Raw genomic sequence first — 60,948 nt, 5'->3', positions numbered from 1 at the left:
GTCTCCTGATTAGCGTCACCTGACAACAAATGGCAGAAATACTGTTAATCCGAAGTAGTGCACAGTTCATGCCTTGTCCTCCCATTATTTCTGTGGCGCAGTGCATTATTGTTCCGTTTTCGATCGTCGATGAAGAGGTTCGAATCCAATTCTTACAATATATTTACTGTACTCTTGTTTATTACAATTGGCAACCATAAAGTAAATCACAGACATATTTATTGGCAGTACTTTCCCTTTTCGGTTGCAATATAGGATGCGGATTATTATAAGTATTCGTAAAATCCGTTACCTTTAGATTGCGTTCAGAGACAGTTGTGCGTTGGAATCTCAGTTTAACTCGCTGACATACAGCCAGTGAGCAAGAAGTTTCTGGACCCTACCGTTGAGAGTTCTGAATGAAGCTTCCTCGAAATATATTCTCACACGAGCAGAGGAAGAACATTGCTAGAATGCCCGACACTGACGCTCAATACAAGTTCCTCGACTTGGCAGCAGCTTTTTGCCTAGTAACTCTCTGCCGCATACAGAATTTCCAGTTCTGTGAAAGGAGACCTACAGAAATGCTGTATGCAGACTGTACGGCACTGTTTTTGTGTCGGTAAGTCTGTACGGAGACACTCAGGAATGCTGTTTAAAGAGGCAGTTAAAAGGTTGGCTGCCTCGTTTCCTGGATTCCCGGAGTGATCTGAAATGTTTCAGGTACGATAGCTTATTGCTATTAATAGTATTAATACTTATTACATATGTACGTTACTTGTCAACATTTCTGGCTTGGTTTTTCTTCTCCCTTATAACTGGTAAACGTTTGCTGTAGAAGCCCCCTTCATATACTGAAATTCTACACTTCAAGCCGTTCTTGGAAGATCATTGTTGGAAGAGTGGAGCAGAATCGGGAGTAATACAATCTGCAACCCTACAGCAGCAGTTTTTCATCATCTACATTCAATAACTGCAGGACATGCGATTTTTCGCGGTATTTGGTCTGGCCAAAAATTATAACCCCTCTATCTCAGCGAGGAAAACCATGCACAGTTGCAGATGCTTTAGAGGTGTAGTTGCTGAATGTGACAGCGCTACTTACTCAACCGCTCTCTTTGTAAACAGACTTGACTGCTCCTGTGCACATCATTTTTTCACATCGACAGGTACGACTTCAGCTATCTCTTCTCTAACCTGCTCCACCAAGCTGAGCACACCTAGGTTCTCGCTAGCTTATGCTACTGCGCCGCAGAGCAAGATTCTTGGCTAAAGTATTTGATATCCGAGGTGTAATTGTTCCAGGTTTTCGTATTTTATGACACTAACTTCATCAGCTCGCAGGAATACAATAAGATGAAACGAAATATTTCAGTCTATATATAAGCCTTTTGCAACGAACATACATAAAATCAGTTCAAAGATGGAAGTTCATTAAGTCTGGAATTAACAGCAGCTGGACTGTGCTGACCTCAGCGTCCCTTTATGATTAAAGCGCAACACACCGACCAAAGAATGAAGATGGAAGACGTTTCCGCTTCCTCACCGAAGCGTTGTTCACAATGTGGCAGGACGTAGTTCCGTCGTTCTTTTAACGTGGTTCATGAGCGAACCAAGGCATCTTGCGTGAATTAGAGGCAAATTCCTGTCATTTGGTTGAGCATATGTGCAGTCTGGATGATCAATGGCTCAAAGCAGAGCCGCGACATCTCCGCCTCCGCCCAGATTATTTTCAGTGTGGAACAACTTGGAACCTGCCATACAGTTTTCTGTTGAAGAGGAGATCAAGGGCAGCCTTACCTCTTTGGATGTGCTCGCCTACCGATGTCCTCGCCTAGCATCTATCGAAAACCCAAGCACACTGGCCGTTACCTTCATTTCAACTCTGTACATCCTTATTCCCCAAAAAGTTCTGTTGTTTTGTTTCATTTCATTTGTATATCCTTAAAGACCCCTTTTGAGGGGCATTGCATAAGAGGTGGATACAAATTTTGGATGAGATGGTACAACGTCATGTGTTATGTTGATAAATAGCTGCAGGCTTTTCGTGCGAAGATTATTGGACAGGTTGTTGTTACAATCTCTTTGGGAAGGCCATTCCAGTCCGCAGCCGCGCGTAAAAAAATGAGTTTGCGAAGGTGACGGTTGCCCATATGGCAACATGTAACGTTAAATCACACATCCCTTTGTCAGCCATTCTAAGGATTCAACAGCACCATTCCGTTCAGCTATATATAACCGAAATTTAACAACTAGTACGCGCCTCACCAAGGCGAATAGGTTCGAATCTTTGCCAGCTGTGACGGCTGTGACGCCTCATTTGTTACAGTGATCCGCTTCTCAGGCTAATGCAGCAATTTCCCGCGGCACTCTAGTTCACACAGATGCGATGCTACCATGTATCATCGTGGTCTTTTTCTTTTTGTCGTACTTGTTTCCTTCATTTTAGGTTTTGATAAATTATTTTACTTTTATTTTTCTTTGAGATGTTTATTTTCAAGTACAGATTCATTGCTTCACTGTCTCTATCACGACAGCTCAGAGCATCACGAATTCACCAGTCCACAAAATCAACACAGAACGCGCTTTCTGGACTTTTCGAGCAACGCGCCCTTCTCGCAATCCTCAGATCTTTGGTTCAATTTCCAGCATCAGGTAAGTGAAGAAAATTTTCTTTAGAACTTAGTTAATATTTTATGGGAAGCTTCCTGATGCGTTTTGCATGAATCCTATAAATTGTTCGTGCCTTTGTTTTTGACTGCGAGACAATGTAGGCCGAGAAGCACTTGCGAATTTGGCACTGGTTGCTCACCGTCCTTTGTGATGTCGTTAGAGCCTTTCTTGACCAATCCGATGCATTAGAAAACACGCATAGTGCGGCGACGTCAGGTATTGTTGCTGATGTATATATATAAATTTGAACGAGCGTATAGTCTACGAGTGCAAGGCAAACGTTGTTTTTTTTTTGTCTATACTGTGGGCATTGACAGGATGTAGTCTCATGGTGATTACCAGGACTAAGAACATTAAATGCAAAGCGGAAGAAAAAACAACTGAACATATATAGCACTGGGACATCTCTTTAAATATAATACCTTACGTTTTCAAGGAAAAAAGCATTTCTACCCGAAATAAAGAAAGGAAAAGTGCCAGCTAGTTCTCTCTCTCCACTACAAAGCGGGCATGTTAGTATTGAGGTAGATGCCTCTGATAAATCAGACGTAACACAAAGCAAACAAAAACCACGACACTGGCGAAGTGGGTTACATGGTGCTCATTTGCAGATGTCGCAAAAGTGTCTGACTTGAATAAATTCTTAATAATGGAGAACTGGCAGTCTGCCAATCGTCCTCATAAATGCAGCTGCGCAAAAAAATAAACGTAGAAATTCAGGAGGATAAAAGTGCCTTTATGGAATGAATTTCACATTTCTGAGCAGCAGAAAAAATATACTACGCCTGTAAATATGAAACTAAAATATTTTGTGCACCGAATACAACAGCCTCCCTAGCCATTCACCTATCGACGGTCATCACCAGTACACCCAGAAATTGCACTTCCTTTTTGAGAACATATAGTCCTTCATGCCGCAATCAAAACTGCGCATGAAGCGCACTGAATTCCTCAGCGCTGCATTCACGACGTCACCTCCTCGGCGGTCGCCGCAGTGGCTCATGGTCCAGATAACGTAGAACAGCTGCCAGTTGTCATATCTTTCACTGAGGTAGACTGTCGAGTCGAAGCCTTCGATAAGTGCCTTGCGGTACAGATCGAAGAGCGGGCCGAGGAGCGCCGACTCGTAAATCAGCTCCGTCAGCACCGTGGCGTCGCCGTACACACCCAAGGTATCATTGTGCACTGATCGGAAGCACTCCGTGACATAGGCAAGGTGCTGGTCATGTGCATCCTGAAAGAGGGACAACACAAGCGTTCGCGGCAAAGCACGTGGAGCTCGGAGCACTTTGGATAGCACATGGAATAAGGTGGGTTTTTATATCTCGCTACGTTAAACAAGAGCACGATAGTCTAAAGCCAGTTTACAATTGGTGCCTCTATCCGGTAAAGTGAAATGCGCGCAGGATATTTATAACGCAGAAAGAAAGAAATCTGCTTTTCTGCTTCCACGGTGACATATGAGTAAGGGCAAATGTAATTCGCGCCAGTTCTGAGAAATAATGCAACCTCCTAATACCCTTCGAGTCACCGCATTAAGAACATTGATCGTAAGTTGTGTCCGATTTAGAATATCTACAGCATGAATGACGGTGATCACATGACCGCCATGGCACAGACATGCACGACGACTGCTTTCTAAGCAGTCTAAGCTAACCCATCGCACAATCCTGAGGTGAGCTATTGAAAGGATGACATGGGTTGGACCCAAATTCGTTGTATAACTCATCCCCACAAATTTTAAGGGTGTGAGTTTCTGAGTTCTCTTCACATAGGTGAACTACGCTTACGATATTTGCAAACCGAATTAGGTAATTACTCGTTACGTTGTTGATGTCTATCATGGAGAGAGAAATAGATGCCTGGCCGTGGAAGATGATTTTTGATGAAGGCAAAATGAAAGGCTGCCGTGTGCTGTGCTATGCCAGTCCACGTTAATGAACTCCAGGTGGCTGAAATTTCCTACCTCCTCCACTGTGACGTCAGCCATCGTCTGATACGCTTTCGGATTCTTAAACACCGAAAATAAATTCCGAGAGTACTCCAGAATCTGCAGCGGAGAAAGGCGAAAGCCTGCGCATTGCTGATGCACACGGTACATCGCGCTCGCCTTGTCGAACACGACCACCGTGCCGTTGCATGCATCGGAGTTCACTGGCCTTCTATAATTAATTTGCAGGAAAGAAAAGACAGTATCTCTCACTCGCTGAATCTCGTTGACACGTCGCGCGGAAAAATCTCGCCAACGCGAGAATTTCACCATGAGTCTATGACGGATCGCGCCTTAAAGAGAACATCATGTGGTGCTGAATGCGACACAATTGCAGCCAACCATTTTCGTGCTTTTTGGCATCCTTACTGTCATTTGGGCTATATTACCTTGGGATATGGAATGACAATTCGCGTGTAAGTCATCGGCGCTAAAAGAAACCGTGGTTAGTTTTTTTTCTCAAACTTCTTGCATGCCTTATCCGCCTTCACCCATCACTCACCTCGCCTCCTTATTCCTAGGCTGTTCCTCCTCCCTCTCTCTAAACGTAGCACCGCTCACCTTTGGCTTTTCTCCACCAGTTACCATCCCGGCCTCGGCGGCAGCTTTTCGGTGTAGGCGAAAAGCAAGGCGTCCGTGTGCTGTGCGATGTCAGTGCACGTTAAAGAACCCCAGGTGGTCGAAATTTCCGGAGTCCTCCACTACGGCGTCTCTCATAGCCTGAGTTGCTTTGGGACGTTAAACCCCACAAACCAAACCAAACCAAACCATTTCGTCTCACCTCTAAACGTTCATCCTTTGCGCGGAAAATAGCACAGGCTGTTTTTGGAGGGGGAGCTTCTTCACGTAGGAATTGCAAAATTTCACCCGCACGCCCATAGAAAATATTACCTGGACTTATCAATGGAGTGTAGTTTAAGAAGTCCTTCACCGACACGTGTTACCTACTCCGTCATTCATCTTAGTCTGTTTTCTCGCCTATATAAAGTGGCTTCGTTTTCGGTCGACGCTCCATGCAGTAAATGAGACTATCATCAAGCCCAAGAAAAAAATCAAAAGCGCTTGTTTTCATCTATGAGGAGCGATATGATACCGAAATTGTTGTGCCCCCTATAAGCGTTCATAAGTTGATATTTTGAGTGTGACGTCTTCCTTTTAGTGGGTGGTTGACTAGTTTATAAAGTTTAATGCCCCAAAGAACCTCCGGAATGAGAGACGCCGTAGAGGAGGGCTCTGGAAATGTCGACCATCGGAAGTTTTTAACATGTTTTGAGATCGCAAATTACATGGGCGCCTTGTTTTTCTTCATCGAGAAGCAGCTGTCGTGGCCGGGAGCCGATCCCGCATCCTTGGACACAGTAGTCGACCGCCCTAACCATTGAACCACCATGGTGGTATCCTTGCTTTAAGTGTGTGTGCTCATATCTATCCAGGAACGCGTATGTTCGGGGTAGGTGACCTCGTTTCTGCACGTGACGAGCAAATCACTGTGGCTTTCGACTGCGCCCTCAGTGGCAACGCCCAGTTATGGCCACTTTACAGTAGACTCCCCTGTTTCAACCGCGATTGCGCGTTTGTTGCGGAGCTGAACTTTATGTAATGTTTTTGTTTTTACCAAAAGGCATTTTGTTTGACCATCTTTTTGAGTAAGATCCAGTGCCCCTCAGCACGCTTTTCAGGGCGTCACCGGCGACCCGTGTTTTTGCCCTGCTTCCGCAGTTGCCATCAGCACTTACCTTACGTCAGAGCAGCCAACTGCCCTTCTAGCCCGAACTCTTGATTAAGGGCTGGAGCTTTGGGGACCAACTTTATGAGAACTCATCGCTTATGTCTGTGTCGCTTTTCATCAGAATGCAAAATAATTGCCTAACCAGTTGGCGACATCCCAAGCATCACCTGGCCATAAAGGAACTCGTGGTCGTCTCAAGTCATTCGCGTTTGAAAGGTGTGGTGCTGTCTGTCTCTCTGAGGATTAGCCTGCCTTTAACAACATCACCCGCAAGGGTGTTTCCCGCTGTCCCACACCGAAAATACACTGAACTGCCTCCAGGACGCTAAATATGTCAAGTAACGACCAAACTTCGGCGCACAGGAAAATTTCATTACGCTAAGAAGACAAGAATACCGCGCAACTGCAACTGCGGCCTCCTCTAACTTCTGCACCTCGGCTTCCTCTAAGAAATATCACGTAACCGCATTTGTTGCCGGGGAGGAAGAGTTGAAAATTGATAATTTTATTTGCTTCTGCCAGCAATTTGCTGCTCGCACATTTTATTATGCTATCACTTTAACTCTAGCAGAATATGTTCCGATCATGGTGTCTGTGTGCCAGTGCCAGGCATACGCATGCAGCTTTGGATTTTGACCCGGATGATTGACACTGACAAGGATTATGGTGAGCAAAGCAAGTACTCCAGGGGGCGAGATCACGTTCAAGATCTCATCGCTATACTTCCCGATTGCGTACAAGGCCCCGCAGAGGCACAGATTCAATGTAGTCCTACCGGCTTAGCATTTTAAGCTTATGATTCGTCAAAATGCGCTACATCGCCCACAAGTACGTTATTAGCTTGTTCTGGAATAGTCGAACGTAGTGTATGAATTCACACGGACAAGCCCGGAGTTAATTTCTACTACATTAACGGGACTTAAGGTTGCTTCAAACTCGATAGCATTAAGGACTTGTTTCTCCAAGAAGTCTAATGCCAGATTTGTTACCGAAAAATCATGGGGGGCGGTGATTTCCATGTTGTAGGAGACCACGAGACCGCCTAACATCGAGTTGCTTGTTGTGTGTTAGGTTTAATGGTGCATAAGCAGCTCAGGGTATCATGTGCCAAACACATTTTTGTAAGTGGAGTACAATATTTATCCTACAAATTCTCTAAATTATTTGCTTCATATAGAAAGTTAATAACATATGACAGATTGGCAAATAAAATTCCTCTTATTAGGAATGGTGGATGGAAGGGAATATGTTAATCGTAAAATTGAATAATCTTTTTTTTGCGTGTCAAGCCGTGTGCTCAAACATAAAATGCGACTTACGGCAAATTTCCCTTCACGTTGTTTGCATATACGTTTGTTTTCTTTTCTCAACAGACTGTCGCATGTCATGTGTATGTAGCTAATTCGAAGATTGCATATTATCACTGTCGTGAAGCGTTCCTGATGTTACGATTACCATTTCAACAAATCAGTTTCACCAACTGGAGTTTATTGTTTACTTCACTAATCCATGAAGCCGGCCATTCTTCCTTTAGAACATCGAGTTGCTTTAGTTAGGTTTGCTTTAGTTTAATGTCCCAAAGTCACTTAGGCAATGTACACCTGACGTTCTCTAAAGTTCATTGACTTCGAACAGCACACGGCTGTATTGTATTTAGCCTCCATCGCAAAGCGGCTGCCTCCGTCGGCATTCGATCGCGCATCTTTGAAAACAAAGGACTAGTACCTGAACTACTACACTACGGTGGGGCTTGAAAATCGATTAGGCTGGAGTCGGTAAATGTAAAGAGTGAGATAGGAACCGAAGCCAGGATTCTTCTACCCTAGTTGAAGCCTGCTACGCCACGGCCACTATGTTCTACTGATAGGTTAGAGTGGGACTTTATATCCATGTTCTTTCTTTTCTAAGCACCTTCAATCCTTGACGTCTCTCAGGGCTGGGCCATTACGTTACCTACGAAGGACAGTCAGTATCGTAGCAGCTAATATATAGCGCTGGTGGAATTGCGCAAAGTGCATAGTGAATGACTGTGCCCTATCCAAAACGCGTGAGATAATACGGACAAAAATTAGGCGGAGATAGAATAACTGACTGGAATGCGCATACACGTTAACTAGTATCCGCAAAGAGAGCCCGACATGAAAGCCATTAATGTGTTGCATCGTATGCTTGACAGCGGACACTAAATGTTTTCTTTCACCAGAACTTGTTGAGATAGCGGCAGTTCACCCCAGACCGCTGGCGTAGAAGCTCCAGTGTAGCGCATCATAGGGACAACGCATTCGACACAGAGACACAGGCCTCATGGTCATAAAAATAGAGCCGATGGAAAGAAGACGTATATAATAAGGAGCGTGATAACCTTCAGCATTGCTCTAATATGACACGAACGATTCCTTAAAACATTGCAACGTTATGTCGTAGTGCGAGGAACCATACAAAACCGAAGGAACGCAGCCCCATTTGCAGCAAAGAGACCTTGCGTACTCGCTTTTTTCCTTAATATTGCTTTGACGCTTCATAGGCAATTCGTTTTTTATTTTATGGCTTCTCGCATTTCATTATACTTCGGCGATGCTGCAAAACAACCCGCTTACTTTTGGAGCTTTGTGCATTACCTAGGATGGGACGAAGCGCAGCATGCATATTTTGCTTTTCCGCGTTTTGTTGCGATACCATAATTGTAGTTTTAAATCTCTCGATAATTACTACGTTAAATCTTTCACTTTCTTGTTCAATAAGCGGTCTCGAGCACGTATCGGAGATACGGTTTGACTACACCGTTCAAGTATAAATAAGAAACGTATTAAGGAATACAAACAGCGGTTCATGAGATATGCAGTAAGCGCGAATAAAATAACATTTCTTTGACACAATTTTTACTGGTCCAGATGTGTTACGGTACCATTTTTGGATGGCAGGTGTTCAATAGCCCAGCATAGAACAATGTGCGCCTTTGGGAGGCACGGTACCTATTTCGATACTTTCCAGTCGTAAAACGTATTGCCAGATATTTGCAGAATGATACTACAATGCACAAGGATCATACTAGTGCAATGAATATTTCAGTGTGGGAAATTGCAGATGATCTTAGTGAACGCATTTTAAACAACATATCCCTAGGATTTGAGTGAGATGCTTAAAGGGAGAAACATGGGGATGCTGAATTTCCATTGGGACTATGTCAAATCACGGGAGTGGATTGTTCTGAAGCAGATTACCTTCCAGGAGTAAGGCCCGTTAGGTCGCGGTAAAAGAGCCCGGACAAGTGGCGCAGACAAGAGGGCTGTCATCACAGGTTCTGTCCCTTCAGCGCCTTTGGCCATAAGAGCCACCAGACCATGGGGGACAATGAGCAGGTTCCTGGCGCGGTCGTAGCTTACCTGTTGGGATGTAATGGAAACAGCTGTTGACGAACAATGTGTTTTTGCACGAGTCTCGTTTCGCATACAAATCACTGTCCCAAATGCACGCTACTATCACTTCTACACATTTAGAATAGAACGGTTTGGCTATGCCGTACCAAATTGGTTCATCATCATCAGCATCATCATCATCAGCCTGACTATGCCCAATGCAGGGCGAAGGCCTCTCCCAAATTTCTCCACTTAACCCGGTTGTGTGCTAGCTGCGTTCACTTGACCCTTGCGAACTTCTTAACCTCATTCGCCCACCTAACTTTCTGCCGCCCCCTGCTGCGCTTTCCTTCCCTTGGAATCCAGTTTGTTACCCCAAGCGACCATCGTTTATCCTCTCTTCGCTATACATGTCCTGCCCATGTCCATTTCTATATACTTTCCACTAGAATGTCGGTAACTTGAGTTATTTCAAAATAACGGCTTGAGGGGCTAGTTGGTGCATCATCGTATTCAGATATGTGGCGCAAACAAACACAAACACAGGAGAAGATACACACCACACGCGCACACTACCAACTGTAAGAAGAACCGGAAAACACTTCCTCTTCTACACTCAGGCACGTCTCAACTTCCTCTTCTCATTTTCCTCTTCTTTGCCCAGGGGGAAAATGGCACTCTCTTCCTCACAGACCTTAACCTTGTCCAATAATGGCGGTGACCAATCTCTTCTTCCTCTTCTTCTATTCTTCCTCTTCTTTCCCAAGGGAATATTGACACTTTCTTCCTCTCAGCCCGAAAACATCAACCAAACATGACAGTCACAAAATCTATACTGTCTTGTAAATCCACACCTCGCTTTGCCCAGCAACTCCTACCACGCTTGATGCGATGCGGCTGGTTTCCCGGGTATGATTGTGTGTGGGGTGGCAGAGTCTTTGCTTCAAAAAATGAAAGGGAAAAAAAGATCGCCAGATATGTTGAGGAATAAACGACCACAAGTGATCCCCTATATACATAGAGTTGCACACTGCCTGAAAAAGGTGGCTAGTAGGTCTGAGGTGCCAGTTGTGTTTTCTGCCCCCAATAAACTGGGTGGGTTATGTGCAATAATAGGGAGAAAAAACAAAGGCCAATGCGATAAGAAGCATGTTAAGAGTTTTATTAGATGTCGGGTGGGGGTGATTTATGAGGTTCCTCTGACGTGCGGTAATCTATATATTGGGCAGACAGGAAGATGTATTAATGATAGAATGAGGGAACATGAGAAGTCTATAGAAAATGGCAAAGGGTCAAATTTAGCCTTGCACTGCCAAAATTGCAAGTGTGAGCCGTTGTTTAGTAGGCTAAACATATTAGGCAAGAGTCGGGATAAGATGGCACGCGAAATTTTAGAGGCGTATTGGATAAAGAAGAAAGATGAGAGATGCATTAGTGAAGCTTCGTTGAGTTTACGTAGAAAAGAATTTAATTTTATTGAGCAATCCTCCTGAGTTATGCAAAGAACGAGATTATTATCGGGCCTCTAGCTGTTATTCTTGGCCTAAAGTTGTTATTCTTGGACTCATCTTACGTTTTGGGGCCATGGGAGTTTACAGAATTTTTCCCCTCAAGTAAATGGGCCTCGTGGCTTCTTAGATGTTGGCAAGATAAAGTTTCTCATTACATAGGGACTACTTAAGTTATGGGGTGTAGATGGACATGTCCTACTGTATGTGTGGTGGTGTTTTTACTGAATGACTTGTGACTTTGTGGTGATATTTGCCTGTCCAGCGTGGTAGGAGTTGCTGGGCAAAGCAGAGGTGTGGATTTACAAGACAGTATATATTTTGTGACTGTCATGTTTGGTTGATGTTTTCGGGCTGAGAGGAAGAAAGTGTCAATATTCCCTTGGGAAAGAAGAGGAAGAATAGAAGAAGAGGAAGAAGAGATTGGTCACCGCCATGTTTGGACAAGGTTAAGGTCTGCGAGTAAGAGAGTGCCATTTTCCCCCTGGGCAAAGAAGTGGAAAATGAGAAGAAGAGGAAGTTGAGACGTGCCTGAGTGTAGAAGAGGAAGTGTTTTCCGGGTCTTCTTACAGTTGGTAGTGTGCGCGTGTGGTGTGTATCTTCTCCTGTGTTTGTGTTTGTTTGCACCACATATCTGAATACGTTGAGTTATTTCTCTGACCCACTCTACAGGCTTCCTATCTCTTAATGTTACCCCTACCATTTTGCATTCCGTAGCCCTCTACGTTGTCGCCAACTTAAGTAGAACCCTCTTGGTTAGCCTCCACGTTTCGGCCCCATAGGTGAGTACAGGTAAGATGCAACTGTTGTGTATACTTTCCTCTTGAGCGATACAGGTAAGCTGCTAGTCATAATCTGCGAGTGCTTGCCAAATGCGCTCCATCCCAATCTTATTCTTCTTGTTATTTACTTTTCATGGTTCGGATCTGCGGTTACTACCTGTCCTAAGTAGACATATTCGCTTACTACTTCCAGTACTTCGCTACCTAATGCAAACTGCTGTTCCTTCCCGAGACTGTTGAACATTACCTTAGTCTTCTGCATGATTTTCAAGCCTACCCCTCTATTTTTTCTGTCTAGGTCATCAATCATTATTTGCAGTTCATCCCCCGAGGTGCTTAGCAAGCAACTCGGGTCAGCACCTGCTAACCAAATAGGTTAGCAGCTAGGTGCATTTTAGTGACCAGCAATTTAATGCCTGGTAAACAACTTCAAAGCCGATTAGCCAACAAAAGAATAAGAAATAACTGTATCTTAAAATCCATGACTTTCATCTGAAGATAGGTGAAGCAAGGGATTCAAGCGCAACAAGACCTAAAGACCTGTTCGAATGTATGAAGATAATTCTTGGCTTCGCTCTTGCCAGCTCCTTAGTTCCGACTTAGGAATTTGCCTCTAAGTAAAAGGAAATCGACTGAGACTCTAATGTTATTCTCAGAGCCCTTTTGCTGCATTCATGTTTTGAAAACATTAAATGCAATCACGTAATATGAGACAGGTATATATTTGAAAGAAATGTTAAAGCGAGGAGCTTGTTGCAGTTTTGTTTTGAAAGAAATTATAATATATTTAAACGAAACAAAACAGTGTAACAGGTATTTCTATGAATAAGTGTCTTCCATAGCGCGTATATTTTGTGCCGCAGTAAATTTTGGAATTAAACGGGGTTAATGCTCCCAAAAGAAACCCTAACTACATGCAACCGGCGGGTATGAGCAATGGGAAAGGAGCGAAAGCGATCACAGGCACTCTCCGTCAAAAGGCTAGAGGACGAGGAGCACGCTTCTATTGAAATGTGATAATTGGTCTTACGTGTTTCTTTCTTTTCTCAAGTGTATGGTTTGTGCTATATTACATATTGTAAATGGCGAAAAAGTGACTATTCCACAAGTTAACTGCCTTGAACTACGCTTCGTCGCCACTAGCGGTGTTGTTTTAGTATCAGTGAAGCTCTTAAGTTCCCTTGAGGAAGGGTCAATAGTTTAATTGGCCGCCAACATATCGGTTGCAAGACCAGTAATCAATGACGAGCAATGCAGAATGGCACTGACTGGAGTGTTTGATATTTTAACTATCAACAACGTGTTAAGTTTAATAAGAACTCCTGCTGCCAAGATATAATTGTACCGCATTGGAAGTTCTACTGAACAGTACGTCTTTGGACCGTTAGAAATTTTTCTTGACGCATATCAAGAGTTTCTGGGGAGGGGGGAGGGGGAGGGGGTTCTGCTAGAGCTGTAAAAGCCGTGTCTTTTCTTCTATTCCGTAGTTTGTGTGGACAGCTGTCATTTCATTGTTATAAAATACAATGCCAAACCTTTCTTCCCAAACCAGGTGATTTCCGACAGTTTGCTGTAAGAATGTGCTTCCTAATTTAAGGATTTAAAATATAACTTTACTGGGCATTGTAATTTTTACTGTTTTTTGTATCAATTCAAAGGATGGCTATAATTTAGGCGTTCCAGTATTGGTGTCCGCTACACTTTACTTCACTAAGTGTTGGCTAATAATGTTTACGATATATGGTGTAATGGAAAATAATTTATCCTTTCTTTATCTAGCCAGTACACCAGTCGTCATGAGTCGCGTTATATCTACTTGGAATCTATGCTTGTTTGATTTTGAATTTAAATGATCGGTTTTTTCACTAGAAACAATATTTCCTTCCCACGAAGGGGCTTCCCACTACCTGTTCAGCATGACGGCATATCAGCTCATTAGCCTAGGGTCAGCTGACGCTTTACGGACGTTGCCAAGTTTTCATTGCCGAGTAATGCACCAATTTCATACCATTGTCCCTTTCGCGCAGTAGGCAATGTCTTTCATAGTGTGTTCATGAGCGATAATTATTGTTTTTGTTTCGTGTTTTAGATTGCCAGCGAAGAGTGTTATAAATTTTTCTAGGTATGCGCAGGCGTATTGCTGTTTAATTATGGGACGTTTTTTCGTTGTACGATTCCGTTCAGTTGTAAGGTCTCTCTCTATTCCTGTCCTAAAGCTGCGTTTTCCGCCGAACTAAACAGTGTGAAACATGGTACAAACTAACAAGCCAAACACAAAGTACTTTTAAAGGCACGAGCACTGTGGTGTGCTGCGAAACTGGCCATCATTTACCACTGCATCTCAGAAAGCCAGCCTGCGCTTTTCTTCGACGGAAAAACGTTTGCGGCAGTTTTGCGAAAAACACTGAATGCTGTTTATGCTGCTTGTTGAACCGTATGCTAGTCAACGCTTCGTTTCCTTTGGAGCGGAACGGTTTAAAGACTGTGTGGAATTGTTAATAAATATATTCATGAAAGTACTGATTGCCGCCACGTGTGAGGTCCCACTATTTAATATCAATACGCTATTGACAGTTGTGAAAAAACTACTGCTGAACATTTACGTTACGTGAAACAGAAAATTAGGAGGGTGCCTAAGCTTCGTCTTAACAGGAATTGCGAACGCGCGGTTTATGAATCCACGCTGGTTTAGAGAAAATGCATATACTTTGACAAGGAATCCGAAGAGGAACCTTCAGATATCACTGCCTCATCACACACATCAAGGTGGAGCTAATGTACCCACTCTATAATGCCTTAGTGTGTCCCCACCCAAGTTGATCGTCGGTGGCAGCCTGTTCAATGTAGAGAAAATACAAAAGTGACGCTTTGGAAGAATAGTGACTCAACTGGTGTTTTTGTCGCTTTGTGTTGTCATACCATTTCGCTTGATATCTAGCATCTACCTACTAGTCAAGATGGAGGGCCGTTAGTGACTTGAATTCGAACCCATGACCTAAATACAGCCTTTGTTAAGAGTTTAGAGTGCAACGGGCCTGCTTCTAGAGGTTTTCTTGAGGTTCTTTCCCATTCATGAATGCCCTGCACATTATAGAGTTTACGACGGAAACTCTGAACTTGAAAATATATAAGACACTCAGTATGAATTACCATCCACACGGTATAACTCAGAAGAAAATTATTTAGATTCTAAATCTTTGTGAAACAGTGTTTTTCAATATTATGTCGTCATTTATAAGTGTAGTTTTCAGAGAAGTGAGAAGAATACTGCCTCTTTCAACTTATCAAAACCCAGCCAAATAAATATATCATGGAATAAAATGCGAGCGTAAGCATTCTCTTACTTTCCAAATGTCCACCCCATTTATTCCCATCACTGTTAAAATGAACGGCAGCGCATCGCCGGAAAGAGCTATATACGCTTTCGCGTAATAGCTAACATTTCATATATAGGTTGAATATGGGCTGGCTAATGCAAAAACTTTGAGTAGCTTCTTCTACGCAACTTGCATTCAAATTTCCTTATTATTGAAGACGCCGCGCCCCCAAATCAAAACTGCATTCTAAAAATATGATAGCACAAATATTTATATTTTGCTGGAGGATTCGGTTTTCTGTTTCTAAACACCTCGCAGGAGATACAGCAGAGAGTGCTCAACATTGCAATTAAGTATAGTGAACTTCTTTGTTTCACATATCCTTCTGTTTTGCGCCTTATAACCTATTATTTCTGGCTTGAAGTAAATATTGCCGCAATTATTGCTCGGTACGGGATGCGTCCCTGAGCCATGTTACATATTACCAACATACCTTCCAGGAGTATATCGACGACATCTGGCCGCTCGCCGAGAGATCACCTATTCCCAAAAGCTTAACGCGAACGGCCTGCAGCTGCTGGAGGTACGCTGGCCTCCTCTTTTCTTGTAGATTGGGGCTCTCTCCTTCTTCATGCCTGGATACGAAAAGTTTTTTGAGGCTAACACCTTTATTGGTTCAGCAGAGTTATCTAGATCTGAACGTTCGCGAGATATGTTCGCAATATTCTGCGGGATATTAGCCATGTTCTCTCTTGCATTAAAAAAAAATTTCTAGAGGGCACTTAGAACAACAAACCCGCGATGAGGCGAAAGCCATTATAGCGTAGCCCACCAATGCGGTACCTCTATCTCCTCCTCTTCTTTCATTCCCACCTTCCTCCCTTCCTTTACGGAGTGGTAAATGTGTCCGCGGACAACTTGACAGATATTACGCCTTTTTATCCTGTAAATCAATTTCAAACGCTTCTGATGCCTACAGTACTAACGTTATTGTTGTTGCGACTATAGGAAGAAGGAAACGAAGATGCATGGACTTGGTACCGAATCTGGAGCTCAGCCACCTTCACTAGAGAAGAAAGAAAACTATGGGGGCGAAGGAAGGAAGGACGGAAAAACTTTATTTAGCCCTATAATATTTTGGCGGCTTTTCGGGCATCTTCAGAGATGTCTGCTTGTTGCATCCACTAGAGTCTTCTCCGTCGACTAAGTCCATTTCTACAGAATGCTTTATTTATTTATTTATTACAGAGTCCTGCAGCGCCCGAAGGCATTATTGCAGGGGTGGATATGACAAATATCAACACTAGAAAGGCCAGAATTACAATAAAAATACATAAAAATCAAGAAAATAACAAGACAAAAGTGATAATGCGGAATCAACGTAAGCATCGAAAGAGAGCATTTGTGCGACTAATAAAGTGATAAAAATACTCAACAAAGTGATGAAGAAAACACGCGCAAGAGAACTAAGCGCCACGTCACACATCTGATAAAAATGCCCTAAATTATCCGTGCAGCACTCAGTGATGCCAGCTGGCAGTCTGTTCCACTCATTGATTGCGAGTGGAAAGAAAGAGGTTTTAAACACATCTGTCCGGCATTTTATTTCTCGGATCTTCCACTGATGATCAAGTCTAGATAAAAAGTCAGGTTGAAGCAGGTACCGGTTTTTGCCAATGCTGAGCTTTCCAAAATAAATGCGATACATGATTTGCAATCTGAAGTGTTTTCTGCGGTAAGCTAAAGATTCCCAACCAAGATTGGTTTTAATAGACGTGACACTAGATGAAAAGTTGTAATTGCTTGACACAAACCTGGCAGCATTATTTTGGACGCGTTCGAACATGTCAGATAAGTATGTAAACAGCGTATCCCATGCAGTACAAGCATATTCAAGAACTGGTCTTATGCAAGTGAAATACAGGAGCTGCTTGACATTTGACTGCGCTTTCTTGAAATGACGCTTTAAAAATTAAACATTCTGCAGGCTTTCGATGCAATATGCTTGAATTTTCTCGTCCACGTAAGGTTAGATGTGAAATATACGCCAAGATACTTATATTCAGAAAATATTTGAAGGGGAACATTATTTAATCAGTAACAGGTATGTAGAGGGGAACGCTTACGAGTGAACGAGACAAGTTTTCATTTTGAAATATTCAAAGACGTTTGCCATTTTGAGCACCAGTGCTGGATAGAATTGCAGTCTCGCTGAAGTTTCAATGCGTCAAAACGTTCCACAGCATCGTAAAGCACATAGTCGTCAACATATAGCCGAACTTGGCGGGTGAGGTCGAGAACAATATCATTAATAAAAATGAGAAAAAGAAGGGGTCCAAGGACAGACCCCTGGGGAACACCTGAGGAGACGTTTAAGGAATCTGAATGAAAACCATTTATTAGAGCACGCTGCATGTGGTCCTGGAGATGTATGAAGCCAGTCGATGATATTGGGATGCAGACTAAGATAACGTAACTTAAGTGATTATAGCACGTTAGCTACAGAATCAAAGGCTTTTTTAAAGTCCAGAAACTAAACAATAAATTTGATATCCGTGATCAAAAGAGGAAAACAGATCATTACTGAAATGAAGTAACAGGGTGGTACCGGAAAAATCCATTCTAAAGCCATGCTGAACTGGCGTAAAGAAGTCATGAGGGTGAAGGTGTTTCATGACTGCGCTGTAAATTATTTGTTCCAATTGCTAGTCAGAAGAATGGGTCGGTAATTAACAACAGACCGCTTTTATGCACTGGGACAAGATTAGCATTTTTCCAGTCATTTGGCAAACATGCCGAGTTAAGCGATGCTTGGAACAAGGGGACTAAATAATGAGCAATATCATTCACGCATGATTTTAAAACGAAGGTAATAATAATAATAATAATTGATTCACAGGAAGGGAAAGGCGCAGTATCTGTCACACTTGCTATGTGGACACCTGAACCGCGCCGTAAGGAAAGGGCTGAAGGTGGGAGGGAAAGTGGATAGAGAGAAGGAGGAGCCGTAGTGGAGGGCTACGGAGTAATTTCGACCACCTGGGGATCTTTAACGTGCGCTATCGCACAGCACACGCACGCCACTTCGTTTCGCCTCCATCGAAACGCAGCCGCCGTGGTCGGGTTCGAACCCGGGAACTCCGGGCAGTAGTCGGGCGTCTTACGACTGCACCACCCCGGCGGGGCTAAAACGAATGTAGGTACACCATCAAGGCCACAGGCGGAGGCGGTCCGGATGTTACTAAGACGTTTTAAAATACCCTGGTAAGTAAAAAACAATTCCACCATGGTTTCGGTGTTCGGAAGTTCGGAGTGTTCGGAAGTTCTCCGATGTACTCTGGCGCATATGCAGACTGAAAATATTAATACGTGGCAAGGTTAGTGCATGAAGGTTTGTCTAGGATGACGGAGCGCACAAAGCACAGAATCACAGCAGCGTCAACCTTCTTCTAGCGCTAAACGTTGCTACCACTTTGTGGTCTTCTGTGTCACTGTTTCTGATCGTTGTCTTCTTTAACGTCCAGCGATGCATGGCATATATGTCACATTACCCCCCCACTAAACACGAAAAGCAGAGTCCCGGTGCGCACTAGGTGGAACTACTGCAGGGGTATTACGACTTTATTCTGGCGACATGACCAATCTCGGTGCGTGGCATAGAGGGCTGTCGCGGCGGATGTACAGGGGCAACCTCGTATGTCACAGGAGTGACTGGCCGTAAAACACGGTAGGGTCCGGCGTAGCGTGGCAAGAGCTTCTCACACAGCCCAACTTTACGAGCGGGAGTACAGAGCAAGACGAGAGAGCCCGGAGAGTAGTGGACATTCCAGTGGCGAGAATCATGGCGCCATTTTTGAGAATTTTGGAAGGAGGCCAGTCGTCGGCGAGCAATAACACGGGATAGAAGATAAAACAATGAGTAGCCCATTGTGTCGTGACGAGAGAAATTGTACGCGAACGTTACAAAAGGCAAATTAATATAATAGTCCCGGTGATCATCCGAGACATACATAGACAGCATGTCCGTGAAGTGCGGTTGAGGCGTTCGGTGAGGCCGTTCGTTTGTGGATGGTAAGCGGTGGTAAAATAGTGCTTAATGGAGCAGTACCGAAGAATTTCGTCGACTACCAGAGCAAGAAAGAACGGCCACGGTCAGTGAGCAGCTGGCGTGGAGCACCATGGAGCAGGATGACGTCGTGGAGAAGAAACGCACCCACATCAGTTGCACAGCTGGTGGGTATCGCTCGGGTGACTGCAATCAATTTATTCCCCGACGCAGAAAGTGGAAAAGACCCGGGGAGGTCAAGTCCAACTCGGAAAAAAGGGTCTACTGGGATTTCAATCGGCTGCAGGGATCCAGCAGGCATAGCCGAGAGCTTCTTCCGTCGCTGACACCGGTGACAAGAAGCAACGTAACGACGAACAGAGCGATAGAGGCCTGGCCAAAAGAAGCGGCGGCGGACACTATCGTACGCACAAGATACGACAAGATGACCCGCTGTGGGTGCGTGGTGCAGCTGTTGAAGAACGGTGGTACGTAGGTGTTCAGGTACTACGAGCAAAAGCTCGGCGCTATCTGGTCGCATATTCCAACGGTATAAGGTGCCGTCGTGGAGCACAAATAAAGCCAGGGTAGCATCAAGGTGATCAGTGCTGAGGCGATTGATTATGCTGCAAAGCTTCGCTGTTCATGGCGAATGTTTGAAAGGTCAGAGATGGCCAACACATATATGTCATCGTCGCACTCGCTCGCAGGTGGGGGATCTACCGGGTTGCGGGACAGGAAATCGGCGTCACCGTGCAGCCGGCCAGACTTGTGGACGACAGAAAAAGTGTATTCCTGAAGGCGGTGGGCCCAACGACCCAGGCGACCAGTAGGGTCCTTCAGCGTAGAAAGCCAGCATGGTGGTCGGTGATGACGGTGAATGGACGGCCAAACAAGTAAGGGCGAAGCTTTCTAATGGCCCACACGAGGGCTAAGCACTCACGGTATGTGATCGAGTAATTTCGTTCAGCCGCAAAAAAGGGGGCGACTGGCATAAGCAAGGCCGCGAGTGCGACCCATCTGCTGCTGGGCGAGTATGGCACCAGTACCGTGACCACTGGCGTCGGTGCGTACCTCCGTTGGTGCCAAAGGATTGAAGTGTGCCAGGATGGGCGGGTTGGTGAGGGATGCAATGAGCGCAGAAAAGGCTTGGGATTGTTCTTGGTCCCAGCAAAATAGAACGTCGTTCTTCAAACGATTGGTGCGTGGACGAGCCGTCTCCGCAAAGTTAGGTGCAAACCGCCGAAAATAGGGCAAAGCCCAAGAAAACTACGCACGTCACTGGTACAACGGGGTGTAGGAAATGCACTTACAGCACGTATTTTGTCTGGATCGGGTTGAAAGCCACGGGCGTCGACCACGTGACCGAGCACATTAAGTTCATGTCGGCCGAAGCTACATTTCTTCGAGTTCAGCTGAAGGCCGTCTTTACGGAAGACGTCAAGAATGGCATCAAGGCGATGGAGATGGCTCTCGAATGTAGAAGAAAATACAATGACGTTATCGAGATAGCACAAGCACGTCGTCCATTTCAAGCCGCGCAGGACAGAGTCCATCATGCGCTCGAATGCTGCGGGCGCATTACACAAGCCGAAAGGCATCACCTTGAATTGATACAGGCCATCGGGAGTGACGAAGGCGGTCTTGTCCCGGTCCCGTTCGTGGACTGCGATCTGCCAATAACCGGAACGAAGATCAATGGAAGAGAAATAGCTGGCACCGTGCAAGCAGTCGAGGACATCATCTATCCTGGGGAGCGGGTAAACGTCTTTGTAATTTTGTTGAAGTGTCGGTAATCAACGCCGAATCTCCAGGTATTGTCCTTCTTTTTACCAAGCATGACAGGCGACGCCCAGGGGCTGCTCGAAGGCTGTATGATGTTTTTTTGCTCACATCTTGTCCACTTCGTCTTGTATAACGTGTCGTTCAGAAATGGCGACTCGATAAGGTCTTCTGCGAATTGGGCGGGCGTCTCCGGTGTCAATATGATGTGTAACGAGGGACGTTTGTCCTAAGGGGCGGTCGCCAAAATCGAAAATATGGCTGTACGAATTCAGAAGACTCGTAAGTGCTGTAGCACGGTCAGGGCGCAAATTAGGTGCAACCATTCCTGATTTGCGGGCCTCCGGAGATGGGGACGGTGCAGGTCGTGTCGACACTTCAGCAGTAGGGTCAGGCAAAAGAGTGGCAACTGTGACGTCAGACAGTGGGGTCAGTTCGACGAGAGTAATGCCCTCAGGAAGAACGTGCACAAAAAGGCCGAAGTTCAAAACTGGAATATAAGCGTTGTTATTTTCTACGTGCACGATGTTATGAGGGAGAGCGATTCTACGCTGCAGTGTCACGTCGGTTACGGGGCAAGCAACGTAGTCGCCATCAGGAACGGAGGGAAAGGCTACAAGAGCGCGCACACTGCAGCTTCTGTTGGCAGACGAGTAAACGTAGAGGAGCGGAGACGGAGCGTTGAGGTATCAGAGGCCTGTTTGTCAGGACAGAGTGGCAGGTCCAGATGAAGCAGTCCAGAAGAACAGTCAGTGAGCGCGGAATGTACAGTTAAAAAGTTGAGTCCTAATATAAAGTCGTGAGGGCAACTGGTGAGGACTGTAAATAGGACAGGAATGTGGCGGTCGGCAGTGGTAATTCTCGCAGTACACATACCAATCACAGTAGCTGTATTGCCATCAGAAACACGAACGGTACATAAAGAAGCGGGTGTAAGGAGTTAGCAGTCCGGGTCCGTAATGCAGCGTCACTCCAGGGCGCTGCACTCGCTAGTTTCCCGAGTGGGTGCCGGCGCATGATGAGAAGGAGTTGCGACGAGGCAGCTGTGAACGGGATCGACGAGACCGTGGAGATGGAGATCGGCTGGAGTGACGGATACTTGAGACGGCTTCGGTGTGAGGTTCATCTGGGTGAGCAGGGAGGTGAGCAGGGAGGTGTCCAGGTCTATCATATGCGAGGCGGAGCTGTTCAGGTTGGACAGGGAAGCTTAGAGGTCCGTAGTAGTACCGACGGTCAGCGTTTTAATAGGAACGATGTGTGGGGAAGGTGCGACTGCGGCAATAACGGGAAGTGTGGCTGACTCGACAGCAAATAAAACAACTTTCCTGTCATCTGAGGTGCGTTACTCTGCAGGATTGCGATTAACGTAGCGACGTGGGGGAGCTTGGCTAGTGGTTGCAGCAGCCACTACGGAACAGGTTGCGATGGTGAGGAGAGCGGTACGGGGTTGGAGGAAAGACCGTCGTCGGCAAGTTTCAGTCGGACAACAGCCTGTATCATGGCCAAGGTGTCAAGCACTGGAGATAGGAATGGTGCAGGAGTTAATGCCTCGAGTTCTCGCCTGGCAATACGAGTCATTGTTGCGGACTGAGAAGGCTGTTGTAGAGGAGCCAGATCATCGCAGGATAATGTGGCTGCCGTGTTCGGAAGGCGCTCAAAGCGATGTACCAAGCGTCGTTGTTTAGCCTGCTCGAATCTTCGGCAAACTTGAAGCACCGACTCGACGGTAGAGCAATCCATGTAGAACAGGTTGTTGAACGCGTAATTGCGATGCCCTTAAGGATATGCCCTACCTTTTCACTTTCCAGCATGGAGCTGTTCGCCTTGCGACGCAACGCGAGCACGTCTCGAATGTAGGCCAGGTAGGACTCCGGGGTGGATTGGGCTCGAGACGAAAGTTCGGTTTTGGCTGCGAGAGCCCGTCCAATGAGCTTCCCGAACAAGTCGTGAAGCTTTTGCTTGTAAATTTCCCAGGTCACCAGCTCTTGCTCGTGATTTTGAAACCATGTGCGAGGGGTTGCCGCCAAATAGTATATCGGATTGGCCAGCATGGTGGTCGCGTCCCAATGATTGTTTCTGCTGCATCGCTCGTATTCAACCAGCCAGTCGTCAACATCTGCCTTGTCTTCGCCATTGAAGATGGGAGGGTGGCGGATTTACGTGAAGACGGGTGGTAGCGCCGATGTTGTTGCGGTGGTAGGAGCTGCCTCAGAGGTCATAGTGGCCGTTGTTTACGTGATCCCAGGTAGGTGGCGGCCACTGCGCAAATCCAGCTTTCGGCTGCTTAAATGGATTTATGTGCGCACACGGGGATCTTCAGTCACCTCCACCAAGATGATACGTGGCAAGGTTAGTGCCCGAAGGTTAGTCTAGGATGACGCAGCACACAAAGAAGAGAATCACAGCAGCATCAACCTTCTTCTAGCACTAAACGTTGCTACCACTTTGTCGTCTTCTGTGTCACTGTTTCTGATCGTTGTCTTCTTTAACGTCCAGCGATGCAGGGCATATATGTCACAATATGCATTAAAAAGGCAAGTCTTATCACCATTAGTAATAGCGAGGTCACCATCGTCGTCTGCGTTTGGGAATCCGACTGCTTCGAGTCCGTTGTGTTTCAGAAACGTCCACAATTTCTCGGGGATGCTGCCCAGTTTAGAACCCAGAATATGGAAGAAGGTATCCTTAAGAGCTTTAACTTCAGTTTTTAGTGTACCACCAAGAGCTCGAATTGACTGCAATACTGCAGGGCATCGGTTTTTTTTATACGATTGTAGAAGGTGATGGTTTTTCCTGACCAGCTGTCTGATTTGTCGCGTGATCCACGGTTTGTCGCGACGCCGCTTACCAGAAAGACGTTTTGATGGGATGTATTTATCAATTAGGCTGCCCAATTTATTTTTGAATACATCCCAGAGTGTACTGCAGTCTAAACTCTGGCTTAGAGTAATAAAATTGGGAAAGAAGGATGCAAGTTCGTTACTCCTTTATGTATAATCTCCCCTGGTAAAAACGAAAATGTTTCTAGAAAGACCTTGTATTATTAAAGAAGGAAAATGCCGAACATTAGCAACAACACAACTGTGATCACTTATTCCTGGTATGACAACAGTGCCGCGCATGGCCGGTTAAAGAACAGTAAATCTAACACTGAAGATGAGTGTTGAGTTCTGCGAGTAGGCTCAGTGACGTACTGATATAGATCATTAGTAGTAAATAATTCAAAAAAAGCCAAAGACAATGAAGGTTGGCTTGTACGAAGAGGTTCGTAGTCAACCCATTTGAAATCAGGCATATTGAAACCCCTCCAAACAAAAAGTATTTTTTTAAGCTAAGCAGGAATTCAGACAGTGACCTGAAGACGAGGGTTGGTAGCGGAAGAGGGATGGTAGACGGAACCATTAGTGAGGGGCCTACCATTGAATAGGTGAAGGTTGAACCACACTGCTTTGCAACCAACTAGGGCGCTGTTATTACTGAAGGGCTAAAGCATTCCTCAACAAGTAGAAATACCCCTCCACCATGCAAATGTCGGTGGCAACAATACACGTTTTAACCAGTTGGAAAAACTTCTGTGCTCAGAACCGAATCACTCAGCCAGGATTTAGTGCCAAATATAACATGAGGCTTAACGGAGGAAACGTGGGCAGCAAATTTATCTGTTTTATTTTTAAACTCCTTAATTCATGATGAAAATTATCCATTCCAAATTTTATAATGCCGATGACGTAGAATGAAACTCAGGCCTATGATGCTGAGCGGGTAGTTGCCTCCCTTTTTGCTATTCACTAAGCTGAACAACTCAGTCATGTTCATAGTCATACACAAAGCACTTTTTATTTACGAAAAGCTTATCGAATCGTAACTACGAAGGAAAAGTCTAGTCACGACCGTATTGTGAAAGCTTGAGACGTACCTTTCTAACCGCAGGCATGAAACCTTCGCGCATGGCAAACTTAGTATCCTTAAGCCTAGAACCTAATGATAAGATATTGTCCTTGACCTTATAACTGAAAAATTTAGCGACAATAGGTCGGGTTTTGCCTTTAACAAAGCGATCTAATCGGTGAGCCCTTTCGACACTTTCAGATGGAACATCTTGGAGAAGAAAAGAAGAAAAGAAAACGCGCCCATTGTTTTCAGATGCAGACCAACTCTCTGTTGCGGAATCTTTTAGACCTAGAATAAGCAGGTTATTTCGCGGGACCTATTGGATACATCTTCAAAACAGACATTAAGATGGGCAATATCACTGGATAAGGCGTCCACACAAGGTAATGCATTCGGAGTACGAGTATTTGCAGTTTGCCGAAAGGCAAACCAGGGCTCCGCTATCTATTGCCGCCCATTGAGCTTGCTGTATCAGATCTTGCTGGTGTTCGCAGCGGTCGCTGGACAGCAGTCTCCCATTGCTCCGCACTAGTGTTTTGAATTTCGGGGACCACGCCTATGTTTTGACAGGCCTACATGATATGATATAGTGTGGGCTTTTCATCGCACCACGTACATCTGTTCGCGTATATAAACCAATATATACTATAGTATATAGTAGTTTGTTTAGTATGTGTAGGTTTGGGTATGAACCAGTCTGTAATTGGCTTCAAATGATAGCTTCCGCTCTGCTGAGAGACCTGTGCGGTAGAGGATATCGCATTTTTCTGCCTCTATAGTTTTCTAGTATGGCCGAGTATGCCTTCGGTGCTGGCAAAAGTTCGCGGACTTGTCGGATGCTCAGAAAGTAGTGTATGCTCGAGCTATCATGCAGGCCTCTTGGTTCCCTGCCACCCCCATGTGCCCCGGTACCCCCATAATTTTGTGTCTGGTCTTGTTTTCTTCATGGTCTTTAATTCTGTCGCTCGCTTCGAGGAGTATACGGAGCGCGTGACGACCTATCCTACCGTTAATGTAATTTCGACAGGCTGTTTGAGAGTCCGTGAGTATCGTTAGCGACCGCCCGGCTCTAAAGCTCTCCGCCACCGCTAGAGCAACGGCTACTTCCTCGGCCTCTGCTTCTGTACAGTGTCGCATAAAGGGTGAGAAAGATGCGCGTCGCAAGAGCTGTCGTCCACCACCAAAGCGGTGGCGGCTGCAATTACGGCCTTCAACAAACACAAATGCGGTGGCAGGCTAGCCCCCGCCTCCATTATTAGGCGGTGACCTACCATTCTCAGTCTTGTAGGGCCAGGAGCGGCCGTTTCTTCCACCTGAACTAATGCTAAAAATGAACTAATGCCTCCAAGACATCTGGGTCTGCTTATGATTGCTGTGTGGCGCGGCGTTCAAGGGAGCAGCAAATGCAAAGCGCCGCACGAACGCCTGGATCGGACGGCCCGTGGGGTCCGCTTCATATATTCATGAATCGCCTGGTGACGTCACGGTACATTGCGTACACCTTGTCGAACACAACCAGCATTTCATTGAACGTTAAACGGCATTCTATAATTCTATAATCCCGCTATCATCCTCACGGTTGCCTAGGGGAATTAGGAAGAGTGATGAACGATCCGGGGCGTGGCTCAGTTGGTATGTGCTTGGCTGGGGATTAAGTAGTTTAGTGGTTCGATTCCCGTTAGAAATACGGTTTATTAATTTATTTCAACTCTCGCTCTAACACGCATAGTACTCTGCCGACAGCCTCTGCTGACTGATTCTGCTGACAACCATGAAAGCTTAAAGTCTTTATTCTTAAAGTCACCCTTAGCCGTGAAGCGAACTCGTACCCCTCCGATTTGTAGCCGAGCGCAGTTAACAGACTAGGGCACGAAAGACACGGGAAAAACATATTTTAGTTCTCGTCTAGCGTTCCTGCCGTCTCTATGGCAATATAGGGGAACAAACGACGATGCCTTCAACCAAGTGTCCAGTAGGGCGCGTGGAGCACGTCATCTGCTGCCAACTACACTCTTGTTCACGATAGGCCTTAAAAAGTTCCACTTATAACAAGAACGTTTTAACGCGTGTGTGGAACAAGATTAAGACCGTATCTTGCGTCAAAGGCGTGGAACCAGATAAAGGGTGTCTGAAGACTAAGCGCTGAAATGAGCGCGCACCACCGCCGCCAAAAGGAGCTGCTTGAATCCGTCACGAAATAATAATAACGCGATCGGAGGGACTCTTGCCAATAAAAACTACAACAAAATCAGGCCCAACTGTTTTCGCTTTATTGAAAATATTTTTTTTACTTTGACGGCAGACTGAGCACGGTCTAAATCTTAAAAATGTACGCAATGGAAAACACGAGCGGTTTTTCGAGATTCACTGTAGCTCCGGCATAGGCTGCTCAGGATACTCCCACTTGTGTTATATGTTTTCGTAGCTGTGAAAGCATGAACAAATGTTCCATCTTCCGCAGGAGCCGCAATTGTTTCCTTGTGATCGCATGTCAGACGCGATAGATTAGCGGAGCATGCTTGCTCGTGAGATCACTACTGTTGTGGTGACACAATTAATCTCGAAAATTGGAATACATACATAAATAGAAAACTCGTGCGAGTGCTGCTGAGTTTCTACTTTCAATGATTCGGTAAGAAAAGGGGCAGGTAGCATTTGCTATTGGAAGCAGGCGTTTCAAAACTTTAGATCGTCATTCCCTGCCTTCCGCCCTCCTTTTCTCCTCCTCCTCCTCCTCCTCCTCCTCCTCCTCCTCCTCCTCCTCCTCCTCCTCCTCCTCCTCCTCCTCCTCCTCCTCCTCCTCCTCCTCCTCCTCCTCCTCCTCCTCCTCCATTCTCATACAGATATATCGAGAATATTCGTACAGTTAAGGTACTCAATTCTGGGTAGTAGGAGCAAAATTTCGTCATTAAGTCAATGCAGAAAGGTGGGCTAATTGGTGTGTAATAAATAAAAAGACTAGCGCAAATAACACAGACACAGACATAGGAGAAGACAGGACGACGTCCTGTCTTCTCCTATGTCTCTGTCTGTGTTATTTTCAGTAGACTTTTTTATTTATTTTATTTTATTTATTTATTTATTAGAGATACTATCAGTCCGGTCAGGGCCAAGATAGGAGCGATACAGGGTACAGATTACAGATTACAAAGGCGGAACACGACAAACAAAACACCTGCACCATCCAGTCGGTGCCAAGTTTTAACATATCAAAAATGGAACTGACCTCTAAGCAACAAAGCACTTTAGTAAAAATAAACACTCATTAAAAGCACTAATTAAGCACTTTAGTAAAAATAAACAATCGCAATGTGTTTACTCTAATTGCAAAAGAGCTTGCAGACTTTTAAAACAAAAACGACAAGTGTTTTTTTTTTTCATTTTCTACGTTAGCGGTAATGACACAATTACTCAATACCAATCAATAAACTATTCTGCACACAGTAATGTAAGCAGTGTAGAATTTACAGCCTGAAAAATGGCCGCTTACCTGGAAAGCCAATAAGGCACCCGCTGACTAAGCACGTACTGGACATCATCCATTAGCTGTGAAATACTCTCGTGGACGCCACCGGTAAGCTTGTCCAGGACTGTTGTGGCTGCCTCGACATGCTCTTTCATGAAGAGGACTTCGTGGATTTGGGCACAGGCGCGTTTACGGGCGGCATCACCGCCTCCAAACAGTTCCCAAAAAGTGACGGCTTCCTGCAGTAGTAAATCCTTTACTACGTAATTTAAACACGTGTGTGCATGGACACGGAGTTATTTCTCTGAGGAAAACACCAGTGGCTATTTCAGCGAACATCAATAGTTTACGGGGTGCGAAAAAAATGTAAAGCACGAAGAGAAACACTGACATTGCTTAAAATATTGAAATGGTGCATTATCTTAGAGACAGAGTGTAAGACAGACACACGCTTTTAAATATTATATAATCTAGCCTGACAATTTAATGGTTTTCATCCGTTTTCAGACCTTTTCAACACCACTCGCGCATAACCATCTCACCGCGTAAACACATAAATCACGCACTCCCTTATCTGAACAAGCGACGTGCTGAAGCAGGTTCTGCGTGGAGCTTCTCACGTCTAGGTTGTCGCATGGAATCCACTCGCATAGATCACACAAACTACAGCAAGGACTGTTTTCAGATAATGAAATTTGGATGTCAACGTCTGCTATAAATTTGACTAAGCCTGGTTTTCACCAACGCCTAGCATAATCAGAGCCACATCTTTAATACAGACGTTTTATAAACAGCGCTATAGGATCGCGCTAGGATCACTTTGCTCGAATTAATGTTGAATATGGCATTATATTGCCGCATTTCTAATCCCTCTTGTTGCGCCCTCATGCGGCCGGACTGCATTACCGGACGTTCTAACTAGCCTTAAGCATGCTTCTTTGTCTTTGTCTTCCTCTCGAGCTCCCAGCAGCCTTGCCGCGTCCCACTGCCACGTCACTGTGAATAAACCTACTTTGTAACCTACATTGGCTGATCTGGATGTTTAACGATGACATTTGGTGGAGGTGCTGGGTGCCATCCCATGTAGGCTGACTTCGTAGGCACCCTTCAAGCCAGTTCCGAGTGCGTTGATACAACACCTGTCCACTAGGCGCTTCGTCGCCTGCGAAGCCTACAGTCTCAGTTCAGCGGCCTGAGACTACGTTCAAGAGCCGTGGGGTGTACCTTGGGCAGATATCCTCCGCAACAGACTGGAGCGCTGCCGCTGTTTTTGCTTCACACGCCTCGGTCACCACCTTCGTTCCATGGCGCTAGGTTCGAGGACGTTTAAGACTGGTTGGCCATTTTCGACCATGTGGTGGGCTTCAACAGCGGAACGGTGAGCACAAGCTACAAAACGTCTACTTCGAATTGCTGAATTCGGCCAAAACGTGGTACAAGAATCCCGAAGCTTCTTTTACCACCTGGAAAGCTTTTCGCTGAGAGAAGTTGGCGACATTTTGTGCCAACGAGAGAAAAGAGAAAGCCAAACTTGGCCTGCACTCAAAATCGCCGCAGCGAAATGAAAGTGTTGCCATGTTCATTGAAGACGTGAAGCGACTAATCAATTGAGCTGATCTAGCTATGCCCGAGGTCAAGAAGGGGCGCCGCCTAATGCGGAGTGACTTGTCCGTAACCCTACGACAACTGTGGCGGAATTTACAAAAGAGACAACTGGTATTGAGCGTTTCTTGCAAGAATAGAGCGCGCTGTACGGCCGACTTGCTTCTGTAGCAACCGCCCGTCCCTGCACTCCTACGTCGCTGCCCGCTGAGAAACTTCTAGTTTGTTTGAAACATTGTGCAGAAAGAGCTTGAGAAACTACGCGTCGACGCTTCGCAGGCAAGCGTCGCTGCAGTAGAAGACGGGGTCAGGGATGAAATCCGGCAAGTGGTGCGGCCACCTCCAGTAACTCCGCCACCGAAGCCCTACATAATGACTTACAGCGAATATACTACAAGCCCCTCCTCACGTTGCTACGTCGATTGCAGCATAAAATTATAATCGACGAAAACCAGAGACCATTATGTCAGTCGCCTTATCTGGTCTCTCCAAATGAGCAGGATGCAATTCGCCAGCAAGTTCAGAAAATGCTCCTGGACAACAAGATTCAGCCATCGACGAGCCCATGGGCGTCGCCTGTTTTAGTGGCGAAGAAAGATGGGACCCTACGGTTCTGCGTTAATTACAGGTGTTTAAGCAAACTTACCAAAAAAAAAACGTTTATCTTCTACCGGGCTTTGATAGACAGTCTGCGTCACGCCAAATACCTCTCATCGTTCGATTTACGAAGTGGTTGCTGGCAGATAGAGGTGGACGAACACGACCGGGAGAAGACCAGCTTTTTTACACCGGGCGGACTGTGCGAAATTAGCGTGCTCCCTTTCGGCCTATGCTCACCTCCTGGCACCTTCCAGCGGTTGATGGACACGGCTTTCTGACCTGAAACGGCAGTCTTGCCTAGCGTACATGGATGACGTTTATTTTCGCCGACACTTTCGAGGAACGCCTGAGGCGCCAGCGCGCCGTTATCGAAGCCATTCATTGAGCCGGTGTGTCCCTTAAGGCAGAAACGTGCATTTCGCTTTCCAAGAGCTGAAGTTACTGAGCAACATTGTGAGTGCCAAGTGCGTTACCCCAGACACCGACAAGAGCTTCCTTAGCTGCTTTCCCCATTCCAACCGACAAGCGAAGCATACGTCGTTTTCTGGGTCTTTGTGTCTACTACATGGGCGTTTTGTGCAGAACTTCTCGCGGATAGCTGACCCCCTAACTCGCCTTAGAAAAGGGAACGAACCGTTCTACTGGGACTGAGAGCACCAACAGGCCTTTGAGGAAATACGACCTCATCTACACAGCACGCCTATACCTGGTCAATTCGACGAGGAAGCTGACACAGACCTACACACAGACGCAAACAACGCCGGGCTTAAAGCGGTCTTTGTACTAAGGCATGATGGTTTTGAACTCGTAATTGTATATACAAACTGAACATTACCCCGGTCCGAAGTGAACTACTCCACTACTGAAAAGGAGTGTCTAGATATTGTGTGGAAAGTAACAAAATTTCGCCCCTACTTGTACGGCCGGCCTTTCCGAGTAGAGAGCGATCACCACTCACTCTTTTGGTTGGCGAGCCTCACAAATCCCCTAGGGCGGCTAGCACTACGGAGCCTTCGATTTTAAGAATTTGATATGACCATCGTCTGTAAATAAGGCAAGAAGCACAGGGACGCAGACTGCTTGTGCCGCGCGCCTCTTCAGCATAACACCACTGAGCTCGAATGCGATTCTCTTTTTCTGGGCGCTTTCTCCACGACGGTTTGGCTCAACAACAAAGAGACGACCTTGAACTACGGCCTCTCATTGGTATCTAAAAGGAAATAATCCGACTCCACTCCGAATCTTTTTGCGCGGATTGTCATCGTTCTGATTACGAGATGGCATCCTGCACAAGAACTACGGGTCAACGGAAGCTAATTACCTTCTCATCGTACCTTATGCTTTTCGCAACAAAGTCTTGCAGGCGTCCCACGACGACTCTTCTTCTGGTCAACTGGGTTATTTCCGAAGGTTGGCACGCACACGCCAAAAGCGGTATTGCCTAAAGCTGACTGCAGAGGTCAAGCGCAACGTCCGAACTTGCCGCGAGTGCTAACGTCGAAGGACACCACCGACTAAGCCAGCCAGACTACCACGACCTATTGATCTGCCACAGCTCCCGTTCCAACAAGTCGAAATGGGCGTACTCGGCCCGTTTCCAGAGTCATCGCTCGGTGATCAGTACATTGTGGTCGCCTTCGACAATATCAGTCAATACCCTGAAACAAAAGCTCTTCTCCGTGGAACCGCTACTAAAACTGCGACCTTTTTATGCAGAGCATTGTACTACGTCACGGTGCACCCACAGTCATTATATCTGACAGCAGAACGGCTTTCACGTCAGCGCTTACAAAGGAGGTTATGCGACTCAGTGGCACAAGTCACCGAAGAACAACCACTTATCACCCGCAAACAAATGGACAAACCGAACGGCTTAATAAGAAAATCAATATATCCTTTCAATGTATGTCGACGAGGACCATCGAAACTAGGAATGAATATTTCCCTGTATCACCTTCGCGAATAATACTGCGCCGCAAGAAAAGACGCACTTCACTCCGTTTCGTTTAGTTCGCGACCGCGAAACCAGGACTATGCCGGACGCAACGCAAGTGTTAAGCCCACAGTAATGGTGCTGATGAATTCATTCTGCATGCTGAGGCCGCCCGCCAACTTGCTTGAAGCGTATCCGGCGCCCGCGAGCAAATGACGCTCACCGCTATAATCTACGCCACAGAAATGCGAGTTACGGGCCCGGAGAAATAGGTTTGGTGCAGAACACAGTAAGTATGAGAGGGTGGTATGAAAAGCTGCTTCGTCGATACTTTGGTCAGTATGAGGTAGTCCGCTAACTCAGCGAAGTGAACTATGAAGTTCTTCCCCAAGGAACTGTTCGTTTCTCTCGACGGCCAACATCCGAAGTGGTACACGCTGCGCGAATGAAGCCATACCACGCCCGCTGCAGCTATTTCGCTCCGGCCACCTGACACTAACAATGTTTCTTGTTGCTCGGATCGCCAACGGTTAGCGGCGAGGACGGCGCCTTTCAAAGAGGGGGAGTAACGGCGCATTCCTAATCACACTTTGTGTGACCCCGGCGTTCTTCAGCTTCCTCTCTCGACCTCCCGGCTGCCTTGTCGCATCCCTGTGCTGCATCACTGTGAGAAAACCCACCTTCTAATCTATGTTGGCTAATCTGGCCGTTTAACAGTGACAATATTTATCGTCAGTGCGGCGAAAGAACATAAAGACAACGAGGAGAAAATACCTTTCGTACCTGCCCAAACGTGAGAGGTGCGAAAAATAGTTTGTTCCAGATGCTCTGGTAGCGCTTGGTGACATCGTAACCGGACCGGTTCCTGAACAGTTCTTGAAAATGGCAACGCGCCGAATCAGCCAGCCAACGGCAGATGGTGTGCGCCCTGTCCGTCGAAACGATGTGGCCCTCCTTCCGATTTTCCCGCTCCAAACTCACTGAAGCGTTGAGCTCCTCCAAGAAACTGGAAATCAAGAAAAACCTTTTAGCTTGCGCACTTCGTCCCGGTCTTCCGCGCAAGGACAGGATGCAATATTTGGTGGTGGTGTTAGAAACGTTGATTAGCTATACAAGGGCCAGGAGGTATATTTAGATCAGCCCGCAAGGGACCGGTCCTTACAAGCACTAGGTGGAGGTCCCTAGTTTGGGACTCCAATGGCGGTTGCCACCGCCCGGGGGCGCGTGACTAATGCTTGTTGGGCCTGTAAGTCGTGGCAGCTGAGCAGGATCACCTCCCAGTCCTCCCGGGGTTGGGTTGGGGATAGGGGGAATAGCCGGGTTGGAAGGACAGACCCACACCAAGGATGTTGGTTGGTTTGTTTGTGGGGTTTAACGTCCCAAAGCAACTCAGGCTATGAGAGACGCCGTAGTGGAGGACTCCGGAAATTTCGACCACCTGGGGTTCTTTAACGTGCACTGACATCGCACAGCAACACCAAGGATGTATTGGTACAAAGCTTTAATGGGGTGGTAGCATAATACATAAAACGATTGCGCAACTTCAGTTACTCCCCACAGCTTGGAACGAGACACACCAGTTTTGCATACCTAATCAAATGCGAAGCTATGTGCGGAGCGCTGCTTACAATTTGCATACTTTCCTATGCAATTTACAGTTTGTTATGCTTTCGTTTTGCTTCGATGAAACTTTATTTTCCACCAATTTAGGAAGCCGCCTACGCCCCGCTGTTGGTAAGCAGGCCTGAGGAACGGGGGTTGGAACCTTTGCGACTAAGGACTTGGGAATATACATTGGATATTCGCGGCCTCAGCCACCAGGCGGATGGTTCTTTGGTGGTCAGCGGGGACGTCGCTTCGCAGCAATGTCTCCAGGCTTCTTTACTTTTAATGTTGTCCCTTGCGCCAGGAGTCTTAGGGCATTACAACGGTATATGGTCAAGGGTCCGCCTCGCTTTGAAGGCTTTACATTTATCATTTTTATCTCATTTATTTGGGTGATAAACAACAAGATAAGGTTTGGGAAGTTTCCGGCTTGTAATTGCCCTGGCTTAAAATATAAAGAGGCCATAGCTTGGCGGCGAGTACACGTGTCCATTTTGGGGCTCGAAGCCAGGCGGATTTTGCGACCCGCCTTTCACCCTCAACCTTAACATTTTCAAACCTCATAAAATTGGACAATTCATCACTACTTTTAACAAGAAAGGAGCTCCTCCGACGCCATACACGTGCTCTTATACCTCCGTAATTGTAAGCTCCCCGCGGTGTAACCCGTGCAGAGGAGGTGGCGCTTCGGAGGATTAGAATTGGGGTGGCTCTAACACTGGCAGTTATTCGAGGGAGCCCTCACTTTTGGTATTTTTATCCACAACCTGGGTGCCCCGTCTGCAAGTTCAAAAATACAGAAGTTGACATCAATCACCTGCTGTGGGAGTGTCCAGCGCTGGAGCCGTCGCGAATCCGGCGGCTGCTGGCAGCTGGCCTCTCCCCCCATATTCTGCCTTCATATGTCGCTTTGCCACAGAGACCGCCTCATCGTTCACTCTTCGACTTCATTGCATCAGCCAACATTTTTTTATTTGTTTAAACACACCCTTCATCTGTCATAACACTCCTTTTATGCCCTAAGACAATAAATATGCATCGCAAAAAAGCCGAAAACTGACTTCTCATGCATGTAATTGAACTCTGTACTATGTTTGGTTAAATTTATCTAAATTGCTTTACAGAAAATGAAAAGCGCATTTTCCGGGCGTCTTAATCGTCGGCCGTCTAACCACGGCGCCAGCGCAGCAGGCCCATTATTTTCTTTCCTATACTCATGGAAGGAAACCCCGTGCACAAGAGTCGTGCTTAAGATATGTGTACGAGATTTGTCATATTCCGCGAGATACTACCAGATTAGTACTTGTCTAGCATTCCTTCCATCTGCAATATGCCATCTTTTAACGCGCACCAAGCAGCGCCATGTAGCAGGAGCCATGATGAACCCTCCAAATACACTTCCCGGAGAAAGTGCGACATATACTGTGCCTTTCTTTTAATGTAAACTAATTACAAATATTTGTAACACTACAGCGAACGCTGATAAGAAGCAAATGACGACTGGCAAATGATACGAAAGGAAGGGAAGGCTTTCGCAAATCTCCTCTTAAGAAACATCTCAAAACCTCTCATTTTTAGAGCGCAGCTCTTTGGTGCCTGTACCTGAGTTTCGCGTCAACGCCTCTTAACCTGCTGACGTCACTGAGTGTGACGTCATGACTGGATGTGATGCGATCATGATGTCACATCCGGCCATACCTAATAATCGGTCATGACAGTATGCCTCGTGATGACGTCACCAAGAGATTCACTTAGCGGAAAAATTCGCCTAATTTGGACCCCCGCACACACGTCCGTTCCTTGCAACGAAGCGGCCCACGAGTTAGCCCGTGCTCTCTACTTTCGAGTAACTGAGGAGCCGCCCGACTGCCGGAACATAGACGAGAGTCCGCAAATTTATACGGAGATTCTTCAAAATCAAAGGTTCAGCAGGAGACTGAAGCCAACACCGGATAAAAGTATACAATAGCGAGGCAGTCGCATGGCAGTGCCTGCAAGCTGGGAACTTTGTAAACCCGGTCTGGGCATATTATGTCCAGATGGATGATAGACAAAACTATAAATGCAAGCACTGTGGGGAGAGAGGGACCGTCGCCCATATAATCTGGGAATATGCTAACACCCCAGGGGCTAAAACAAATGTAAATTGCAGAGAAGCCTGGGAAGCCCTGCGGCGGAGCGAGGTCCCTGCTCCACAGCAACAAGCCATCCGCTTGGCGGAAGAAGCCGCGAAGAGCCAAGACCTCTTTGCTTTCTTCTCATCGCGGAAGTCTCGGCTCCCGTCCTTTAGGCCTGCGTACCGGGGGCGGGGATTGGGGGCCCCCTTATCTGGTGAAAAATTAAAGTTATCACCTCACATCAATTCGATCCAGGCGTTCGTGCGGCGCCTTTCATTTGGCGCTTACACGAACGCCACACCACAGAACATATTGGTTAGACGCAGTAGAGCAGGCATCAGCGGCGTTTAAGATTGGTTAACATCAAATAAACGGGCAGCATCTGTCACTATTAGGCACGGACACCTTAACAGAGCTTTCCTGTCAAGAAAAGGAGAGAGGTGGCAGTGAAAAAAGAGCGAACGAGGTGCCGTAGTGAAAACCCTCGGAAGACCACAGAGCTTTCTTCATGACAATCAAGAACTGTTAGTGGAGTGTTCCTTGAAGGAATATGTGTGAAAAAATAAAAAAGTTGTTTGTAATTGTACATACTGTGAAAGAAGGCTAGGTTGAGACGACAAGGTCGTGAAGGCAAGGCCAGCGATGCCTTGTCTAGCGTTTTAATCCGATGACAAAACCCAGGCGCGTGCCGGAGCCGGCGCCGCTGGACGATGATGATGGTATGTACAAATCAAAGAGCAAGATCATGGCTAGTACAAATTAAAGAATATCCACGGAAGGCTCACACAATCTGCTCGGGGGGTCGCCGCTCCTAACTAAGTGATGCATCGCGGCGCACAAACGGTTTCAGGCGAGACACATGAACAATTTCAGTTCCACGGTGGCGTCGATCAGCTGGGGGATCAACAGGCGTCACTTTGTAGTTCACTGGGGAAGTTTGGCTTATGATCTCATAGGGACCTACGTAGCGGTGGTGGAATTTGTCACTAAGGCCAGAGGTGCGCAATGGTGTGTAAAGCAGTACTTCGTCACCAGGACGAAAAGAGACCACTCGATGTGTAGAATCATAGCGAGTCTTGCGGACTTCCTGGCACGCTGCCGTGTTGAGTCGGGCAAGATGACGGCATCTGGCAACACGAGATAAGAACTGGGTAGGTACTGATGTGGAGTAGTCGGGCGTAGAGAAGAAGGAAGCGTCGAAAATTGTAGTGGGAGGACGGCCATAAACAAGGAAAAATGGAGAGTAACCGATAATTCGCTGTACTGCTGTATTATAGGCGAATGTGACGAATGGTAGAATAGTTTTCCAATTTCGATGATCTGGTGTGATGTACATTGATATCATGCCCGACAAGGTGCGATGAAATCGCTCAGTCAGACCGTTAGTCTGGCGATGGTAGCTTGAGGTTGTCTTATGAAAGGTGGATGAGGCGTGAAGAACTTCGGCAACGACTTTCGATAAGAAGGCTGTACCGCGGTCACTTAGGAGCACCCGAGGAGCGCCATGTCGTAATACAATTGATCGCAAAAAGAAATTTGCTACTTCTTCAGCGGAACCAGTCGGTACAGGTGCTGTCTCAGCGTAACGTGTGAGGTGGTTGACAGCTGTTATAATCCAATGGTTACCCCCATAGGAGAGAGGTAGGGGACCATATAAGTCGATGCCGACTACGTCGAATGGCGTGGTGGGACAAGGAAGAGGTTGTAGAAGGCCAGCGGGCGAAGAAGTCAGCCGCTTGCGACGTTGGCACAGAGGGCAGGATGCGACGTATTTGGCAACGGTGGAAGATAAGCCAGGCCAAAAGAATCGTTTTCTCACGCGGTCGTAGGTTTTGTCAAAACGAAGCTGACCTGCAGTAGCGTCATCGTGGAGAGCCGCCAGTATACGTGGGCGAAGCACACGCGGCGCGACTGGGATCCAGCGAGTTCCATCAGGGCAATACACGTAGCGGAGTAGGATGCCATCTTCGAGTATGAAATTGCGAAGCCTAGAATTGGGCGGGTCCGAAGCGCCGATAAGGCGGTCGATGATAGGACGGCAGTAGGCATCTGCTAATTGGTGTGAGCGGAGAGCGTGCTTGTTCTCAGAGTCGTCAAAACAAACGGTTGTGATATACGTCGGGCAAAGAGATGGTCGGCTCTGGTCAGAGGTGGAAATGAATTGTGAAGAAAAGCAGCAAGCGGATTCCGAAAGGGGACAGCGAGAGAGAGCGTCGGAGTCTTGGTGTTGGCGACCAGATTTATAAGTGACGTCGAAATGGTATTCTTGCAGGCGTAGAATCCAGCGACCAAGTCGGCCTCTCAAGTTTTTGAGTGAAGACAACCAGCAAAGAGCATGGTGGTCGGTCACAACTGTGAAGTGCCGACCGTATAGGTAAGGGCGAAATTTTTGGACAGCCCAGACGACAGCAAAACACTCCTGCTCGGTAATGGTGTAGTTTATTTCTCAGCTGGAGTGAGAGTCCGACTGGCAAAGGCAATCACTTTCTCACGCGATGTTGCATCACGCTGCAGAAGTACAGCGCCAAGACCGTGACCACTGGCATCGGTGTGCAGGATAGTTGGAGAGCTGTCACTAATGTGGCCAAGAACAGGATCTGATGTGAGGGCGTGCTTGAGGTCGTTAAAAGCAGTTTCGCACTGCTCAGTCCATGCGAAAGGGCTGCGTGCTTTAAGTAGCTCATGAAGTGGTGCAGCAATAGTTGCAAAATGCCTTATAAAACGCCTGAAGTAGGACGCGAGGCCGAGGAAACTGCGCAAATCTGTAATCCGTTTTGGACGAGCAAAGTTCAAGACCGCGATTATTTTTTCAGGATCTGGGCGAATGCCGTCATGGCTGACCAGATGTCCCAATATTCTAATTTCCTTCTGTGCAAAGTGGCACTTCTTGGTGTTGAGCTGAAGGCCTGCCGAAGCGAGACAGGTGAGGACTTCATTCAGGCGCGTGAGATGGTCATTAAAGGTTGCCGAAAAGATAACAATGTCGTCCAAGTAACACAAACAGGTTTTCCATTTGAGGCCACGAAGTACAGTATCGATCATTCTTTCAAATGTCGCTGGTGCGTTACAAAGTCCGAAAGGCATAACATTAAATTCGTAAAGACCATCGGGTGCTGGGAAAGCGGTTTTTTATTTGTCGTCCTCGTGCATAGGTATTTGCCAATACCCTGAGCGAAGGTCCAAGGTTGAGAAATATTCGAAGCCTTGGAGGGAGTCAAGGGCGTCATCAATTCGCGGCATCGGATATACATATTTGCGGGTAATTTTGTTGAGTGCGCGGTAATCAACACAAAAGCGTAGCGAGCAGTGCTTTTTTTAACTAGCACTACTGGGGAGGACCATGGGCTTGTTGAAGGACGAATTATATTGCGATGAAGCATGTCATTTACATTTTCTTCAATTACTTTTCGTTCAGAGAGGGAAACCCGATAAGGCCGTCGTCGAACGATAGAGTTACCTTCAGTAATGATGCGATGGTGCGCAACACTAGTCGGTCCCAGTGGTGTGGAAGTGGCATCAAAAATGGCTTGGTGGTGTCGAAGCAATGTCAGCAGTTCTTGGCGTTGGTTCGGCGTGAGTTTAGGATTAATAGTCTTTGCGAGAACAGAAAGAGAGACGTCTGACGAAACAAGTTGCTGAGGCGGAGGGGCGGTGAGCACCATCAGGGAAAAAGGTTGAACATCCACCATACAATTCAGAGAAGTTCCTTTTGGGAGCACGAGGGATTCACGGGAAGTGTTAGTGGCCACTACTGTCGCTGAGCCGTTGTGGAACCGGCCAAGACTTGACGGGAAGGCGATGCCGCGTGCAAGATGACTATATGATGGTGCTATGAGTACGTCCCCGTCAGTGATGTGGTCAGAAACAACAGTAAGTAGTTTTTCGCACTGAGGAGGCAAAGCAGTATCAGCGGCGGCAACGAGGGGATGATGTCGTTCAGAAAAGTCAGATGAAAAATCGCTGTCTGTCATATGGATAACACGGTCACCACAAGAAATTAACGCTGAAGCGGTTGACAAAAAATCCCATCCGAAAATCATGAGATGCGCACAAGGTGAGAGCACAGCAAACTGCACATGATGGCGGATGCCGTCGCTAACGACTCGTACGGTGCACTTCGCTGAAGGGCGCAAAGGGACGTTATTGGCTCCACGGAGTTGAGGCCCATCATATGGGGTTGTCACTTTTCGCAAACGGAGCACAAGTCAGCGTGAGTGACAGAAATGGCAGCCCCTGTATCAATCAAAGCTTCAACCGGTATACCTTCAGCGATAACACCAATAACGTTATACGGACTATCAGGAGGACTTTTAGTAAGTTCGCAGCGTGCAGTTTGACCTCCGGAAACTGCAACACTTAGTTTTCCGGATGGCGGACAGGGAGACCGGTTGCGGGGCGGAGAGGAGAAACAGAGCGGTGGTATGGGGATGTGGACCGGCGTCGGGATACATGGTTCCCACGCGGCTCAGAGGAAGATACTGGAGGTGGGGAGGATCGTCGAGGTGGGCTTGGAATAGACCGGCGTTGATAATATGAGGTTGAAGGCATGTCGCATTCGAAGGTGTCGTAACCACGGCGCTCGTTCTGAAGGCGGCGATGACAGAAGCGGGATATATGTCCTCTAATACCACAGTAATAGCAGACAGGTCGGGCGGGCCGCAAAGGTGCGTAATTGGGTTGTGTCGGTTGAGCCATCGCCATTGCATTGATGTGATTGTATGTTGGTGCCGGTCGGGGTGGGAGATCCACAGAAGGGGGGATGCAGCGACGTGCGCGTAGGTCGGCGCTGGGCGGATTGCAGAAGGTTCGGATGTCATAGGGCGGCTGATGGTAGCTAACTCTTCTTTAATCATGCTGCGGAGAACGGCGTCATTAGGAGGTGCGGAAGAATGATCGCACCCATGTCGACAGAAAGGATTGAGGGCTTGAAGCTCCTCGCGGATGATTGCTCGAATCATTGCCCGCAGATCAAGGTCAGCAGAGGTCGGAGCAGTTGCGAAGCCGGGCTGTAGTCGAGAGGACTGCAGCTGGTCTTCGTCACGACGTCTTCGTCACGACGACCAGCGAACAGCGGTGGGTCGCGTTGACGTGTGGGCAGAGTCGGAGGCGTCGGTGCAGCTGAGGTAGAGGGTCCGGCCTGTTCGGGATTGCTCTCGGTGGACATGATTATGGTGGTAGTTGCCAAACGACGACCGGAACGTAGCTCCAGTGAGAGGCAGCAAGGGGATCGAACTCGACCTCCACCACTTGTGAAAGAAGGCTAGGTTGAGACGGCAAGGTCGTGAAGGCAAGGCCAGCGATGCCTTGTCTAGCGTTTTAATCCGATGACAAAACCCAGGCGCGTGCCGGAGCCGGCGCCGCGGGACGATGATGATTGTATGTACAAATGGAAGAATATCCACGGAAGGCTCACAATACGTACATCTCTTGCTCGAAATCTCTGCCTCAATCTATCGAAAAGGTGAAACAAGTGACGAGCTGTGCTCAGATTTTGCATTAGGAAGTAACGTAAACACAAGTGTGACAGATACAGCGCCTTTCCCTTCCTGTGAATCAATTATTTTTATTTAGAACTGCGCTCTAATATGATGCCAGGCTAGCCCTCATCATAAGCGGCAGTATCCTACCAGTCCCTACCGCGCAGGGTCAGGAGCAGCCCCCTCATGTCAGTTGTGGGTTTTCGACTGTAGGAAGAAGGAAAAGAAAATGCACGGGCCTGCTATTGGCTCTGTAGCTGAGCCACCTCCGCTGCCTCGTGCGGCCGGAAGAGTTGGTTGGTTCACAGGAAGGGAAAGGCGCAGTATCTGTCACAATAGTTTCTGTGGTCACCTGAACCGCGCCGTAAGGGAAGGTAGGAAGGTGGGAGTGAAAGTGGATAGAGAGAAAGAGGAGCCGTAGTGGAGGGTAATTTCGACCACCTGGAGATCTCATTTGGCAGCAGCGACAGCGTCTTGCCGCACGCTAAAGGTTACTGTATTTCGCAGGTTACTGCATTTCGCAGGCACATCTGCACGCTTGCTTCATCGAAGTGGCCGTATTGCGGGTGCTTCTGGCCGAGCCGACAACGAACCGCTTTCGTCGTGGGACAGTTATGCTGCTTCTGCTGCGCAAGGCCTTTTTGGCGCCGTTTACGTGTCCAGCTTCGGAGTGATGTCAGCAGAGCCCACGTCACAGGCCTCCTACCTGCCTTGATAGAAAGAGGACTGAACCACCACCGGCTCATTTGGCAGCAATGACAGCGTCTTGCCCCACGCTAAAGGTTACTGCATTTCGCAGGTTAGTGTTGCGCACTTGCTTGTTTTCAAACATTTCTGTTTCCCGCTGCCACTGCTGCCACCATTTTTCTAACCTAGACTGACTGGAATGCCTCCTCCCGAGGATTCCGTATGTTTTTCCTGTAACGAGGGATGCTCAAATGAAGGAGTGCCGTGTGTTGAGGGTGGTTATTCTTATCATTTTGGTTCTTGTTTTCGAGTAGCCGAGTCTACGTTCAAAAGCAAAGGGGAAGCATGGAGGAAAGCCTGGCGCAGTCCAACATGCTGTACGGCAAAATCTAGAGGTAGCAAGAGTAGCAAGTTGAGGCCTCAGGATGTGGACGTTGCTGACATGCTGGTAGGCATCAATAAAAAACTGGACACTCTAATCAATCTTAAGGACACAGTTGAAAGCATGCAGCAGTCCGTTCAATTAATGTCTGACATGTGCGATGAAATCCTGAAAAACGTGCGCACGCACGATCAAAAGATAATTGACCTATCAAAACGGGTTGCCCGAATCGAAGCGCGAGCACGAGACACCGATACGGATGCGATAAGGCAAGAGATTGATGCACTCGAGTGGCAAAGCAGGAAGCTCAATCTTGAGTTTCACGGCATCCCTGTGTCTGACAATGAAGATATTCTATCCAAAGTCAACGATGTAGCTGCTGAACTAAGCCTTCCTGTCCTCAACGCCGCTGACATTGTCACGGCACATAGGCGGCCTGCCGCGAAAGATAAGATTCCGAGTGAGATAGTTCAATTTGCAAGGCGCGCTGTGAAAGAATCGTTTCTGCAAAAGAGAGCAGAATTAAGAGATTCCAAAAGCAACTGTTACATTCTTGAAAACTTGACCAAGAGGAACAGGACACTGCTGGCCAGGACAAAAGAATAGGCTCGGGAACACCAGTAGAAGTACGCTTGGCACAGGAACGGAAGGATATACGTCAGAAAGAGGGATGGGGCGAGTGCGTTGCAAATGCGCGACGAAAAGGACTTAGACGATGTCACGTAGTTTTTGTGCGTGTCAGAGCAACAGTCGTGTAGCCCCTCTTCTTCTTGGTCATGGATGGCACGGATCATATCTTTCCAGCTGGTTTTAAAGATATTTGTCAAGCAGAATATAAGAAATCCTTCAAATTATTTCACCTGAACACCCAGTCAGCAAAAAATAAGTGTGCCCAGCTTGAGGTACATTCAGTCAATTTCACTTCATGTTTGATATTATTATGCTAACGGAGAATTGGTATACCGAAAGTATGATATAATAAGCTTGCCAATGTACAACAATTAGTTTCTAAATCGTACTTCAGGTCGTGGAGGAGGCATTTCGGTAATGGTTAAGAAGTATCTTTTTGGTGAAATACTGCCCGATTTTACATGCTCACACAAAGACTTCTAAGTTCTGTCTTTGCTAATCAATAGGCAACTGATAGCAGTTGTTTATCGTCCTCCAGATGGTAACTGTAAAAGTGTTTTCAGTTTTCTCGAGTCTCTTTTCGGTTTTGCAGATAAAAATGAGCTCAGTGTTGTCCTTGGTGGTGACTATAACATAAACATGCTTTCCGACACTCCAGCAAAAAAGCAACTAGTGCAGCTAATTGAGCCTTTTGGATGTGAGAACGTTATAAAAACTCCTACGCGGGTAACTCACCCGTCATCGTCTTTGATATGTTTATAACAAACATTCACCGGACTGGCCATAAATCAGGAGTAGTATGTACTGATATTAGCGATCACTATGGCTTATATCTGTGTCTCCCAAATATTGCACACATTAAATATAAACCGGAACCGCGACTGTTTCAAGAGATTTCGGAGCGCTCTTTGAGCATCTTCAGAGAAAAACTAGGCGACATAAACTGGGAAGACGTTCGTCAAGAAAGCAATGTAGATTCCGCTTACAATGTGTTCATGGATCACTTCTTGAAAGTCTACAGGGAGTCTTTTCCGTATAAAGTTCTTCGAAACAGAAAAAAAATTAGGAAACCTTGGATTTCACCTGAATTATTTAGCAGAATAAATGCTAAAGATAATCTGTACAAACAATTCCTGAAGACGCGTGATCTTGAAACTCTGAAGACGTACAAGTCGCTTCGAGATAAATTAACAAAAGAAATTAGACGTGCAAGAGAACAATACTTCTATAGTCAATTCTCTTCTTTCGGAACCAGAACTGACCTGACATGGAAAAAGCTCACTTATTTAATAAATCCTAGTCCTGGCCAAAGTGAACCAAGGAAAATTAAATGGAAGGATGTGCAGCTAAGTGGGTCCCGTTTAGCTAACACATTTAGTGATTATTTTGTTGAAGTAGGTTCAAATAATAGTGATAACCACTCGCTGAGCTATATTGGGTCAGCGAATGATGAATCAATTTTCTTGAGCCCTGTGATTCACGTTGAAGTGATTTCAACCTTCGCAGGGTTAAACAACAGTGCTGGCACCGATGCCGATGGTCTAAAAATCAAGCCTGTGAAATTTGTACTGGATTTAATATCACCATACCTAAGCCACATTTTCAACCTCTGTTTGTCTCAAGGTCGATTCCCCAAGCGAATGCAGATAGCTAAAGTAACAGTTTTGCACAAAAAAGGGAATAAAAACGATATCGCGAACTACAGACCTATATCTGTGTTGTCCGTTTTTTCTAAAGGGCTCGAAAAGATAATATTAAACAGAATGTTGAATTTCAGCAATAAGTACGGAATACTGAACTCTGCACAGTTTGGTTTTCGCAAACATCGCTCAACGGAACTTACTCTATTGACACAAAAAGAGTATATAATGAAAGCGTTCGAAGAAAAACAGTTAGCTTTAGGAATTTACGTGGATTTTTCCAAAGTTTTTGATTGCATAGATCACAATATACTTTTAAAAAAGTTAGAAATATACGGGTTCCGTGGAACTGCCCTCTCACTTTTAAAATCTTATTTGGCTAGCCGTAGACAGTTTGTTCAACTTGGGCCCTATCTTTCTGACACCAAGTCAATCTTATCAGGCGTGCCTTAGGGTAGCATCCTGGGGCCATTTTTATTTAATATATACGTAAATGATATTGTTGACATAGACGACCAAGCCAAATTCGTCATTTATGCAGACGACACGACATTACTTTTTTCGGCGACTTCGCCTAATCATTTAATTGACCAGGCAAACAGAGCGCTTATAACGCTTGAAGAATGGTCTGAACGAAACAAGTTAACAGTAAATGCCAATAAACTAAAGCTATTATCTTTCGTCCGAAAAATAGAAATGTGTTTATCAATGTAGATATCCGATATAATAATTCAATAGTAGATATCGTTAGCTCATTTAAAATACTTGGTGTCGTTTTCACAGAACAGATGTCATAGGACGCCCAGGTAGATTACATTGTACACAAGTTGTCACGTGCTGTTGCCTTGACTAATATTAACAAACACACCTTCCCTACTCAAGTTAAAGTTCTTATATACAATGCACTGTTTCACTCGCACATAAAATATGGCCATTTGGTGTCGGGAACGACAACCCTAAGAAACATGCATAAAATACATCGACTGCAGAAAAAAATGTTAAGAATTATATCTAACGTTCCTTATGGTCATCCATCTCTTCCATTTTTCCAGAAACATAACATAATGGCGATACATGATATGTACGCTTATCACTTAGCTTTAGCCTATAAAAAGGAAATACGTAACAATTTCAGCTTTTTGAGAGAACTGGCTTGCCTGCAGAGAAAGGAAGTGCATTACCCTACTCATACCTCAGACATATGGAGCGAATTTCAATGCCGCACAAATTATGGTGAGCAGATGATTGAATGTCGCCTTCCAAAATTGTTAAACTTACTGCATAAGCACGATTTTATACTCGAACAGTCATCGAAAGATGACGTCAGAGTAGTTTTATCAGCGACTGAACCTGTTTGTTTTTGATATGCTATTTGAAGCCTTCAAAGTTGTTATCTTGATGTACTACCTTTATGACGGGAATTGATTGCGATTGTTTTTCTTTTGTGTAAAAACTCAATTTTTGAATGTTTTGCTGTCTTTTCTTCTTCTTTTCTGTGTGCGACAGTTTGACACTGCTATTATTATTACTGTCACTGCTGCATTGCTGACACTACTATTATTACTACTGCTATATGGAAAGAAACTGTACCTTTTTTTGTTGTTTTACTTTGCCTGATCATACTGCGATCTCGCTTTTCTTTACTTTGTTACCTACTCTCTGTTCATGTGCAATAAGGTGCTGGTTCTTGTCAATTTTTTTATGAGCTATCATTGAACGCGATGTCTCGTCGAATGTACGTCTATTTATTTTATTTTACTGTCTTTTGCGGACGCTACACTGCTCTGCAGATGTATATTTTCTTTGTATTTTCTTCGGGGGTGGGGGGAGCTCGTCAAGCCGATTGCTCGGCTTTTTCTCCCTGCCTCCTCCATCACTTTGATGGAAAATAAAGGTATTATCTTTAACGTGCGCTGACATCGCACAGCACACGGACGCCTCTTCGTTGTTGTTGTAACTGTAGGAAGAAGGTAAAGAAAATGCATGGGCCTGCTACTGGCTCTGTAGCTGAGCCGCCTCCGCTGCCTCATGCAGACAGAAGAGAAAATAGAAAACAAAAGGAAGAGGGAAAGAGACGCGCGCCGCAACAACGGCCGTCATCACCGAAGCAGTGACGGGTGCAATGACGGCCTACAACAGGTAAAAGTCGGCGGCTGGCTAGCCCCCGCCGCAAGCGGCGTTTACCTACCGTCCCAGCCCCGTGGGGCCAAGAACAGCCACCCTCCACCACCTCCCTTCAAATAGGCTTAAATGAAATTAAAGGCGTAATATCTGTTTCGGTAGTGGAGGAATTCAAAACACCCCGGAACTGACGCTTTTGCCTCGTTAGCATTCTACAGGGCGTCGGTAATTGTGCAACGCGCTATAGAAGCACACAGTGCAGTAACCAGCAGCGGCGTTTAAATTGGTTTGCAAAATATCTGTCACAATTCTCTGTGGACACCGTAACCGAGTCATAAGGTAAATGAGGAATATGGGATTGAAAATAGCACGCGGTGCCGTAGTGGAGGGCTTAAGAACATCGCACCACAGACTGAGGTGTCGTACTGGAGGGCTTCAGAACTCTGCGCAACTCTTTCGCCTCATCGCAATTTAGTGGTCCTAAGGGCCCGTATGGCATACATAAGGCCTCATTACTGAACATGAAGGACAACAAGCTTAGCCAGAGAAATGTACCTCAAGCTACGTATATCCTGGCACAGCTGAGCTAAGCCACGACAAGGATTGAAGCGAACAGCTTCATTACCTACGAGCGTCGAAGCCAAACTTCACGTATGTCTTATGTCGTATGCCTTATGCCGTGACGTCATGGATAAAGCCAGCTGCCAGCCCCCTCATCAAGCTCTGCCTGCGTTGCATAGCAACGCTTAAGAGGTTTGCGACTCCTCCTCATTAAAAAAATTAGTCACCATCCGGGAATGTAACCTCCAACCCTTGTATCCCCAGCCGTGCGTTACACTGCTTTGCGACGCCCAGGGTCGTGAAACGCTCTTCATAATTCCACTCCTCAACCTTGAGGATTATAGCGGGATTCCGCGAGTGACAGATGCTGTCATTGGCGCGCAATTTGAATTGACAGACTTAAATAGCTACGTCACTCAATTAGGGTGACGCCAATGATGTGGCGTCACCCATTGCCGTCATCTATGAGGACCATGCAGGAACGAGTGTTCTCCAAAGCCGCCAGACGGCGCTTCTTGCCTTCCGCGAGTGAGAGATGCTGCGCCTTTCCTTTCCTGTAAACGACTTATAGAACGTTGATGAACCTTGACGCACTCGACATGGAAGCCAAGGAGAGTTTAACTCTGACGAACGGCGCAGTATACTGGAGAAATTCTTCTCATCCCGAGGTAGTCACTGCGTTTTGCTACGTATATCCAGTCATAGCAGAGCTAAGCTATATTTTAAATTTCATTTCCCATCCTCCTCTTCCTTGCGGTAAGGTCAAGGTGTCCGCTGACAATTGCGACACTATCACATTCTATTGTCACGTAGTGGTGACGAGGTCGACGACACAAATGAAGGGGTCGATGATTGCACTAAAGAAACTGTTTATTTGGGCTGACTTGCGCCCGCAAAAGAACTAAGCAACTCGGCGGCGGCGGTAGAAACAAACGTGCTCGTCGATCGTCGAACAAAGAATGCTCGTCACACTCGGCAACGCTCAATTTAAAGGCTGCACAGAACAATCTAGATAACGTCGCAAACAGCTACCAGCACGGGCTGGAACATTGTGGAAAGACACCCAAGTGGCCGGAACCTTCGAGACAGATCTCGGTGCATCTTGCGCTACAAAAAAACTGATAAAGGTGTGACTCGCGACATCGAGCATTAACAAAGATTACGGAACTGATACGCGGTCCAGAATCAGAGTGATAAGCCTGTATGCCGGCGGCTGTTAAAAAAAAAACACTGTTTTGAAGGTTTCGTGGCATTACTCCCCCCTTAAAAAAACATCGCCTCGATGTTCCAGAATAGAGAAACTTAAACATAAACACTGCAAAGTTTAAACACCACAGATTCTTTAACGCGCGTAATATGGCTTCAGTCGCACAACATGTACAATTTCTGGGCGTGCGCGTCGCCGTTGTGATGCTGACGTTCCGTCGGGAATGACTTCATAGTCCAGTGGTCCGACGCGGCGAAGGATTTTGTATGGTCCAAAGTATCGACGCAACAACTTTTCACTTAATCCGTGACGGCGAATTGGTGTCCAAACCCACACTTGGTCTCCTGTATTGTATTCTGCGTGGCGTCGTCGTAAATTGTATCGTCGGCTGTCGGTGCGCTGTTGCTCTTTAATACGCAGGCGTGCGAGTCGTCGAGCTTCCTGTGCACGCTGCAGGTAGGCGGCGACGTCAAGATTGTCCTCGTTGGTTACGTGCGGCAGCATTGCGTCGAGCGTCGTCGTGGGCTCCCTGCCGTACACAAGCTTAAACGGGGTCGCTCTAGTCGTCTCCTGGACTGCCGTGTTATACGCGAAGATCACGTACGGCAAGATGGCGTCCCAGGTCTTGTGTTCAGCGTCGACGTACATAGCGATCATGTCCGCGATCGTTTTGTTCAGGCGCTCCGTAAGGCCATTGGTCTGGGGATGGTGCGCAGTTGTTCGTCGATGGCTTGTGTGACTGTATTCCAGGATGGCTTGCGTCAACTCTGCCGTAAACGCCTATCCCCTGTCCGTGATGAGCACTTCTGGGACGCCGTGTTGCAAGAGAATTTGTTCGACAAAAAGTTTGGCGACTTCTGCTGCGGTACCATTTGGTAGTGCTCTTGCTTCGGCGTAACGGGTAAGGTAGTCAGTGGCCACGATGATTTACTTGTTACCCATAGACGAAGATGGAAAGGGGCCGAGGAGATCCATCCCAATTTGTTGAAAGGTTAGGATTGGGGGCGGAATCGGGTTTAGTAGTCCCGCTGGTCTGATCGGCGGCGTCTTGCGTCGTTGGCACTCACGACACGTCTTCACGTAGTGGGAAACTTCGGCAGGCAGTCGCGGCCAGTAATACTTCTCCTGGACTCGACGCAACGTGCGCGCAAATCCGAGGTGGCCTGCTGTGGGCTCATCGTGCAACGCCTGCAGAATTTCTTCCCGAAGGGTTTTAGGCACTACGAGAAGCTGCGCGGTCTTGTTGGGTGCAAAGTTCTTCTTCACGAGGAGGCCATTGCTTAACGTGAAGGATGATAAATGTCGCCTGAACACACAAGGAGGGGAAGCGGTCTTTCCTTGCAAGTAATCGGCTAGCGCTTTCAGCTCAGGGTCTGATCGCTGTTGTTCTGCGAAACTGCTGGCGCTTACCGGTCCCAAAAAGGCGTCATCATCATCGTCCTTCGGGGGAGAATCGTTGGGAGCGCGGGATAAGCAGTCTGCGTCGGAATGCTTCCTGCCCGACTTATAGACTACAGTCATGTCAAATTCTTGAAGTCGTAGGCTCCATCTGGCAAGGCGGCCGGAAGGATCTTTCAAATTAGCCAGCCAGCAGAGCGCGTGATGGTCGCTTACCACCTTGAATGGTCGGCCGTATAGGTATGGACGAAACTTAGAAGTAGCCCAGATGATCGCAAGGCACTCCTTCTCGGTCGTCGAGTAATTTACTTCGGCTTTTGTGAGAGACCTGCTAGCGTAGGCGATTACTTTTTCCTGTCCGGCAGTCTTCTGGACGAGAATGGCTCCTAGGCCTACACTGCTCGCGTCGGTGTGAATTTCGGTCTCGGCGTTTTCATCAAAGTGGCCAAGTACAGGAGGGCATTGCAGGCGGCGTTTAAGTTCGTCGAAGGCTTCTCCTTGCGGCGCTTCCCATTTAAAAGGTACGTCAGCCTTTGTAAGCTGCGTCAACGGTTCGGCGATCCGCGAAAAGTTTCTGACAAATCGTCGATAATAAGCGCACAGCCCAAGGAATCGGCGCACAGCTTTCTTGTCGGCAGGCGGTGGGAATTGTGCGATTGCAGCTGTTTTCTCCGGGTCTGGGCGAATACCGTTTTGAAGGTTTCGCGGCACTATGACAGTGGCCGTAAAAAGCATCTCTGCAAATTAAATCCACTCAGCGCTGTACACGTGAGCAATCAGCTTTCCTTTGCGGCGAGGTTTCCTGTACAGTGTCGGCGTGATCTGATTTTTGGGGAATACTTGTGCGTGGTTGTCTGGACAAGAGTTGATGTACACTCAGTCTAAAGCAACTCGCCATGAAGTGCGCTGCCAATAGTACATTTATCCTGCTTAATCCTCGAGTCAAGTACGATATAATGAACCAGGCTTTCTTGATTCAATCTAAAGTACTGCAGGTATCTGCGTGGGCTTGATACTAAATTCGCCGGTCTCACTCGCATGAGACACGCGCAAACTGTTTAAAAGTCGATAAGAAAAACAAAGCTGTCATTAGGCAGTCCCAAGCATTAGGCGCGTGAGCGCGGTACAGCGCATGAAACGTGCAAAGTGAATCTAGAAGACTGGTGGTTGCGTGCTTTGTTTTTCTAAAATCCGCTCTTCTTCTGCTGCATTTGCGAAATGCTTGGATTTTTTCTGCAATATTGCAGATATATTGCAGAAGACACGTTTTCATCGCCAACAAACCCGCCGTAAACTCGGAAGCAGACCTACGCAGCGTGCGTTTCTGCGAGCGCCGCCGGCTGCCGATCGACACTACCGTAGTGACGGTGGCGACACCTCTAGGTTGACCTCGCGGCGAATAGTGCTCTCGCTCCTGGTCTATTGAAGTTTATTTGTTCTGATAGTGGTTCAATTTCAGGGGCTAATAAGAATTTTATTAATGTGTCAGGGCGAAGGAGCATTTCTGATCACATTTTCTGCACACATGAACCATAAAGCAAGAAGTGTTTTTGCTTTCAAATAAGCCCGGCAATGTGTAACCGGTAAGTAATCAACATGTATTTGCAATTCCGAAGGAAGAAAACTGTAATGGTGACGAAGGAAACTACACATCATAGATATCAGCGGCTGCTTAGTCTAAGCAGGTGGCAGAATAATCAGAGTATATTCTATCTAAAGTCACGAAAGACGTGATTAAGAGACACCGAAGATGAAAGCCTCTAGCCAACAGGGAGAACAAAACTGTCAGATCTACCATATTTCTTTAATAATTGTCAGCTGACCATTATAACAAATTGTACAGTCTAGAAAACAAGGCAGGATCTAATGAACGGTGTAGCCTGCAAGAAAAAAAGGTAAACTACACATATGTTTAAATCACAGTTATGCTGTAAAAGACAAGGCGAACAATTTTATGTCACACTGAGAATATGGTCAGAGTAGTCGTGTAGTTCTACACGGATATAAAAAGCAATCGAAGTATACAGAATGACAATAACAATGGCCGAGTTTCAGGAATAAATATGGTAGAGAATTTCAAGAATGTTTACGTGTCATGATGCGAAAGAACCAGTTGTGTGACTATCCTAGCGGCCCATGTTCGTAAATCGAAAGTTCTTTTATTGGTGCGAAGCTACACCTCGTTATGTACACAAAAATCTGTCCGCAAACCGTATCCGTAGGCCGCGTCATCTAAATTGTGTCCGCAGCAGTTGTAATTGAGAAGCGGTAGAGTTTAATGAGTGGTGTCAATCGATTAGGGTTAGAGTAATTTGTCGGGAAGAACAATTAAGCCTATAAGTAATTAGGTACTTATATACAGGCAAAATATGTAAATGTTGTCCGCAGCAGTTGTAATTGAGAAAGGGTAGAGGTTAATGAGTGGTGTCAATCGATAGAGGGTAGCGCAATGTTGTGTCGGGAAAGGAAATTAGGTAATTACCTACAATCAACAAATGTTAAAGTAAAGGCGAGAATAGCCTCATAGCCAATGGCTTGGCAAAACATTTGAATGTACCAAATACTAAAGTAGTAAATTAATCATTTAGGGTGATGTCAAGAATGACGTCACGTAACCGGAAGTAGAGCCCAAAAAGGGCATAATAAGGGGTTGGAGCGCGATTAGAAAGTTCCGAAGACAGAAATGGGTCTGTCTTCGGAACTTTCTAATCGCGCTCCAACCCCTTATTATGCCCTTTTTGGGCTCTACTTCCGGTTACGTGACGTCATTCTTGACATCACCCTAAATGATTAATTTACTACTTTAGTATTTGGTACATTCAAATGTTTTGCCAAGCCATTGGCTATGAGGCTATTCTCGCCTTTACTTTAACATTTGTTGATTGTAGGTAATTACCTAATTTCCTTTCCCGACACAACATTGCGCTACCCTCTATCGATTGACACCACTCATTAACCTCTACCCTTTCTCAATTACAACTGCTGCGGACAACATTTACATATTTTGCCTGTATATAAGTACCTAATTACTTATAGGCTTAATTGTTCTTCCCGACAAATTACTCTAACCCTAATCGATTGACACCACTCATTAAACTCTACCGCTTCTCAATTACAACTGCTGCGGACACAATTTAGATGACGCGGCCTACGGATACGGTTTGCGGACAGATTTTTGTGTACATAACGAGGTGTAGCTTCGCACCAATAAAAGAACTTTCGATTTACGAACATGGGCCGCTAGGATAGTCACACAACTGGTTCTTTCGCATCATGACACGTAAACATTCTTGAAATTCTCTACCATATTTATTCCTGAAACTCGGCCATTGTTATTGTCATTCTGTATACTTCGATTGCTTTTTATATCCGTGTAGAACTACACGACTACTCTGACCATATTCTCAGTGTGACATAAAATTGTTCGCCTTGTCTTTTACAGCATAACTGTGATTTAAACATATGTGTAGTTTACCTTTTTTTCTTGCAGGCTACACCGTTCATTAGATCCTGCCTTGTTTTCTAGACTGTACAATTTGTTATAATGGTCAGCTGACAATTATTAAAGAAATATGGTAGATCTGACAGTTTTGTTCTCCCTGTTGGCTAGAGGCTTTCATCTTCGGTGTCTCTTAATCACGTCTTTCGTGACTTTAGATAGAATATACTCTGATTATTCTGCCACCTGCTTAGACTAAGCAGCCGCTGATATCTATGATGTGTAGTTTCCTTCGTCACCATTACAGTTTTCTTCCTTCGGAATTGCAAATACATGTTGATTACTTACCGGTTACACATTGCCGGGCTTATTTGAAAGCAAAAACACTTCTTGCTTTATGGTTCATGTGTGCAGAAAATGTGATCAGAAATGCTCCTTCGCCCTGACACATTAATAAAATTCTTATTAGCCCCTGAAATTGAACCACTATCAGAACAAATAAACTTCAATAGACCAGGAGCGAGAGCACTATTCGCCGCGAGGTCAACCTAGAGGTGTCGCCACCGTCACTACGGTAGTGTCGATCGGCAGCCGGCGGCGCTCGCAGAAACGCACGCTGCGTAGGTCTGCTTCCGAGTTTACGGCGGGTTTGTTGGCGATGAAAACGTGTCTTCTGCAATATATCTGCAATATTGCAGAAAAAATCCAAGCATTTCGCAAATGCAGCAGAAGAAGAGCGGATTTTAGAAAAACAAAGCACGCAACCACCAGTCTTCTAGATTCACTTTGCACGTTTCATGCGCTGTACCGCGCTCACGCGCCTAATGCTTGGGACTGCCTAATGACAGCTTTGTTTTTCTTATCGACTTTTAAACAGTTTGCGCGTGTCTCATGCGAGTGAGACCGGCGAATTTAGTATCAAGCCCACGCAGATACCTGCAGTACTTTAGATTGAATCAAGAAAGCCTGGTTCATTATATCGTACTTGACTCGAGGATTAAGCAGGATAAATGTACTATTGGCAGCGCACTTCATGGCGAGTTGCTTTAGACTGAGTGTACATCAACTCTTGTCCAGACAACCACGCACAAGTATTCCCCAAAAATCAGATCACGCCGACACTGTACAGGAAACCTCGCCGCAAAGGAAAGCTGATTGCTCACGTGTACAGCGCTGAGTGGATTTAATTTGCAGAGATGCTTTTTACGGCCACTGTCATAGTGCCGCGAAACCTTCAAAACGGTATTCGCCCAGACCCGGAGAAAACAGCTGCAATCGCACAATTCCCACCGCCTGCCGACAAGAAAGCTGTGCGCCGATTCCTTGGGCTGTGCGCTTATTATCGACGATTTGTCAGAAACTTTTCGCGGATCGCCGAACCGTTGACGCAGCTTACAAAGGCTGACGTACCTTTTAAATGGGAAGCGCCGCAAGGAGAAGCCTTCGACGAACTTAAACGCCGCCTGCAATGCCCTCCTGTACTTGGCCACTTTGATGAAAACGCCGAGACCGAAATTCACACCGACGCGAGCAGTGTAGGCCTAGGAGCCATTCTCGTCCAGAAGACTGCCGGACAGGAAAAAGTAATCGCCTACGCTAGCAGGTCTCTCACAAAAGCCGAAGTAAATTACTCGACGACCGAGAAGGAGTGCCTTGCGATCATCTGGGCTACTTCTAAGTTTCGTCCATACCTATACGGCCGACCATTCAAGGTGGTAAGCGACCATCACGCGCTCTGCTGGCTGGCTAATTTGAAAGATCCTTCCGGCCGCCTTGCCAGATGGAGCCTACGACTTCAAGAATTTGACATGACTGTAGTCTATAAGTCGGGCAGGAAGCATTCCGACGCAGACTGCTTATCCCGCGCTCCCAACGATTCTCCCCCGAAGGACGATGATGATGACGCCTTTTTGGGACCGGTAAGCGCCAGCAGTTTCGCAGAACAACAGCGATCAGACCCTGAGCTGAAAGCGCTAGCCGATTACTTGCAAGGAAAGACCGCTTCCCCTCCTTGTGTGTTCAGGCGACATTTATCATCCTTCACGTTAAGCAATGGCCTCCTCGTGAAGAAGAACTTTGCACCCAACAAGACCGCGCAGCTTCTCGTAGTGCCTAAAACCCTTCGGGAAGAAATTCTGCAGGCGTTGCACGATGAGCCCACAGCAGGCCACCTCGGATTTGCGCGCACGTTGCGTCGAGTCCAGGAGAAGTATTACTGGCCGCGACTGCCTGCCGAAGTTTCCCACTACGTGAAGACGTGTCGTGAGTGCCAACGACGCAAGACGCCGCCGATCAGACCAGCGGGACTACTAAACCCGATTCCGCCCCCAATCCTAACCTTTCAACAAATTGGGATGGATCTCCTCGGCCCCTTTCCATCTTCGTCTATGGGTAACAAGTAAATCATCGTGGCCACTGACTACCTTACCCGTTACGCCGAAGCAAGAGCACTACCAAATGGTACCGCAGCAGAAGTCGCCAAACTTTTTGTCGAACAAATTCTCTTGCAACACGGCGTCCCAGAAGTGCTCATCACGGACAGGGGATAGGCGTTTACGGCAGAGTTGACGCAAGCCATCCTGGAATACAGTCACACAAGCCATCGACGAACAACTGCGCACCATCCCCAGACCAATGGCCTTACGGAGCGCCTGAACAAAACGATCGCGGACATGATCGCTATGTACGTCGACGCTGAACACAAGACCTGGGACGCCATCTTGCCGTACGTGATCTTCGCGTATAACACGGCAGTCCAGGAGACGACTAGAGCGACCCCGTTTAAGCTTGTGTACGGCAGGGAGCCCACGACGACGCTCGACGCAATGCTGCCGCACGTAACCAACGAGGACAATCTTGACGTCGCCGCCTACCTGCAGCGTGCACAGGAAGCTCGACGACTCGCACGCCTGCGTATTAAAGAGCAACAGCGCACCGACAGCCGACGATACAATTTACGACGACGCCACGCAGAATACAATACAGGAGACCAAGTGTGGGTTTGGACACCAATTCGCCGTCACGGATTAAGTGAAAAGTTGTTGCGTCGATACTTTGGACCATACAAAATCCTTCGCCGCGTCGGACCACTGGACTATGAAGTCATTCCCGACGGAACGTCAGCATCACAACGGCGACGCGCACGCCCAGAAATTGTACATGTTGTGCGACTGAAGCCATATTACGCGCGTTAAAGAATCTGTGGTGTTTAAACTTTGCAGTGTTTATGTTTAAGTTTCTCTATTCTGGAACATCGAGGCGATGTTTTTTTAAGGGGGGAGTAATGCCACGAAACCTTCAAAACAGTGTTTTTTTTTTAACAGCCGCCGGCATACAGGCTTATCACTCTGATTCTGGACCGCGTATCAGTTCCGTAATCTTTGTTAATGCTCGATGTCGCGAGTCACACCTTTATCAGTTTTTTTGTAGCGCAAGATGCACCGAGATCTGTCTCGAAGGTTCCGGCCACTTGGGTGTCTTTCCACAATGTTCCAGCCCGTGCTGGTAGCTGTTTGCGACGTTATCTAGATTGTTCTGTGCAGCCTTTAAATTGAGCGTTGCCGAGTGTGACGAGCATTCTTTGTTCGACGATCGACGAGCACGTTTGTTTCTACCGCCGCCGCCGAGTTGCTTAGTTCTTTTGCGGGCGCAAGTCAGCCCAAATAAACAGTTTCTTTAGTGCAATCATCGACCCCTTCATTTGTGTCGTCGACCTCGTCACCACTACGTGACAATAGAATGTGATAGTGTATTACTGCATACGCCACTAACTGGAAATGATTTCTGAAACCGAGGAAAGTATAAGGTATTTCTGATGTGCGTGATGTTAATATATTACAGTAAATTAGTAGTGTAATTATTTTGTTTTGCAATGCCAATAAATTTCACCGTGTGAGAGACCTTTTACAAATTTGACTGAATTTATAATGATAAGCGATTAATTTTCAGTAACGTACAGTGCAAGCTACGAATTACTCGCTACGAATACATCGTTATAAACTGCGCATGGGCACAGTCATGTTTCTGGGAAGCAATTTTACAGGCTGAAAATTTTTTTTATCACTAACTATTTAGCAGTGACTAAATCTTATGCGAAGTAAAATATTAATTTTGCTTCCAAAATAGATGCCGGATATAAAACTATTCCGAAAGAAATGTTGGTCATCTTATCATGCGACTATAAAGATGTATTTATTCCCAAACTAAACACTGATATTTAAGCCCGCATGAAGCTGCTTTACTCCCCTTGTCAGAAACGATGAGTTTGCTCGGAAGACAGCACTTGGACGAAAAGGGATAATGATTATAGTAGGCTGCCAGTAAAGTACATTAATCTAGGTGTATTATATAATATTTAATGTAACAATTACGTGCAGGGAATATGTTTCCCAAACATTCGAGCATTTCTCTAAAGCCAAATGTGCTCAATAAAACTTTTACGGATGCACAGAAGCTTTCAACAACAAAAAAAAGAAAAGAAAGAAAATGTATATTGGTCCGCGCGGGTTTAACGCATGAAAGCGGCATCGGCTATGACGGATGATTGCAGAGGCTGGTTTTGGTGTCGTTTTTTTTTTCATTATTAACACCACATTTACCGCGTGGGATTGTTTATTGCGCAGTCAAATCCCGCAGCAGAGGAGCGCTTTTCGAAACGGTTGTGATTAATTGCCCCGTCCTAGAAATCAGCAGTCGAGCACCTTTAGCATTGAGACACCGCGACAGAGGTTTACAAAATAAATAAATAAAAATAAAAGTACTCACGCAACTCTATCGTGACTACAGAAGGCATAGTAGGCCTAGAGTGGTATGTTCAAACTGCAATTTGCTATATGAAGCAGTCTGCGGTGGCATAAGTTTTAGTAGCTGCGGTATTCCAAACAGAAACGGAATTATGCGATTTCTGAGCGTTTGCATTGGCTTTTATTGGCGGCAGCAACCTGTTCTGCTTTGACACGGCGGTAACGACAGCACCACTTCGTTTGAGACATTGCATGTCAAAGGATCTCAAGCGCCGAAGACCGCGATGGATGATGTCCTTATCCAAGCATGACATGCTGGATACGGACAAGTATATTTTTTTTTATTGAAGCGGGGGGGGGGGGGGTTATAGACTGTTCATATTTATTTTGCAAGAGGCATATAGGTAAGAAAAGCTCACAGGAACCGCGAAACAAAAAAAAAAACACTCCTGTACACGCCGCATGCGCGCTCGTAAATCACTGCGGGCTGCCACGTGACGCGAAAACGCATCCACATTGGGTAGGTTTCGCCGCTGAGCCGAAAGGTGGCGACTCTGCTCGATCTCGAGGCCAACACTATCGACGCCAACGGTTTTCTATTAGGATGCCATACAACAGCTATGCCATTTATTACAGAAATTATGCGCTAGTATGGTGCTGCAACGGGCGTAGGAGCCGCTCTAAAGTAGAGGAAAGTCCATCTTCGGAGGCGGCGTTGCAGCATAAGTCTCGTTGCTAACCGCGGCTGGCATTCCCAGAGTGTGCTTCCACTTATTGTGAGACTCCCTGCTTAGAAGCAATCCTCCACCGAACTTCAAACCCAGGGCAAGGATCAGGAAGGACAGCACCACCCCTGCCAAGCACAGCACTGCATTCAGACGCTGATGCCACCGCTGGCTGCAGCTGCTCTCGAACTGCGGCTCCTCCCTGTGACGAATCGAAGGAAACGAGATCGGAAGCAAGCAGCCGCCCGCTCCACTGCACTCGCTTATTTACGTTTTTAAAAACCCTGAAATTTATGCATCCACAAACCTCCTAGTAGAGTTATTAAATGGCGCAATTTCTTCGTAACATTCTTGGTCCCGCCTGCGCTATGGTGCATGCAGCTGCTTGCTACTCGTACCCACACGGGAAAGAAGCCTACGCCCAACTTAACCCATGGTGTGCGGCGCTTGGGGTGCCGCTTAGAACGCGGGTATTTCGAGAGTCTGCGCATTGTGGCATTATATGGTGGAAATGTGTTCAGCCGCAGCACCGAAGATGATTACGTTTTCGAACTTCAAAAACTAATTGACACACTACTACTAATGGTCGGCGACAAATCTCTAACTCAAAAAACTGAAAAACACTAACTCTTTCTTAATCTTTAGTAAAATAAGCATGAAATGGTTACGGAAATAGCATATTGTTGATAGGGTGGACTGACTTCTGTTGTGACATAAACTAGCAAAGCGTTTTTCTTAATACGCTCCATACCACATCTGTCATCAGGTACTACTGCTCAGACATAGCAGCTGTGACGGTGGCACTACTGAAGTGCAGAACGATGAAACATACGTGGCCACAAAGAAACGTTGTTCACTTAAAATGTAGGCGAAGTGTTGTGTTCGAGTTGAGTGCTCACCTAGAGCGTGTACAATTGTTTACTAAACAGGGAAACCCTATGAGCTTTCGCGGCAGTACGGAGATTCACTTGATTCCAAATTTCACAATACACTTCAAACAGTCGCCGCCTCGACTGCCGTTGCATGGCGGTGTTTTACGGGCCAATGTGTGCCACAAGGCATCCTTGCGCGAGAAGCGGGAACCTTAGAGAGCGGGGAACCTGTCTCGTTCAACCTCGCCCGGTGCCCAGATGTTCACATTTTGTGCCATGATAACGAGAAATCGGTGGCCGGATGAGTGAAATTTGGCGCCCAGATAAGATTTTTCGTGAAGTTTTCTTCGCATCTAAAGTAGCACCATTTTTTGTTAGTGAGAAGTGGTTTTTTAGGGAACCTGCATGCTAGTTTGCATCTACCTTTGTCGCCACCTAGCATCGACGAGTATCAATGTTGAGGTGGCAAAGAACAACTTTGGCTATTCTAAGCGACCTTTGGTAGCTTTGAAATCGAGAAATTGAACCGAATTGGATTTAGCTGTCAGGTTTGACCTGGATGGACTCATCCGATGCTTTAATGGCCACAGATCCGTGGAGGAAAAAGAATTAGCGCGGGTACTCCTGCGCATAAGACTGCCGCGCTATCGCGGTATCATAGCGGAGACCCAGGCGACAGAAAATGCTGAACT

At 46.4% G+C, this 60,948-nt stretch overlaps 1 protein-coding gene across 1 annotated transcript; it reads right to left on the bottom strand.

The window, feature by feature from the left end:
* Positions 1–3,150: 3,150 nt before the first annotated feature.
* On the bottom strand, positions 3,151–33,513 carry LOC146174519 (uncharacterized). The gene is made up of 5 exons (XM_084584938.1): positions 33,437–33,513; positions 28,543–28,757; positions 15,828–15,969; positions 9,593–9,754; positions 3,151–3,886 (listed from the first exon to the last, which is right to left on the bottom strand). Exons 2-5 carry the CDS (start codon positions 28,671–28,673, stop codon positions 3,512–3,514), a joined length of 810 nt encoding a protein of 269 aa, XP_084441064.1. The 5' UTR covers positions 28,674–28,757; positions 33,437–33,513; the 3' UTR covers positions 3,151–3,511.
* Between the last annotated feature and the right edge of the window lie 27,435 nt (positions 33,514–60,948).

This window comes from Amblyomma maculatum, chromosome 11 (assembly GCF_055883805.1).
Source record: "Amblyomma maculatum isolate TAMU_Amacu chromosome 11, ASM5588380v1, whole genome shotgun sequence".
Taxonomy (NCBI): domain Eukaryota; kingdom Metazoa; phylum Arthropoda; class Arachnida; order Ixodida; family Ixodidae; genus Amblyomma; species Amblyomma maculatum.
The sequence above is the reverse complement of the archived record's forward strand: the minus strand, read 5'-3'. Positions and strand labels throughout refer to the sequence as shown.

What these genes read in the sequence shown, in the direction of transcription:
- LOC146174519 (XM_084584938.1), bottom strand. Translation starts at nt 28,673, where the DNA reads ATGAAAGAGCATGTCGAGGCAGCCACAACAGTCCTGGACAAGCTTACC. An exon ending in GTGCCTTATTGGCTTTCCAG is followed by an intron (nt 15,970 to 28,542) that starts GTAAGCGGCCAT and finishes TTTCGTATCCAG; the next exon opens with GCATGAAGAAGGAGAGAGCC. An exon ending in ACGGGCCTTACTCCTGGAAG is followed by an intron (nt 3,887 to 9,592) that starts GTAATCTGCTTC and finishes TCCCTCTTTCAG; the next exon opens with GATGCACATGACCAGCACCT.